The sequence below is a fragment of the Hyla sarda genome, chromosome 4 (genome assembly GCF_029499605.1).
Source record: "Hyla sarda isolate aHylSar1 chromosome 4, aHylSar1.hap1, whole genome shotgun sequence".
Lineage (NCBI taxonomy): Eukaryota > Metazoa > Chordata > Amphibia > Anura > Hylidae > Hyla > Hyla sarda.
The window spans coordinates 318,139,085-318,211,173 of NC_079192.1; positions in this window are offsets into that span (position 1 = coordinate 318,139,085).

Below are 72,089 nucleotides of genomic sequence, written 5' to 3' on the forward strand. Positions count from 1 at the left end.
TGGAGTACCCCTTTTAACCAGCGGTTCCCTCCCAACCAGGGTGTCTCCAGCTGTTGCAAGACACACGGACTGATATTTGAGCCCTAAAAAGGGCTTTTTTGGGTGCTGTCTTTAAAGCAGATGTTACACTAGTGCTTTAGGAGTAAACTGGACCCTGAGTAAACTACACCACCTAGCAGCAACCTAGCTATCGCTTTCCCTATACAGCAGGAGCAGCTTCTCTGACCCTACACTTCCTAAGCCTGCAGCATACTGAATGAGGCTAAAATGGCGTCCGTGCAAGAGGTAGGAGGGTCTGGAAGGGAGGGACTGCTGCTGATTGGCTGTAATGTGTCTGCTGACTCTGACTCACAGGGTCAAAGTTTACCGCAATGTTAAAGTATAGGGGGCGGATCGAACTTCACATATGTTCGCCCGGCGAGGCGAAAGCGAACATGCTAAATTCGCCGGGAACTGTTCGCCGGCGAACAATTCGCTACATCTCTAGTCTTCATGAATCTCCCCCACTGTCCTTACACAGCGTTACATTGTGTGTCGGGCAATATGCAAGTTTGCATATGCAGTAAAAGGTGGTTTGGAGTAATTCCATAGTAAACAGTGACTTTGTGGATGTAAAAACCTCCTGGCCTCCAGGACTAGCAATACAGGATAGTTGGTTCAAGAAGTACTGGAGGATTGGAGTATTCCACAGACCCCAGTTCAAATCCAAAATTGGTTATGGTTAGTAATGTTCTTAGTGTGCACATGTGCCTCTGCCTTATTTCAGCATAGAGAAAATAGAGGATTTCTGCTACAAAATTGAAGCGAGGATATTTTCCTTGTCATTTTCTTCAGTGTACACTCGGTCATTTTTTGGAACATGCATTATTTATGACATACATTATGTACTCTGATACAAGTACTTACAATTACAGGAAAATTGCAGACCTCTTTAGGTTAATGACTGTTTTCTGTGTCGTAAACACAAAGGTTTGAACTTTACCCTGACTAATAGAAGAATTTTAAAGACATTATTTTACTCTCTTCATATCCAGAAGAACAATTTATTACATGTGAAAAATAATGAGGGATGAGTTTTAGTTGGTTCAAGATTTATGATGGTAGTGGAAAGTTAGGTCAAATAACGTAATGCATGACGTAACAGCTATCCAATTGTACCATTTGTAACTTCAGACAGCTTAGCCATCGAGTGGCAAAGTGCCAAAATATTCATTAAAATGTGCCTCCTATTGCTTCCTTTAAGTGTTTTGCTGGTCTGGATTCATACATCCTGTTAATGTGCAATTTGAAGAAGACCAAGACAGCACAATCGTAGATTTCTGACTGGTTGTATATCATAAACCATATCAGTAACTCCAAAATACTGGTAAGTCCTTTAGTCCTATGATATATACTGCTTTTTTCTTTGTTTTTCTTTGGGCTTTTTTTTTTATCAAGCACTATTGATACTGATCTGCAGATGGGAGCATCCAACACGGACTGTCGGATGCACCTGGGTCAGGATGTCACCCTACCAGAGGGTGTCACCCAGTGTGGCCCCCACCCCCTCAGAGGCCATCGCATGTTGAAGGCAGCATCAACATACGATGCTTTTGTATGTCGGGTCCATCGCATAAATGGCTATCCGACAGCGCTGACTGCTTCAGCTGCCGCCGGATAGCCGCTTACGGTGCCCTGTGTGGTCCTCTGACGATCACTTACCTGTCCTCGGGGCTCCGGCGCATCCTCTTCGGGATCCCTGCATCGTCGGCGCTGCGCACGCTGTCCCGTCATCCAATAGGAGCGGCGTGCATAGCGACGTGATGGCGGCGATGGAAAGCGAGGATGCCGGGGAAGCAGAGGCCTTACCGGAGCGTCGGGGACACGACGAAAGCGATGGACGGCAACATCCCGGGCAGCGGTGATGAGCGGTGACTGTGTTGGCTGTCCGGGCATGCTGGGTGTTGTAGTTTTGCAACATCTGGAGGTCCGCAGGTTGTAGACCACTGTCCTATACTTTACATTGCACGGATCCCTCAACATGCGATGATTTCAACAAACGATGGTCCGTTTGGAACGGATTACCATCGTATGTTGAGGGACCACTGTATTGCGGGTGCAATTTCTTGGTGCCTTCAAACACACAAGTGGTGAAGGGAAGAGACCCATGGGATAGAGGAGAACAGAGTTAAAGGGAATACTTGTTGTGGACTCCTCATAGTAGCATTAAAAGTCCGGCATAACCACACATACTCCTCCCCTCATTGTGAGTGTGAGTCTGCAGACATCTGGTGAAAGTTGAATGGAGGCATCATGAAAAGGTACAGAACATTTTGTCATGTTGCAGGATAATCTCTAGAAGCAGATGTTTATTAAATTCAAGGACCCAGGGCAAGGAGGCATGGACCCAGGGCAAGGAGGCCTGTCTTTGTCCAAATGGCAGGAGAGGACAGTGTAAGATGAGACTCCGGGGCACTGGTGGCTTGTTCATGTGAAAAAAGTATTTGAAAGATGGAGCCAAGCTCTTTTTGGGGCCCTATTAACACTTTTTTTTTGTGACACTTCTCAGGGCCGGTTCTGCCTATAGGCAAAATAGGCAGCCGCCTAGAGCGCTCTTTTGATGGGGCGCCGCTCTGCCCACTGCATGAACGTTAATAGCCAGCATCCAAAGCCCCCGCCGCTCATATGAAGCATTCACCCAGCCAGCACCACTGTCACAAGGAGACCCCATCTACTAGTTTGAGATAAAGATTTTGGAGGGTATTTATGAAGCACTTTACCCTTGTTTTCTGGGGTTAATTTGGCACAAAAATTCGGGGCAGTGCGTTTTTTGCACCTTTTGTTGAGCCTTTTCATTTACGCATATTCCTTTCCTTGGCGACAGTATGTGTGCTTTAAGTTGGGTTTTTGCAGTGGTCAGGAATTTATGAAAATTCGACTTTTTCAAAATGTGCAAAATTTGAAGCAAACCCTTTAAAAAGGCGCAAAACACCTACCGTATACACTCGAGTATAAGCCGAGTTTTTCAGCACAATTTTTCATGCTGAAAACACCCCCCTCGGTTTGTACTCGAGTGAACTCTCCGCCCTCAGTGGTCTTCAACCTGCGGACCTCCAGATGTTTCAAAACTACAACTCCCAGCAAGCCTGGACAGCTATCGGCTGTCCGGGCATGCTGGGAGTTGTAGTTTTGAAACATCTGGAGGTCCATAGGTTGAAGACCACTGCGGCCTTCGTCAACATCCAGACCCCCCACCCACTTTAGTTTTGTACTCCCCTCCCCTCAGCGGGAAGGAAGGGTTAGCTGGTCCGGGCCATCTGTGCTGCAGAGACCGTCCGGTGGGGAGGGATAGTCGTTCCGGGCTGTCCATCTTCCCCGGGGGGGCCTCTTCTCCGCGCTTTGGCCCCGGAATAGTGACGTTGCCTTGACGACGACGCACAGGGACATTCATGCACAATGTCCCTGTGCACCGTCGTCAAGGCAACGTCACTATTTTGTGCCCGAAGCGCAGAGAAGAGCCCCCCCCCCGGTGAAGATGGACAGCCTGGAACGACTAACCCTCCCCACCGGATGGTCCCTGCAGCGCAGATGGCCCAGACCAGCTCATCCTTCCTTCTCACCGTGGAGAGGTGAGTACAAAACTAAAGGGGTAGTGGGGGGTTGGGGGTCTGGATGATGACGAAGGCCGCAGTGGTCTTCAACCTGCGGCCCTCCAAATGTTTCAAAACTACAACTTCCAGCATGCCCAGACAGCTGATGGCTGTCTGGGCATGCTGGGAGTTGTAGTTTTGAAACATCTGGAGGTCCGCAGGTTGAAGACCACTGTCATTGACAGGTGGTGATGATGAAGGGGAGGGGGGGATGATGAGAGATGGTGATGATGAAGGGGGGGTGTGGGATGATGACAGGGGGATGATGACAGGTGGTGATGATGAAGGGGGGATGATGACAGGGTAATGATGAAGGGGGGATGATGACAGGCGGTGATGATGAAGGGGGGATGATGACACGGTAATGATGAAGGGGGATGATGACAGGCAGTGATTAAGAAGGGGGGATGATGACAGGCGGCGATGATGAAGGGGGATGATGGAGGGGGGATGAGGACAAGGTAATGAGGAAGGGGGGATGATGACAGGCGGTGATGATGAAGGGGGGATGATGACAGGGTGATGATGATGAAGGTGTTAATGACGGGGGTCTGGATGATGACGGGGGTGTTAATGACGGGGGTCTGTATGATGACAGGGGGGGAATGATGTATTTTCCACCCTAGGCTTATAGTCGAGTCAATAACTTTTCCTGGGTTTTTGGGGTGAAATTAGGGGCCTCGGCTTATATTTGGGTCGGCTTATACTCAAGTATATACGGTACATAAAAAAGTGGCATAGAAAACACACATTATAAAAATAAGTTGAGATTACTCATTAATATAAGCAGATCACCTTGTTATTGGTGTATATATTTCCAATAAAAATATGGGTAAAAAAAATTTGAAAATATCTATTTTTTTTATTTGGAAACATTTTTCAATATGGTTAGGATGGGCATGTTTAAAAGTCAGGATATTTGGTACAATTAAGTTACCCACAAGGAATCACCTCTGAAAGAGCTTCCTGTAACACTCGCCTGTAAAGTGGGTAAATCCACACATGACAGTCAATTTTGAAATTACACCAAATTTATAGTCCAATTTGCGCCTTTTTTGCTAAATTTGGTGCAGTGAGTTAAAAAGCCATCCATGAAAAAAAGGAGTAAAATATCCCATACCACAACCATTATTCGTAAATACCCCCCTGTGTATTTTGTACCTTGAATTGTTGTCTGTTGCAATAATAATTTTTGTAGGTTGATGATGTGCAAGAAGCAAATTTCAAATGAAAAATTCCAAGTTACATTGCATTAAATAGCAAATTAGGAGGAATGCCGGATAAAAGAACAGTAAAGCAATGTGAAAACACATCAAATAGTAAAAATATCCAGCATCACCAGAATACTGTTATTAACCTGATCTGAGTGAAATAGAAATGCATTTTATTTTCTTTAATATTCCAGGACAACTCTGGTGAATGAGTTTACCGTGCAGTAAAATAAACTAGTTATGCCCATATTTTTAAGCTTGTTTGCCATATTGTTATATCTACACAGGACAAATCTTCAATGTGATTTCCAACCGGGAATCATTTATAGGTAGCATTTATTGTGTCTGTGATAAAAGCAATGTCTTGTAGAGATTTTCTGTTTGTTTCAGTGGACACTGCTAACAATAATACATTCTGCAAATCTCCCCTAATCTGCAAAGCTAGCTGAAACGGAGAAATATCAGACACCATGGATTTGGCTTATGCCTGATCACTGTGGGTTTCTATGAATCCCTATTTGTCTGGTATATGAATTATAGCCAAGTGAAACTTATCTGTCTAGATTTCATGCATGCTGCCTGCTTTCTACATCTGGTCATAGATAGATAAAGCTTATGATTGCTATTTATTTTTAAAGCACCAATGCTTACTATTTTTTATTTTTTTTGTTATATACACAGTTCTTACAGCCCAGATTTTGAGCATTTAAAGAACCAATTGGAGTCAATAACAATGAGGGAATCATAAGGCTCCATTTGCACTTGTGCTAGGTCTTTTCAAACATGATTCCATGTACTTTTTGTTTGCATTTTCCACTATTCTACCCAGTGAAGAAAAGGCTAAAATCCAACATCCCATTATATGTTAATAAAAACAGATTACAGTGGATCTGCTAAGCAAACCATACTAGTTCCATGATATTCATTAGAGATGAGTGAAATTGTGAAAAATGTGATTCGGCCGATTTGTCGAATTTTACGAAAAAATTTGGTTCGATACGAATTTACTCGCAACAAATCCACAGGGTGGGCCATTTATATATATATATATATATATATATATATATATATATATATATATATACATACACCTTAATAAAATGGGAATGGTTGGTGATATTAACTTCCTGTTTGTGGCACATTAGTATATGTGAGGGGGGGAAACTTTTCAAGATGGGTGGTGACCATGGTGGCCATTTTGAAGTTGGCCATTTTGAATCCAACTTTTGTTTTTTCAATAGGAAGAGGGTCATGTGATACAACAAACTTATTATGAATTCCACAACAAAAACAATGATGTGCTTGGTTTTAACGTAACTTTATACTTTCATGAGTTATTTACAAGTTTTTGACCACTTATAAAATGTGTTCAATGTGCTGCCCATTGTGTTGGATTGTCAATGCAACCCTCTTCTCCCACTCTTCACACACTGATAGCAACACCGCAGGAGAAATGCTAGCACAGGCTTACAGTATCCATAGTTTCAGGTGCTACAGAATGGGCAAAACAAAAATTGGAACAGGACCCTCAGTTTACAAAACCACCGCTATTGGTCTGACACTAACCCACATTGGAAAGCTCCCTCCAAGTCTGTTGGAACACAAAAATTGATGGTATGGTGGTATAAGGGGTACAAAGATAGTGGGGCCATTCTTCATCAGTGGAAGCCTCAAGACCACTGGATATGCAAAATTGCTACATGATGATGTGTTTCAGTGCTTTATGCACTGAAGCTGGCACGTTCCCTGAGTTTTTCCAGCAAGATGATGCACCATCACATTATGGGTGTCAGTTCCGAGCATTCCTAGATGAACACTTTCCTGGAAAGTGGATTGGATGTCGTGGGCCAGATGAATGGCCCCCAAGGTCTCCCGATCTGACCCCCTTAGACTTTTATCTTTGGGGTAATCTGAAGGCAATTGTCTATGCTGTGAAGTTACGAGATATGCAGCACCTGAAACTACAGATACTGGAAGCCTGTGCTAGCATTTCTCCTGCGGTGTTGCTATCAGTGTGTGAAGAGTGGGAGAAGAGGGTTGCATTGACAATCCAACACAATGGGCAGCACATTGAACACATTTTATAAGTGGTCAGAAACTTGTAAATAACTCATGAAAAAAAAATTGTAAATAACTCATGAAAAATATTGTGAAATTCCCAATAAGTTTGATGTGTCACATGACCCTCTTCCTATTGAAAAAACAAAAGTTGGATTCAAAATGGCTGCCATGGTCACCACCTATCTTGAAAAGTTTCCCCCCTCACATATACTAATGTGCCACAAACAGGAATTTAATATCACCAACCATTCCCATTTTATTAACGTGTATCCATATAAATGGCCCACCCTGTATATGAGAGTTTATGCTGACTATTTGTGTAAGATTAAAATAATATTTATTTTAGTTTAAAATAGTAAAGATTGTCCAAGCAGAGCCCTTGCTATGGACTAACAATATATAGATATTACCATAAAATAAATATCACAACTTGAATTTGAGAAAGCTGGCCGGCACTGCCTAACTTCCCGTGACTCTTATAGAGAACCAAGTCAGTCCTGTAACAGTTAGTGGTGCTCAATTCCTTTTTGAAAGATAAAGTGTCCAAAATCCAAAAATGCAAAGAAGGAAGGAATGGCACTCACCGCTTACAGTAAATTCTTTATCTTTTATTCTTCATAAAGTGCAGGTGCATTAAAAGGCATTTCACCCAGCCGGGTGCGGACGCCAGTGAGTGTGCGTGTGCGTATGCTGCAGCTCTAACTGAGCTTCAACAGACCCTCCCTTTCCCGTGCTCCTTCACTCCTTATAACACGTCACTCTGGATGAAGGATCCACGGGGCGGGGATTACAAGCACAATAGGTTAAAAAAGTGCAAATACAAAAAACATACAGTTAAAACCAATAAACAAGTAACTACAAAAATAATCCTAGATCGATCCTGTCATTTAGATCTCCCAGTACTTGTGCACCAGTTTTTAAAACCAACGCGCTTCAATCTCACGGAGGATTTTCTCATTATCTTTACCTTGGGTACAAATTAACCTTTTGATTCCCATAAATTTCAAAGTACTTGCATTCCATTGTGTGCCATATTAATATGTTCTATTAATCTCGGGGAACCTTTTCCCGATTTTATTGACCAAATGTGTTCCCAAAAACGCGTATTCAACGCACGGGTAGTACTCCCTATGTAAAACCTCCCGCAGCTGCAAACTCATGCATACACTGCAAAGGAGGTTCTACAACAAAGGAATTCGGTTATAATTTTTGTTTGGCCACCCATTGAGATGCATTTTTCTGGTTCTAACCCGATAACGACCATGGACAAGTATAGACGTTCCCGCACCTGGACGTCTATACTCGTCCATTATTCCCGTGGGTGCTGCCCAGTGCACCCACGAGATCGCGGCAGGGACTCGGCTGTATCACAGGTCCCGGCAGTTTCACCCTTACAGCCGCGGTCGGAAGTCACCGCGGGCTGTAAGTGTTATGATAGAGGGAGGGAGCTCCCTCTGTCTCCTCTGCAGCACCCCGCATCGCGATCGCGGGGTGCTGTGTGTAATACGCGGCTGGCCGGGGCCTGCCGCACTGCTGGGAGTGAAGTTCACTTCACTCCCGACAGTTTAACTCTTACAGCCGCGGTCAGGGGGCTCCCTCTGTCTCCTCTGCAGCACCCCGCAGCGCGATCGTGGGGTGCTGCTGCATACTTGGGCTGCCGGGGGGTCCTACAAAGACTAATATGCTGCCTGCTAGTGAAAACTGGCAGGCAGCATATAACTGTAATGCTTTGGAATACTAAGTATTCCAAAGCATTAAAAAGTGTAAAAAGAAATAAATAAATAAAATAAAAGTGTAAAAATTAATAAAAATGTAATAAAAGTGTAGAAAAATATAAAAAAAATAAAAAAATTAAAAAAATATTAAAAATAAATTTTTTAAATGAATCTAAAAAAAAAAGCATAATGTGTAGGATTGCATTGGCGGACATCCGCAGCATGTAATATGCTGCGGATGTCCACCATGTGATCCTACACATTATGCAGCAGTCACGCTAATGAGCTCGCTGCTGCGGCTGGGTAGCTTTGTGTGTCCACTCATAGCGGCGGATTTCCCGCCAGCAGTCATGAGCGGACACACTGAGCTACCCAGCCGCAGCAGGGATGGATATATTCGCCATGAGCGGGTGCTTATTCCCACAACATGGCGGATATATCCATCAGGAGCCTTAACTGTCACAGACAGATGCGTTATACTGCCAGCCGACCAAGGACCAATCAGAGAGGTCCCTGGTCCAGCCAATAACTTGTAGGGGTGCGGTATATAAATGGGGTCACTTGGGGGGGTGGGGGTACTGTTCTGCCCTGAAAGCCAAATGGCGCTCCTCTCCTTCTGAGTCCTACCACGCGGCCAAGGAACCATATATGGCCAAAGCGGGGGTATTTCCGAACATGGGACAAGCAGCTAAATAAAATATAGGGTGCATTTCTTTCAATATCAGAAGTGATGTACAAAAAATATGTCCCACAAATGATGCATTTGTGAAAAGTTGCAAATTTCGAATTTTTAACACTGACTTGTAATAATTCCTGCCAAAAAACTATGGTGTTAAAATACTCACTGTACCCCCTAGCGAATAACTTGAGGGGTCTAGTTTTTAAAATGGGGTCATTTGGGGGGGTGTTCCTATGTTCTACTACCTTTTAATTTCTGCAAACCTTGCAGAGCACATAAAAAAAGATGTACTTTTCAAATTTTCAAAATTTTCAAAATTTCAAGTTAAATTGTTAGGCATCTAACTAATTTAAAATGTTAATTAAATACAAAAAAAAAATGATGTCAAAATAAAGTAGACATCTGAAAGTATAAGTTTCATAAACTATTTGGTCAGTATGTATAAATATATGCAACCTATTAGTGTTAAAATAGCAAAAAATCTTAATTTTTTGTAAAAATGTCATGATTTTTGCATGCATTGTAAAAAAAAACTACAAATGATATCGGCTTACTTTTACTATGTACATGAAGGACAACTTGTGACAAAAAAAAATGTCAGAATTATCGTGATTGGCAAAATGTTACCAGAGTTATTCTCTAATAAAGACAGACATCCCCGATTTGAAAAAAACAGGCCTGGTCTTTCAGGGGCGTACAGGTTTATTTGCATTGGTCCTTAAGGGGTTAAATATGCACACCAATTGCACCATCCACACTCGTAATTCCCTACTACTGCATTTTTTTCTAACCATGTTTTGTTGCTTTCTTTTTCTTTGTACTTGCTGCGTACCAATTCATCTTTTAAGTTTTTCGTACATTTAAAAGCAACTATCGGTTTATTTTTTCTAACATTACCTATAAGTGGATCCCTTTCAATCAGGTGCCAGTTGGAAAATATGGCATGTTTTATTATCTCTGTTACTGGGCTGTATTTAAAGGAGAAACAAAATCTTTCATTTTCGGGGTTTTTATTTTTTGTTTATCTGTTTTTTTTTTATGGAGTAAGGTTTTCCTATCTAGTTTTCTGGCTCTGGCTAGCGCCTCTGTTAATACAACTTGTGGGTATCCTCTCAGCGTAAGACGCTTTGTTAAAATTTGGGCTTGCTGCTCAAAAGTTTCTTCAGTACTATTTATCCTTTTTAACCGTAGATACTGGCTATATGGAAGTGCATTCCTGGTATGGGCGGGATGGTAGCACTGGTAATGTAAGTATGAATTAGATGCTGTATTTTTTCTATAACCTTCTGTAACCAGAATACCATCCTTTGCCATCACCCGCACATCCAGGAACTCCAATTCTTCTTTACTACATTTACACGTAAAGAACATATTCATGTCATTGTTATTTAGTAAGGACATGAACCCCTCGAAATGCTCCACAGACCCACTCCAAAGCATAAAAACATTGTCTACAAAACGAAAGTAACAACGTATATACTTAAGAAATGGGTTGTCTAAACAGAAAACATATTTTTCCTCAAAACAAGCAAGAAAGGGGTTAGCCAGGGTACATGCTACCGGGGTCCCCATCACGGTACCCCGGTTTTGACTGTACCACTGGCTACAAAACTTAAATACATTACTACCCAAAATAAATGAAAGGGATTCTCCAACAAATTTTACATAAGCATCACTTTTTCCTGCTATTACCAAGATTTCCTCAATGCACCGGACGGCTAAACCCTGGGGGATCCTGGTGTAAAGACTTTCCACGTCTATAGATGTTAATAAAAGGTCATCCTGCCAGGGGATGCCGTCCAGAGCAGTGAGGAAATCATTGGTATCTTTTACGAGAGTGACGTGCTATAAGGAGTGAAGGAGCATGGGAAAGGCAGGGTCTGTTGAAGGTCGGCTAGAGCGAAACAATTGTAACCTGTAGCACACGCACTGGTGTCCGCACCCGGCTGGGTGAAATGCCTTTTAATGCGCCTGCACTTGATGAAGAATAAAAGATAAAGAATTTACATTAAGCGGTGAGTGCTAGTCCTTCCTTCTTTGCATTTTTCATAAAATAAATATATAATAAAAATTTTTATTGCAAAATGCGTTTGAATAAAATGTACATGAAACAGCCACCTATTGCACGATATTACTGAAACTGTAGCCAGTTATTAAACAGTTCATTGGCTTTCTTATTCACTGTAATATTGTTACTGTTAATAACTAGTTGAAGTTATTTGTATACAGTATTAGATAAAGTATATATTGTCTTTTGTTGATAGTTTGGTGCTCTGTACCACCCACCGCACTGCTGGTAGGGAAGATCCCGGGATGGCAGTCCTGCTGTGTAACAGACTCTGTGTTACAGACTGGCATGGCTGGGCAGCCGGCTCGATGGTGATGTCCGCGCAATGTATGTATTCTCAATGTCCAACCGAGATGGGACGGGGTATTGTCCATCCGTAGGATGGTATAGATGCGGTGTAGGAGCGGTGAGTGTGGATGCAGGTAAGAGATCATACTGACAGGCGGCGTCCTCGTGGATGGATGAGCGTGCCTGGACAGTGGTCCAAAATTCAGGGGGTTCCAGCTGTTGCAAGTATGTATAGAGGTTAAAGTCTTGTTTGAGGTGGTCTGTATGGATAGGGTATAGCAGCTAAACGCATTTCGGGGAGACCCCTTCTTCAGTAGTGGTATATAGAGTACCCCATGTTTGTTTTGAATTTATATTGTCCGTATACTTTGATTGACAGTAGTTTCAGCTTATTGCAAAGTGCGGACTGGATTGTAAATGCATATATAGTACATAATAAAACATTAAAATATAACAATATAGATATATATATATATATATAACTAGTCAAGTATAGCATTACATATATATATATATATATATATATATATATATATGCACAAAATGGATTGCCGCTCACCACACCCGCAGCTGCTCCTGAGTTCGTGCTGCGGACACGCCGGTTCCGCCTCCGGCTCACACAATTGACAGCAAAGAAGATAGTCCGGCACAGAACTGAAGTATGCAGGTAAAAACTCAGAATTTTATTTCAGCAGGACGCAGTACACAGAAGCCTGACGCGTTTCGCACCGGAGTGCTTAGTCGTAGGTAACAAACAACCACAATGAACGTCTTAAAATACACAAAATAGCGGTCACATGACCATACACATCATAAAATCGTTCACATACAAAACATGGCGCTGGAGCATCGAGTTGGGAAACACCAATTTTTGGGAACATGTTCACACCTGGGTGCGCCCAAGGCATTTGTTGTTACAATAGGATTATTCTAAAGAACAATGTAAACATTTACATCATTGATTCCTGACTTGAGTCGAGGAAAACCAAATACAAGTACTCATCTGCAAGAACAGTAGTATAGGTATCATGTTTTTAATTTAGAATATTTATTATTAGTGTATATTAATTCACAATTAGATATTAATTTATATATGTATCATACTTAATTATGTTGATAATACATTAGCACATGACTATCTATTTGGGGTCTAAGGGCAAGTGAGAGCTAAATCTAATCTCTTGTTAAGACCGAGGGGATGCCTCGTGCTAAGGAGGAATATCCAAAATGCCTCCCTGTTAAAAAGTTTATTCCTAAGATCTCCCCCCCTCGGACCCAAAGTAACCCTTTCTACTCCCGATACCCGTAGGCCCGTCACATCTCCTCCATGTACCTCCCTAAAGTGACGGGATAGCATCGACATACCTGTAATATTGCTTTTAGCATCTGAGACATGTTTTCTAAATCTCATTTTTAGAGAATTACTAGAACAACCTACATACTGTATCTTGCAGATGGTGCAGCTTGGGCGCACCCAGGTGTGAACATGTTCCAAAAAATTGGTGTTTCCCAACTCGATGCTCCAGCGCCATGTTTTGTATGTGAACGATTTTATGATGTGTATGGTCATGTGACCGCTATTTTGTGTATTTTAAGACGTTCATTGTGGTTGTTTGTTACCTACGACTAAGCACTCCGGTGCGAAACGCGTCAGGCTTCTGTGTACTGCGTCCTGCTGAAATAAAATTCTGAGTTTTTACCTGCATACTTCAGTTCTGTGCCGGACTATCTTCTTTGCTGTCATATATATATATATATATATATATATATATGTGTGTGTGTGTGTGTGTGTGTGTGTGTGTGTATTAGTGTATAATGTATAAATATTAATATCTGTGTAAAATGAAAAAAGTGTAGGTTATATATGAAGAGAATAAAAGTATATAGAATAATACTAGCAACAAAGGAGGTAAAATACAGAATACATTGTAATACATAAAATTAAGATGTATAAAAATAAGATAAAAAAGGGAAATGTTATAAAATGAGAGGAAAAAATACAGAGAAATTTGATTAAAAAAGATTTGATGAAAAATGGAATATACAAATTAAATAAAAGCAATTAATGGAATATAAAAAATAAATAAAAATTATAATAAAATGAAACATAAATAAATAAGTCTATGTTAAGTCTAAGTCTATGTTGTTACCTGCACATCTGAGCTTTGCATGGTTCATAACTCGCCTGCTGATTTCGTACTACGCATCCTTTCAGATTTTGACTTTCTGGCTTGTCCCTTGTTACCCTGCATTCTGATTTGCTTCTTGTTCTGTTCATGTGCTGGCCTGTCTTACTTTCCCTCACATGCTATGCATTTAGAAAGTTTTGGGACAACCACCCAGTTGGGGGCCACTATTTAAGGGGAATTGTCCAAATAAGTAGGGACAGTGGTTAGGGATATTTAAAGTTTGCACTGTCGTGACAAGTGATTTACAAATGTTAAGAATCGTTTAAGCTATTAAATCAAGGGAGGTTGTTTGAAACAACAGTGGCCACTTAATTTTCAGGAGATACATAATATCATTGGATGTGTGATAAATAGAGGATTATGTAACTTATCACCACTTTATCATTTTACAGAGCTGAAACTTAAGTCAAGGTAATGCTGGGCAGTGTATTTCTCATATGGCATGTTATTGTCTCGTAGAATACCTGTAAAATACTGTTTTGTCATTGGTTCTGTGATATAAAGAGTACTTATGACCACAAAACTTAATGACCACAAAACTTTTTACTGTTCTCAGCAGAGTTATCCAAGTGAAATAAATGTATCATGTGTTAATCTCTAATTTTAGTTTTACACTACTCCACAATTGCGCCAATCAGCTTATAGCTATGTCCAAAACATAAAGTCGCATATTTTATAATGGCCTCTTAGATATCATTTTACATAACAGTTAATGATCATCCCTCCATTTTTTTCCAATGTTGGGTCTTTATTATTCATATCAATCTGTCTTTCAGATCATCTTCCATAGCTACTCCAGATTAAATTTCCTTCATTATCGTCACAGAACTAGATGAATAAGTGGCACATCTGTTCATGAAGTGGTTTATTATCTGTTCTGATGAGGTTCTGGATGAATAGAGAAAGGACTTAAATGTGGAGCAGACAAAATGTATACAGGTTTCTGCATAATCCTGGATTCATAAATAGTTGAGCTAACTAACAAATCTCATTTTGCACTGAAGAGCCAATTATACGATGGAGCTTTGAGCCACCAAAGGGTTCTGCACAGACATCAGAAAGAGTGCGACCTGTTTCAGGTGTGGAGAGGAAGATGTTTCATGTTCTGTGTATCTCTGCATTTCACCACTTCAAAACTAACATCTGTAATGGACTTTATAATCAACTTGGTTTTACATTTAAAAGGGGAATGTTTATTGTTTATGGAAAAAGGAATCAAAATGGATCTGTTTTCTTCCATTTGCAATGCACACAAATTAATTTTAGGCAAATAGGACTTGAGTTCTAGTTATTGATGCCTCATACTTTTCTTAAATCCATCATGGCCTGCATATTGATTATACTTTATTTATATGGAATAATGCAGAATATGCTGACATTGCTGTGTCCCATAATTTCTCTTGGAAGGCAAGAAATAAAACCACAGTAAACTTGTCTCTACTAATTACATCAGATATGCCAGAAATAAATCTCAGGACGGAGAAGTCTACTGGAACCGAGTGCTTTATATTCACATGGATTTTTTCCTTCTCTCTCGAAACTGAATTGCTGAATTTAAAGGAAACCGAGTTCACAGTTTCAGAGAATACTACTTAAGGAGAGCTACCGTGCACAAAAATGTATCCCCTATTTCCGATCTCCTGCACAGGACCCCGGCTCTCCTCAAGAATAGAGCATGTCAACTCCCACACAAAGCAGAGGGTGACAAGCCCCCTCCATGTATCTCTATGGAAGAGCCAGAGGTACAGTGTTCTCTGGCTCTCCCAGAGAGATACACTTCGTGCAGGGGGTTGACACGCTTCATTTCTAGAGCTAACCGGGGTCCCATGCCTAAAACTTATTCCCTATCATTTGGATAGGGGATACATTTTTGTGCAAGATAGTTCTCCTTTGATGAAACATGAGAACGAAATAAATACACAACAATAATTTTAATTAACCCCTTAAGGACCAAGGGCGTACAGGTACGCCTTTTCTCCCTGGTACTTAAGGACCAAGGGCGTACCTGTACGCCCGTGGGAATTTCGGTCCCCGCCGCGCGCCGGGCGGGGATCGCGCCGGGGTGACTGCTGATATCTATCAGCAGGCACCCCGCGCAATTGCCCAGGGGGGTCATTAGACCCCCCATGTCGGCGATCGGCGCAAATCGCAAGTGAATTCACACTTGCGATTTGCGCCGATTCCGGGTCATACGGGTCTATGGTGACCCGGTGACCCGGAATAGAAGGGGGATCGCGGGTGTCCTAGACACCCACGATCCCCCTGTAGCTATAGGAGTGAGGTGGCAGGGTTGCCACCCCTCCTATCTCTGCTATTGGTGGTCTAGACGCGACCACAAATAGCAGTTCGGGGGCGGAGGGGTTTACTTTCGGTTTCCCCGTCCTGCCCACCCACAATAGGTGAGACAGGACGGGGAAACCGACAGGGACCGGCGCCGAAGATCCACTTACCCATCGGCGACGGCAGCGGGCGACGATCAGCGGCGGCAGCGGGCGACAATCGGCGGAAGAAGAGGATGGCAACGCAGCTCCCTGGATTCGACGGAAGCCGGTGAGTTACTTAGCAACATCTGGAGGGCTACAGTCTGAGACCACTATAGTGGTCTCTAAACTGTAACCCTCAAGATGTTACAAAACTACAACTCCCAGCATGCCCAGAGAGCTGTTTAGGCTTGCTGGGAGTTGCAGTTTTGCAACAGCTTGAGGTCTACAGTTTGAGACCACTGCAAAGTGATCTCTATACTGTGCACATCCAGATCTTGCAAAACTACAACTCCTAGCATGCCCAGACAGCAGTTTGCTGTCTGGGCATGCTGGGAGTTGTAGTTTTGCAACATCTGGAGGTCCACAGTTTGGAGACCACTGTGCAGTGGTCTCTAAACTATAGCTCTCCAGATGTTGCAAAGCTGCAACTCCCAGCAAGAATAAACAGCAAACAGCTGTCTCTGCATGCTGGGAGTTGTAGTTGCGATCCCTCCAGCTGTTGCATAACTACATCTCCCAGCATGCCTTTCGGCGATCAGTACATGCTGGGAGTTGAAGTTTTGCAACAGCTGGAGGCACACTGGTTGGAAAATACTGAGTTAGGTAACAGAACCTAACTGAAGGTTTTCCAACCAGTGTGCCTCCAGCTGTTGCAAAAGTACAACTCCCAGCATGCACGGTCTGTCAGTACATGCTGGGAGTTGTAGTTTTGAAACAGCTGGAGGTTTGCCCCCCCCCCATGTGAACGTACAGGGTACATTCACACTGGCGGGTTTACAACAAGTTTTCTGCTTCAAGTTTGGGCTGTGGCAAATTTTTCACCGCAGCGCAAACTCCTAGCGGTAAATTCACTGTAAACCCGCCAATGTGAATGTACCCTAAAAACACTACACTTACACATAATAAAGAGTAAAACACTACATATACACCCCCTTACACTGTCCCCCTAATAAAAAATAAAAAACGTATTGTACGGCAGTGTTTCCAAAACAGAGCCTCCAGCTGTTGCAAAACAACAACTCCCAGCATATCCGGACAGCCACTAACTGTCCAGGCATGCTGGGAGTTTAGCAACAGCTGGAGGCACCCTGTTTGGTAATCACTGGCGTAGAATACCCCTATATCCACCCCTGTGCAATCCCTAATTTAGTCCTCAAATGCGCATGGCGCTCTCTCACTTCAGAGCCCTGTCGTATTTCAAGGAAACAGTTTAGTGCCACATATGTGGTATCTCCGTACTCAGGAGAAATTGCACTACTAATTTTGGGGACTTTTTTTCCTTTTACCCCTTATGAAAAAGAAAAGTTGGGGTCTACACTAGCCTGTTAGTGTAAAAAAAAAATTTTTTTTACACTAACATGCTGGTGTTGTCCTTTACTTTTTATTTTCACGGGAGGTAAAAGGAAAAAAAGACCCCCAAAATTTGTAACGCAATTTCTCCTGAGTACGGAGATACCCCAGATGTGGACGTAAAATGCTCTGCGGACGCACAAAAAGGCTCAGGAGTGAGAGCTCACCATGTTCATTTGAGGCCTAAATTGGTGATTTGCACAGGGGTGGCTGATTTTACAGCGGTTCTGACATAAACACAAAACAATAAATACCCACATGTGACCCCATTTTGGAAACGACACCCCTCACGGAACGTAACAAGGGGTATAGTGAGCCTGAACACCCCACAGGTGTTTGACAAATTTTCATTAAAGTTGGATGGGAAAATGAAAAAAAAAATATTTTTTCACTAAAATGCTGGTGTCACCCTAAATTTTTCATTTTCACAAGGGAAAATAAAAAAAGCCCCCCAAAATTTGTATCCCAATTTCTTCTGAGTAAGAGCATACCCCATATGTGGATGTAAAGTGCTCTATGGGTGCACTACAATGCTCAGAAGAGAAGGAGCGCCATTGGGATTTTGAAGAGAAAATTTGTCCGGAATTGAAGGCCACTTGTGTTTACAAAGTCCCCATGGTACCAGAACAATGGACCCCCCCCCCCATATGTGACCCCATTTTGGAAACTACACCCCTCATGTAATGTAACAAGGGGTACAGTGAGCATTTACGCCCCACAGGTGTCTGACAGATTTTTGGAACAGTGATCCGTGAAAATGAAAAATGTTATTTTCCATTTGCACAGCCCACTGTTCCAAAGATCTGTCAAACGCCAGTGGGGTGTAAATGCTCACTGCACCACTTATTAAATTCTGTAAGGGGTGTAGTTTCCAAAATGGGGTCACATGTGGGGGGGGTCCACTGTTCTGGCACCACGGGGGGCTTTGTAAATGCACATGGCCCCTGACTACCATTCCAAATGAATTCTCTTTCCAAAAGCTCAATGGTGCTCCTCCTCTTCTGAGCATTGTAGTTCGCCCGTAGTGCACTTCAGGTTCACTTATGGGGTACCTCCAAAATATTTTTTTTTACATATGCAAAAGTCGTGAAACCCGTGTGGGGTATTAAGGCTCACTTTATTCCTTGTTACGTTTCTCAAAGGGTCTAGTTTCCAAAATGGTAGGCCATGTGTTTTTTTTTTGTTGCTGTTCTGGCACCATAGGGGCTTCCTAAATGCGACATGCCCCCCGTGCAAAATTTGCTCTCAAGAAGTAAAATATCACTCCTTCTCTTCGGAGCATTGTAGTTCACCCGTAATGCACTTCATGCCAACTTATGGGGTGCCTCCATACTCAGAAGAGATGGGGTTACAAATTTTGGGGTGTCTTTTCTGCTTTTAACCCTTGCAAAAATGTGAAATTTGGGGGGAAACACACATTTTAGTGAAAAAAAAATTATTTTTTTTACATATGCAAAAGTCGTGAAACACCTGTGGGGTATTAAGGCTCACTTTATTCCTTGTTACGTTCCCCGAGGTTTCCAAAATGGTAGGCCATGTGGGTTATTTTTGCTGTTCTGGCACCATAGGGGCTTCCTAAATGCAACATGCCCCCCAAAAACCATTTCTGAAAAACGTACTCTCCAAAATCCCCTTGTCGCTCCTTCGCTTCTGAGCCCTCTACTGCGCCTGCCGAACACTTTACATAGACATATGAGGTATGTGCTTACTCGAGAGAAATTAGGCTACAAATATAAGTATACATTTTCTCCTTTTACCCCTTGTAAAAATTCCAAAATTGGGTTTACAAGAACATGCGTGTGTAAAAAATAAAGATTGTGAATTTTCTCCTTCACTTTGCTGCTATTCCTGTGAAACACCTAAAAGGTTAAAACATTTACTGATTGTCATTTTTAATACTTTGGGGGGTGTAGTTTTTATAATGGGGTCATTTGTGGGGTATTTCTAATGGGAAGACCCTTCAGATCCACTTCAAACCTGAACTGGTCTCTGAAAAAAAGCGAGGTTCAAAATTTTGTGAAAAATTGGAAAAGTGCTGCTGAACTTTGAAGCCCTCTGATGTCTTCCAAAAGTAAAAACACATCAATTTTATGATGCAAACATAAAGTAGACATATTGGAAATGTGAATAAAAAAAATATTTTGAATATCCATTTTCCTTACAAGCAGAAAGCTTCAAAGTTAGAAAAATGCAAAATTTTCAAATTTTTCATCAAATTTTGGGATTTTTCACCAAGAAAGGATGCAAGTTACCACAAAATTTTACCACTATGTTAAAGTAGAATATGTCACGAAAAAACAATCTCGGAATCAGAATGATGACTAAAAGCATTCCAGAGTTATTAATGTTTAAAGTGACAGTGGTCAGATGTGCAAAAAGGTTGGTGGTCCTAAGGTGTAAAATGGCCTGGTCCTTAAGGGGTTAATATACAGGGTTATCTCATCAGCTGGCATAAAATATTAAAGAAGATATCTGGCCAAAAATGGACAAATTAAACATTTAAATAAGTTACATATATGCTCACTATAACTACACAATGCATTCCAGCTTATACTTTTCAATATCGGACCCCCATGGTTCCCATAAACAGCGTTTGAAAATCAAGCTAACATCTAAAAAAGACTACACAAACCATCAGCCCCTGTGCTTGTATCCTGTCTGAGCTGTGGGAGGAGCTGCTTTGAGAGAGCTGAGCAGGTCACATGGTTAGAGAAGCAGTGAATGTAGATGAGGGAGTGTGCACCTCAGCCACGCTGAGCTGAGAAGAAGGGAGTGGGATGTTACAAAGTGACATGTCTGAGCTGAGAAGGGAGTGTGTTGTTACAAAGTGACATGTTGGGCCCAGCAAACAGTCATCAAGTGTGATAAGAACTAATCAACATCCTGCCTGGAGGAAAGGCTGAGAACCATGGAATGTGCACAGCAAACATAGTAACATAGTTCATAAGGTTGAAAAAAGACCAGAGTCCCTTAAGTTCAACCTATATCCCTAATGAGTCCCTACTGAGTTGATCCAAAGGAAGACAAAACAAACCTCATACTAGAGGTAAAAATTCCTTCACGACTCCAAATATGGCAGTCATAATAAAATCCCTGGATCAACGTTCTGTCCCTATAAATCTAGTATACATAACCAGCAATGTTATTACTTTCCAAAAATACATCCAGACCCCTTTTTAACTCTTTTACAGAGTTCCCCATGACCACCTCCTCTGGCAGAGAGTTCCATAGTCTCACTGCTCTTACAGTAAAGAAGTTATGGATACAGTCCTGCCCAGCCCCAATGTTTTTCATTTTCTGCACTCTACGTTACAACTTATTTAACTTTATCATGTGTTCTCCCTTAACCACTTAAGCGTCACTTAGCACACAGTGCCGTACATTTACGGTGCTGCATTCCGTGACGCCTGCTGTTATCTAACAGCAGCCATCCCGGTATATCACCCAGGGGGGTCAGCGATCGCCCCCTTGTCAGGGATCGCCATGATTCGTCGGTCAATTCAGACCGGCAAATCGCAGCGTTTCTGGGTCAATCGGGTCTCTGGTGACCTGATGGCCTGGAAAATCAGAATGATTGGCGCTGTCCGAGACAGCGCCAAAAACCTTGAAGGATAGGAGTGAGGTGCCACCTCCTCCTATCCCCTGCCATTGGCGGTCTGGACTGACCAACCAATGGCAGATGGGGGGCGGGTGGTGGTTAGCTGTTAATCCCCCGCTCTGCCAAGACTACCAAAGGTGAGCAGAGTGGGGGAATTTGCACGTGGCAGGCAGCGATCGGCAGACAGCAGGTGGCGGTTACAGGGCGGTGATCGGCGGGCAGCAGGTGGCGGGTATCGGGCAGTGGGTGGCAGTGGGGTGGGCAGCAGAGGGCGGCAGGTGGCAGGGCGATGGTTGGCAGAGGGCTCCTGTGCAGCAGGTAGCAGAGGGCTCCTGTGCAGCGATTGCTGTGAGTATGCTGGTAGGGGTTGCAAAACTACAACTCCCAGCATGCCCATGACAGCCTTTGGCTGTCTGGGCATGCTGGGAGTTGTAGTTTTGCAACATCTGAAGGGCCACAGTTTGGAGAACTACAACTCCAGAACTACAACTCCCAGCATGCCTGGGCAGTCTGAGCAAGCTTGCAGTTGAAGTTTTGCAACATCTGGAACGCCACAGTTTGGGGACCACTACCCAATGGTCTTCAAATTGTCCTCCTTCAGTTGTTACATAACTACAACTCCCAACATGCCCTTTGGCTGTCCGGGCATGCTGGAAGTTGTAGTTTTGCAACAACTGGAGGCACACTGTTTGGGAAACACTGTCTGTTTCCTAACTTAGTGTTTCTTAACCTATGTGCCTCCAGCAGTTGCAAAACTACAACTCCCAGCATGCACTGACAGACCATGCATGCTAGGAGTTGTAGTTTTGCAACAGCTGGAGGTACACTGGTGCAGAAACACTGCAGTAGTCTTTTACCTAACTTAGTTTTTCCCAACCAGTGTGCCTACAGCTGTTGCATAACTGTCAGTGCATGCTGGGAGTTGTAGTTTTGCAACAGCTGGAGGTTTGCTCCGGCCATGTGAATGTACAGGGTACATTCAAACGGTCAGGTTTACAGCTAATTTTCTGTTGCAGCTCTAACTCCCAGCGGGAAACTCGCTGTGAACCCCTGCCCATGTGAATGTACCCTAAAAACACTACACTACACAAAATAGAGAGTAAAACACTACATATACACTACACATATACACACTGTCACCCCCCCTCCCCCAATGAAAATTAAAAACGGCACTGTTTCCAAAATGGAGCCTCCAGCTGTTGCAAAATAACATCACCTGGCATTGCCAAACAGCCATTGACTGTCCAGGCATGTTGGGAGGTTTGCAACAGCTGGATGCAACCTGTTTGGGGAACACTGCCCTAGGGTATGTTTGGTGGAGGGTCCACCCCTATGAAAATCCCTAATTTAGCCCCTTTGGTATTTTAAGGCAACAGTTTAGGGCCACATATGGGATACAAATTCTGGGGGGGCTTTTTCTCCTTTTACCCCTGATGAAAAGTTGGGGTCTACACCAGCATGCTAGTGTAAAAATGTTTTTATTTTTTTACACTAACATGCTGGTGTTGTCCCATACTTTTCGTTTTCATAAGAGGAAAAAAAGATCCCCAAAATTTGTAACGCAATTTCTCCCGAGTTCGGAAATACCCCATGTTGATGTAAAATGTTCTGCGGGCGCACAACATGGGTCAGGAGTGAGAGCGCACTATGTACAGGGGTGGGGTGGGGTGGCAGGAGCAGTACCAGTTCCCTCAGCAGCAGCCTGAGTCTACAGTCGCTGATGAGTAGCTTTCTTCACCCGCATAGTGAAGCAACTCATCAGCATCAGGTACACCTGGAGCAGGACCTGAACCAGCAGGGGGTGGCATATCTTGACATGCCCATGCCAACACACCTTGAAGATCCACTTTACTTCTGGGCAGCCAAACTTGATTTGTGGCCGCAACTAGCAGAGTTTGCCCTGGAAAAGCTGTCTTGCCCGGCCAGTAGTGTGCCATCAGAGCTGGTGTTTAGTGCAGCGGGGGCCATAGTCACCCCAAGGAGAACTCGTCTGTCCATGAAAAATGTGGAGAGATTGACCTTTGTGAAGATGAATCAGGCATGGATCAGTCAGGATTTCAAACCACCAATGCCTAATGCATCAGAGTAGATTGACCATGGTGCCACACCAACACTCCAGAAATATAGATAGTGCCAAACAGATTTAAGACTCTGCTCCCCAGTTTCAAGCATTCCTCCGCATCAGACCTTTTTTCACCCACCTTTGTCACCGGGTACTGGTATTGCCACCCACCGCACCACCCTGTCACCGGGTCTTTTTCAGGACTCCTGATGCTGCTGCTGCCACTTCCAGGCTGCCTCATTCAGGTACTATATGGTCTCCTCACACTGATGCCACCTCCAGGCTCTGTTCTAATAGCGATGCCTTATTTCTGCATATCATTCTGAATAACAGTATTATTTCAATACCTCAGCACGCTCCGTATGCGTGTTAGAACAAAGCAAAGTGTTCTACACCCCTATTGAGGCTCTCTGTAGTCAAGAAATAGCCATTTTAATATAGATTTGCCACAAATAAATTCAGATCGAACTACATTTTTTCAAAAAATCAAATCGAATTTTTCAAAAGTTCATCTCTAATATCCACCTTTCAATGCAATCTACTTTCAGTGCTGATCAATTGTTTCATATTTTTAGCAGTCAGACCTTCTACATAAACATAGAGTTAAATAATAAAATCTAATTTAAATAATTAAATCTAATCTAATAAAATCTTCTTTTCTGATGACAGATATCACTAGGGTGGCTTACTCAGGGCTGTATTATAATTTAATTCAATGTATAAAAAGTATGCATTGAGCTCATATATATTTGTCAATGATTCAGCATAGCATATTGGACTCATTTAAATTTAAAAAACATACACTCAGTTTAATTTTAAGACGTGTTTCTATGTAAGCCTACCTCAGCTGCATGACTATCTTGATTTATTTCCTGGTACTTAGTGTTAGCATACTATTTTTGAAAGTACATAGTAAAACTGCACACAGACCAATATAATTTATTGATTTACACAGAAGTAGCTGTAGTCAAAAGTCAAAGCTCAACACAAGGGATAGAGGGAAATTTCATTGATGTGTAGTAAAAAAAAATAGTGCAGAGTTGAATGCACTTTTAATGGCACCAGTAGCAACCTAGTCAATTAAAATATGTGTCGAGGAAGAGTGGTGCAGTTGCCCTTGGTAACCAGATTGCTTCTTTCCTTTTTAAAAAAGCATTTGAAAAATAAAAAAAAAGCTATTTGATTAGTTGCTATGGGAATTGTGTTTTCCCTATTTGCTGGTTGTTGCTTTGCTTTATGATATGTATACAGATGTAGCCAGCATCCTCTTGATATCTTGATGCATAGAGATAATATGTTTTTACATTAAATTTACATGTTTTGAAGGGGTTGTCCAGCAACACCCTTGTTGTCCTCATGTTGTAAGTGGTATTGCAGCTCAGTTACATTGAAGTGAATGGAGACAAGTTGTAATACCACACACAACCTGAGAATAGGGGGGGTGCTGTTTGTGGAAGAAATCAGCTTTTCTTTTCCTGGAAAACTTTTTTTTTTTTTTTCAAATCTGAATTTTTATTAGTATTTTAACACTTCAAATAACAGACATGTTCTCAGAGAAAAAGTTGATCAGTGCACATCATGTAGGGCAGCAATAGACATAATAGCCTCTTTAACAGGTGAGGAATCTGTTTACATACCTGCTCTTCATATTGTAAAAAGAATATTGAAATATGTTTGCTGTGCTCTCATTCAGTTAAGTCCCCATCCTGCCAACAAGACAGGACTGTGATGAATTTGCTTGTAAATAATACACATTTGTCTCACCTACACTAAAACCCTCTAAAACCCTTCTGCCATCTTCCATCCTGTAGTCAAAGATGTCATCCATGGCTCCAGTCTGAGCTATGATCCTCTCATAATGACTTACAGGAGACTCAGCTCTAATCACAGGTTAGATTAAGAAATATGAATTGGATCTGGACTGCAGTGTAAGAAAGTTTAAGCACAAAATCTATTTAATGCAGATCATCTAAGGAGCATTATTTATGTGTCCTGTCATAACCGCAGATATTGTATTGAACATTCTCTGCTTATTTTAAAATCTTGACAGGCTCTTGTGAGGATACAATTACAACGCGGAATTCTGGAAGCAAAGTTTTACTCATTTTATACAGAGTGAATATTTTAATATAGTTAGGATGCTCAAGGCAATAAATGTGTATACTTCTTGAGGAACTACAGGTAGTTAATCGATTTTTTTTATATGGAAGATCTGAAGTTATTACAACTTGTCATGATTGTAATTTCAAAAATACAAAGAAGGTGAGTTACTAAACAGATTGTTGTGCTGCAACGTCACTTTTATTTGGGAATGGAAAAGATTCAAAGTTTTTTTGTTTTGGGCATAAAAGAGGATAACATGTATGGGAAGAATGATCGATAGGTTCTCAAGGTCAATGTTGCTCATAAGAAACAATCAAATTGATTAGTCAATTTCAAATCATACTCCAAATAAAATAAATCTGGAACCAGGAGAGTACCCCGATAGAGAAAGACTACACCCTTGGGACAGGGGGGCCTTATTGAAGTTGTGTGATCTGCCTCTGCTGATCCGCAGCCTGGAGCCACTGTTTCCACCTCTTGCCCATGGTGATGATATTTAGCCGCCCTCTTCAGGGGTGCTACTGCCGGAGTCCCTCACCAATCCCAATATACTGAGCTTGACCTGACTGACAGTGTGTGCTCGTACTCTCCAGCTCTACTCCTGGCCACTAATGCCTCTGAGTGGACATCTTGTATTCTAGTAACACCTTGGTTGTGTTTTTTTTTTTCTACCTGTGACAATGGAGAGGAGGGGAATGGATTTCTTGCTATGGAGCCCCATAAATTATAGGTTCCCTCATGGCTGGAAACCTATTACTTTTACATTTCTTGTTGAACCTGTATTGACAATCTGATGAAGGGGTAGAGAACCCTCAAAATGCGTTGTTGTTGTTTAGTTTGGAACTCGGGAGGTAGTAGATCCACAATACCACGGTGGTCTGGAGCAGCAGATGTAGAGGATCTGCTGGACCTGTGTAGCAGATGACGCGGGCCGTGCCAGGGAGCGGAGTATAAGGTGCCACTGGTTTTCACCAGAGCCCGCCACAAAGCGGGATGAACTTGCTGCGGCAGGCGGCACCCAGGCCGCTACCCTCAACACGGCTCAACCACACAGGGGGCTGAGGTGAATTGTGGCACAGAAGGGACAAGGCAGGATGTAGTCAGACAAGCAGAAGGTCTGGGCAGGAGGCACAGGAGTGTAGTCAGTAGAATAGCAGAAGGTCAGGTCATGGCTGCGGCTAGGAACACGGTCAGGTAATGGGATGCAAGGTCTGGTTCAAGGCAAGGAACACGGAATACTGCTTTCTCTCAGGCACAAAGGCAAACAAAGATCTGGCAATGGCAAGAGGGAGGAGCTAGAACTTATAAGCAAGGTGCAGGTGTCAAGTAATTACAGGTGCACTGGCCCTTTAAATATCAAAGCCCCGGCGTGCTCACGTCCTAGGAGGTTGGGGCACGTGCGCCGGAACTGATGAACAGAGGCAGGGGATAGAGCTGAGTGACGGGCTGAGACTCGCATGCAGGCGCGATGTGAGTCTCGGCTCCGCCGGCAGCTAACAAGGATGGGGAGATGCGCTCACGGCCGGAGTGCAGGGTATAACATTAAGAAATAGGATCTAACTTTTTTTTTTCATTGGACCAAGCAGCACCTGGTATCCTAAAGATTATTTTCTTTCTTCTATCATCACATTTTTTGTTGAAGCAGTTTTCATGCTGAAAGGCAACAGTGTCAGATTGTGTCTCCCTCCTTCCCCCCACCCCCAAACTTTGGAACTGCTTCTGAAGGCCCAGCATGTTTAGTAGCATTATATACATACAACTCAATTGCATATTCATGATAAATAGTAGGAAGCAAGTGAGAAAGTCTGTGATGAAGTTTAATAGCATTGCATTTTGTATATAATAGTAAAAAGGTATTTCTCCCTGTGGAAAAACATAAAAGATTGCTTTCACAAATCTGTGTGTGGGGTTGTTCATTTGCAAAACAGATTATGTGTAGTCTTTTTAGCCGTAAATGGCTGATGAAAAAAGAAGTAGAACAAAAGATATATTTTTTTTCTCTGCAGTGTGTGAACATGACCTAAAAAGTAGATTAATAAACTACATTAAATCTTATATGATTGCATTTTCTACATCTACTGAGAAAATAGAAGGATTAACATGTTTGTCATTCTCATATTCACTGATACCTTCTCAGAACTTTCCAGCATAAACACGGTCTTCAGATGCCCTTGAATGCAATTCTAGATTATGTTGTGTTTCCAGTATAAAAACAAGACTTTATTTTACCACTGATATAAATGCAAATCCATGTATTAAGTACACATCAGTTTTCTTGCACATGCTTGGATAGACATTCTTTGCATCTCTCGGTCTCTGGCTAAGTAAGTAGTCTTGAGCAGATAACATGACACTGTGCCTGCTGTGATGTCCCTAGGAAAGCAATGCAAAGATTTACTTTGACACTGATCCTTTCTGGAGCAGAATGTAACTTAAATCAGAGTTTAACAGCCTTTAGTGCACCAATAATGCAGATGCATGTCATGGGTAGAGCATCCTGACACATTAGTCTATATCAATCCCCCTATACTCGCTACTCACCAACTTTCCACTGAAGTGGCCTAGTAAGTAAATGTCACCGGAATTATGAAGAAAAATGTGATCGCGAGGCTCAAAAAGCCTTATATGATCTTTTCCTGTGTCAAAGTTCATGGTGCATTTTTCACAATTTTGGAAAGAGTGCACACGTACAACAAAGTTCATGTTCTACATTCTATATACTTTACTTCTTCCGTAAAAAACGTAGCATGTTTTGTATTTTTTCTTTTACATACTGTAGGTTTCTCTATATAACTTTAAAAACATCATAGCAAAGGCACTACGATCACAACTAAATTGGCACCATAAAAATGTTGTATTTAACAGGATGAAAAATGCCCTAATAGAACATATGTGTTGGGTTAGATATAACCTGGGTGTGACGTAAAGCAACTGAGCCTCCCCAAATCCTCAGCACAATGTCCATAATACAGAAAGAGTGCACACGTACAACAAAGTTCATGTTCTACGTTCCATGTACTTTACTTCTTCCGTATGTTCCTTTACAAAACTTTTAAATAACGGAGGCAGTATAAACAGAACATTTCATATTCACCCAAGTGCTCGAAGCTGTTCTGGGATGCAGCATCTTAATAAAAGTCTCTTGCTCCAGCCAGAGCTTCCATGCATGCCGTTAAAAAAACAAAAACTTTAATGCCCAGGGGGGAACGGGGTTAAATAAACCAAGAAAAACCTCCAAACCCCAGTCACCGGAGTGACGGGGTAAAAAACCCCTATTGAAAATTCCCTCCCTAACTGTAATATATAAAACTTCACTTTTATTTCACTATTATTAAAAAGTCCCCTGTAGTGAATAAAATTAGCAGGCTATTCCCTCAACTAGTGTAACTTCTCCTATCTGGAGTTCACAGTAATATGTACTTGACAGTGGCTGCAGACCACTGTCGATTGGGGAAAGTGCTGCAAATAAAATGTAATCAATCTGTCTCCCCTACATGTTTCGTGGTATGACCCACGTCCTCAGGGGTTAAGAGACAAAAGGCCATTTGTCTCTTAACCCCTGAGGACGTGGGTCATACCACGAAACATGTAGGGGAGACAGATTGATTACATTTTATTTGCAGCACTTTCCCCAATCGACAGTGGTCTGCAGCCACTGTCAAGTACATATTACTGTGAACTCCAGATAGGAGAAGTTACACTAGTTGAGGGAATAGAATGCTAATTTTATTCACTACAGGGGACTTTTTAATAATAGTGAAATAAAAGTGAAGTTTTATATATTACAGTTAGGGAGGGAATTTCCATGCATGCCGTTCACCCAGCTTTCCTTCCAGACTGACAGCAAAAACGCTCACACACCTGGGGGCGGTACTGGCGACATTTCAGGATCTCTCCCTTTCTCAAGGGAGAGATCCTGAAATGTCGCCAGTTGAGAAAGGGAGAGATCCTGAAACGTCGCCAGTACTTAACACAGGTGTGTGAGCGATTTTGCTGTCAGTCCGGAAGGAAATCTGGGTGAACGGCACGCATGGAAGCTCCGGCAGGAGCAAGAGACTTTTATTAAGATGCCACAACCCTGAACAGCAACGAGCACCTGGGTGAATAAATGTTCTGTTTATACTGCCTCTGTTATTTAAAAGTTTTGTAAAGGAACATACGGAAGAAGTAAAGTACATGGAACGTTGAACATGAACTTTGTTGTACGTGTGCACTCTTTCTGAATTATGGACATTGTGCTGAGGATTTGGGGAGGCTCAGTTGCTCTACGTCACACCCAGGTTATATCTAACCCAACACATATGTTCTATTAGGGCATTTTTCATCCTGTTAAATACAACATTTTTATGGTGCCAATTTAGTTGTGATCATAGTGCCTTTGCTATGATGTTTTTAAAGTTATATAGAGAAACCTACAGTATGTAAAAGAAAAAATACAAAACATGCTAAGTTTTTTATAATTAACTCTCGCTAAATTGAGACAAAATCTTCTCCTGGTCCAGGAAGGTGGTCATCCCAACTACCCACCTATTCAGTACAAGACGTGCTGATGGCCATTGTTAAGCTAAATACCCTACTGCCTTATGAAAGCTACAAATCAATGGCCCTTACAATCTTTCATGGGGTGTATTTTTCTGCAAAACTGAAGACCAAAATTTCTTCTTCTGTTAACCCCTGTTGTTTTGAATGGTCTCGGCCGGAAGCCTATATTTTGAATTGCCTTTAGGATTGCCATATTCTTGGCATGTGGGATTTATTTGCATCACATCTCTTATCTACTTATGGGGTGCATTAAAGGTCTTTTCACACGGCAGAATTTTCACTTGCAGAATTCCTCTTCTGGGATTCCGTGCTCCCATTCAAACTTCTGAATTTCCACTTGCAGAAATTCAGACGTGTGAATGGGACTGCGGAATCCTGTCTAAGACTAAGAATTCTGCAAGAGGAAATTCTGCAATGTGAATAGACCCCTACTATAGAGATCCCTAGAAGTGATGAGTGGCAGGGGCCATATTCGAATTCGCGAATATATTGACGAATATTCATCCTATGTTCGAAAATTCGCATATTCGCTATGTTCGTTCTCTTTTTTTTTCCATGCGAAAATTCGTAATGAAATTCTCATAGTGCGCATGCACAATTATATATTTCACCTAAAAGAAGGGAGGGATCAGTGTCCAGTCTGGAAGTGCCGATATTTGCATAAATATTCACATAAATTTGCATAAATTTGCATAAAAAACGAATATTCCTCATTACGAATATATATCACTGTATTCAAAATATTTGCAAAATTGAGAAGTGCCGATATTCACAGTAAAAATTTGTATTTCGAATATTCGTGCTCCACACTAGTCCCTAGTTTAAATATCTGGGGCTTTTGCTCTGATAGACTGTTTCTTCCTACAGTACTAACCGGCTTCTACATGTAGAGATCACAGCCGAACGGAAGAGTGTTTTGCAATTATGGATGCAGCATTCTGTTCCATCACTTTCTTTCATCACTAGTAAAGTGGACTTTTGGTTTCAAATGAATTAAATGGAAACCCTGAAGGATAAGAAGAGACTTACTAAGAGATTCTTCACCACACGGACAGTCTATTGTAATTGTCTTCTTCTGTCTACATGATCGGCACTTCATAATTGCTTCCAAAGCACAAACCGGAGTTGCTTACAGGCAGTTCACCTATTTCTTTAACTTGAAGGGAAGCTATTTTGATTTCTGTTCGGTTTAGTAGATGCCAGGGGTAGAGGTAAGTGAAGGGGGGGGGGGGGGGGGGTTATTGAGTGTTTGGATTTACTCCCACTATGTTTGTTTATTTAAAAAAAAACAAAAAAAAAACATTATTTCTCCTTGACATTTACTCATAGATAGTATATTATACTTTTTATTGTTTTATTGGTAAATAGTAATAAAACAAAACATTTGTTGTAGAAAAGAGAATAAAAAAGCTCATTGTAATTCATAACATTTCTTTACAAGCCAAGAAATAATCTTGCCCTCACAACTTGCCCCAATAATTAAAAGAGATGAAAATAACATGTAAAGAGCATACTATATGTACCATATACCAATTTATATATGTCAATTTTTCAAACTTACTGTTTCATGAAAACCAGTCTCCAAATATCTAAAAAAGTGCAAGGATGGTGCAGCTGATAGCATAAGACTAGGAATCACCAAGGTTAACTCAATATGCACCTATACTCAGATGTCCAAATAAAAAGTAGAAGACTAAACAGAGAGTCCTCAAGTGGATCTAGTTAAAAAGGGATAGGATGATGGAGAAAAAAAGAGGGGGTTTTGGTCTCCAAAGATGCTTTCCAAAAAACCCAATCTCTCTAACACCCCTATAGAGCCATTGTTTCGGGAAAGTCATATCGACAGCGTTACAACACACAGTGAAATCTCCTGAGAAGACCACCTCTCATCCAGACCACTTTTATCTGTTGCTGATTTACTTTTATTTACTTATACACTATGAGTGGACCACTTTTTTGCATGAGATGTTCTCTAAATCATCTGGAAGTAGATCTGCTACATCACCAAGAGAAAGAATATGGAGACTTAGAAGGGACATCAATGGAGAGATACTGCCAGCAAGCAAAGTGAGATTAGTCACCTTACTGGTGACTATAAATGAGATGGTGAGTGATGCTGCGGACAGGGAATAAGAATAGAGTCACGGTGGGGATTGTAAATGAGGGTAATCTAACACATGATAAAATACATGATTTTTTTTTTTTTTGCCCCTTCCATCATTATTTGAGCTCATTTGTGTGCTGTACATGCTTGTTGCCTTCATTAGACAATTATTCTACATTCCACATACTTTTTCTTTCATAGGACCATCCCCATAAAATCTTGCACACAGTTGAGTGGTCAGCTCAAAGAGGTTTCATTCTACGTAAATAAGGCTAGATTTCCACACTGGTTTTTTTTTTTCTTGCGTTTTTTGGGGAGCTGTCACTGTAGATTTTGGACAGAATTGGATTCAGCAGAAAGGCGAAGTGCAAGTTCTTCATTTGCATTTCCCATCACCTTTGAATCCACTTGCTGTGGAAGCTCTTCAAACAACACCAGGGAAAACCTGAGTCAAAACCCAGCCTCAGGCTTACTTCAAGCATACTTACAATGTGGTTTTTTTTTTGTGTGTGTGTGTTTTTTTTTAAACCTGCAAAGAAGTCTGCATCGTTTTTGTCCTTCATGATGCAGTTTATAGCAATTTCATGTTTGTGGCATATTTATGTGATTCAAAGACTTCTTTTGAAAAAAGTGGGGAAAATAACCTGAATAAAAATGCTTACACATTTACATGTATATTTTCTAAAAAAAAGAATTTCTATCTAATGGTCTATGGAGGAAAAATATTACAAACTAGGTACAAAAAAATGCCATAGATCCAAAAATGCCAGTTCACATCTGGACCGGGCATTTACCAAATTACAGGAAGAGTTGCACATTTTAGAAAAATGGGGGGCTTGCACAAAAAAAAGTAATTTATATTTTTTTTACAGACTGATACCCAAGTCTTTATAAATTCACCATCATATACTGCCACTGCCATGTTTTTTCAATGTTTTTCTGGAAAAATGCCTTGTGTGAAGCCACAATGATGGTTGCATTTATCACCTCTGGACTCCCAATAACACACAGAATACCGTATATACTCGGGTATAAGCCGAGTTTTTCAGCACGATTTTTCGTGCTGAAAACGCCCCCCCCCCCCCCCCCTCGGCTTATACTCTAGTAAACTCTCCGCCTGTCAATCCCTTCTCAGTGGTCTTCAACCTGCGGACCTCCAGATGTTGCAAATCTACAACTCCCAGCATGCCCGGACAGCCATCGGCGCATGAACGTCCCTGCGCATGAACGTCCCTGTGCGTCGTCATTAAGGCAACGTCACTAGTCCGGGGCCGGCCCGGAGCGGTGAAGAGGGCCTCCCTGTGAAGATGGACAGCCCGAAACGACTAACCCGCCCCACCGGACGGTCCCTGCATCATAGATGGCCCGGACCAGCTCACCCTTCCATCCCACCGAGGGAAGGTGAGTAGAAAACTAAAGGGGGGTCTGGATGATGACGAAGGCCGCAGTGGTCTTCAACCTGCAGACGTCCAGATGTTTCAAAACTACAACTCCCAGCATGCCCGGCCAGCCATCGGCTGTCCGGGCATGCTGGGAGTTGTAGTTTTGAAACATGATGATGAAGGGGGGCGGATGATGACGAGGGGGATGATGACAGGGTAATGATGATGGGGGGTGTTAATGACGGGGGTCTGGATGATGACAGGGGGGATGATGTATTTCCCACCATAGGCTTATAGTGGAGTCAATAACTTTTATACTCGCTTATAACGCTTATACTCAAGTATATACAGATTTTTTTTTTCTTCTGTTAAATGGAGTAGCATGGTCTACTATGCATATTCTGCCATACACCAATGGATAATAATTAAGTTCACATCAAAATAAGTAAACAAAAGGCTTTTTTTATGCAATATCCTCTGTACTCTATAAAAAGTGTGCTTTTTATTCCTGATGCCTAATGCAAACTAAGTATGCTCCCACATTCTCCTCATTGTCATACAAAGTGCAATATTTGGCACTGTAAACCAATATAGTCAGCTTTAGTTGATGGGATACGCTGTAACACTCTCCAGATTTACCACCCACATAAGGCTCTGACTCCGTATGAACAGAATTGAATGCAGTAGTCACTTGCATTTGGAACACACAAGGCATAGAGTAATGTAAAATTTTGATGGCACAACACATACAAATGAGTCTACACTGAGCCAACATATGAAAAAATGATACATTTTCTATCATGTTCACCTTGTTTTATATCCACCTTTACAGCACATCTCAACCAAAAAGATTACCGTGCACTAAACAAGTAACTGGCCTCCAAATGAGTTATCCATAGAGAATACTTATATATAACTCCAGCAAGTGGCTTACAAGTGATGTGCAGAGAGGATTACTTCATTTCAGTCAACAGAGGGACAAACAGGATCATTTTCTTAAGCAAAAAAAATGCCCAAAATAAACAATCACAGAATATTTTTTTTAAGGTACGTTCACAGGAACAGGATCTGCTGCATATTTTCTGCAGCTGATTTTGCTACCTGCTGAAGTCAATGGGTAGCAAAATCAGCAGCAGAAAATATGCAGCAGATCCTATACATGTGAACAAAGGAGAACTCCAGAAAAAATTAACTGGTAGTTGATTAACAGTAGCTGATCATGGGGGGCGCATGCTGTCTACTAGTAGATGATACACACTCCTCACTGAGAGAGCTGGTGTCTCATCCCAGAGATGGTGGGGGGTCCCAGTGGTCGGACCCTCTGCGATGAGCTACTTATCCCCTATGCAGTGGATAGGGGATAATTTCATTTTTGCTGGAGTTCTCCTTTAAATATAATAATGGCATTGTATGTAAGGTTTGTAGTTGACAATGCATCCACTTGTTTGATTAAATAGCTTTGTGTAAAATACCATTATATATACAGTATATATATGTTGTAATATAAATTGAGATATAAACAAAACCTTTCTTCATTCAGAATTTGAGACGTTAATAACTTACCATTAATTCACTTACAGTTTAACAATCTGGAAAATGGTAAAATACCAAACTGTTACAATTAAATTCTTATTGCCTTATAACAGTCATTGCACTTTACACTGGATGTAAACAACATCTCTAGTATAAGAGATGGATCTGTGCAATCTTTAGGCATTCCTCTATTAAATAAAACATTTATTTATATTTATATATCACTTTTAAATATGAGATCTTCTTATAGGAAACCATTGAGAGCAAAGAACGTGGCTTAAAATCAAAATGCCAATGATCCTGTAAGTACCGGTTAGGAATAGCTATAATGATATATATGCATAGAATGCTGCTAAATCTCAGTATTCCTTTTGTTTTATTGGAGTAACAGAATTATGTAGAGAAAAGGTTCAAGGAGTTCTGAGCTCATAAGTAGAGATGAGCTAATTGAAGTTGACGAATGCGAATTGGTTACGAATTTCATGAAAAATTCCATTTGCAATGAATGTGAATATCGCCATGATTCTATTGCGCAAATCGCTTCACTTAACTCCATTTAGTGCGGTCCAGGATCCAGGGCATCTAAAATGGTGGATGCATATGTGAGGACATGAGGCAAGGAACTCTGGGAAGGCAGGAAGGCAAGGTGGGATGGCGGGTAGATGGGATGACCCTGAATCACATGCAGGATGCAGCTTATCAGCAGCCAGCCACCCCTGTGATGTCACAGCTCTTTATAATCGGCAGCCATATTGCGGCCAGTCACTTCATTCATTACACTACAGAGAGATAGGATGGACAGCCTGTGTGTGTTATACAGAAAAGCTTTTTCCAGCAGTGTTTCACCTCCTAGTCACATCAGCATTCTGTTGGACAGAGAGCAGTCCTTTTTTCGACTGAAAAGGATTTTTACTGCAGCCATTAACCTCCCAGTCACTTTCTTCAGCATAGTATTACAGAGAGAAGTAGATAGCTGTTTGTTGCCTCATACATTTGAACAAGCTGCCTCAACTTCATGAACCTTAGCAGAGGAGGCAGGAATCATTTTTCAGTGCAACTCTGTGTTTTTGTTCCACAACAAATCATCTGCTAGTTTATACTAATCTGTAGACGGTGTAATGCCCAGCAGTTCATTTCTAATAGTCTTTGACTGAGTGCAATTTTGTGTTTAGTACACAGCTTTTGGGTGCTCCAGCACTGTTGTGTACGGCTGGTGTTGTGCAAAAATATGTTTTTCTAAGCATACTGCAGTGCATTTTTCTACCCTCATAAGTGCATACCACATACATACATCTAAGTAGTGTACTATTTTGTACCTGTTAATATGTCAAAGGCCAAGATACTGTGAAATGCCAGGGAAATGTACTCACCAGCTGGTGTTGTACTCAAACACTTCTTTAAGGGTATTGTAGCGCATTTTTATGCCCTCATAAGTGCATACCACATACGTACATCTAAGTAGTGTACTATTTTGTACCAGTTAATCTGTCAAGGGCCTAGATATTGTTAAAGCCCAGGCAAAAGTAATCACCGGCTGGTATTTTACTCAAATAAAAAAAATTAAGCATACTTAAGCGCATTTTTCTGCCCTCATAAGTGCATGCCACATAACTACATCTAAGTAGTGTACTATTTTGTACCTGTTAATCTGTCAAGGGCCTAGAGACTGTGAAAGTCAAGGCAAAAGTAATTACCGGCTGGTGTTTTACTTCAATACGATTTTTTAAGCATACTGTAGCTCATTTTTATGCCCTCATAAATGCATACCACATACCTACATCTAAGTAGTGTACTATTTTGTATTTGTTAATCTGTCAAGGGCATAGATACTGTGAACGTTCTTCACATGGTTTGCCTTGGCGAACAGAGTCACACAGGGGAGGAACTGCTAAAAGTCATTTGTTAAGAAATTGGAGCATGGCTTACTCCACGAAAACTGGAAATGGAAACCATGGTAACTGACAACAGGAAGAACATCTTGTCTGCGCTGCAACTGGGAATGCTGAGCCATGCGCCCTGTAAGCACACATGTTCAATCTGGTTGTCAAGCGGTTCCTGAAGTGTTCCCCCCATTTGCAACACATGTTCAATCTGGTTGTCAAGCGATTCCTGAAGTGTTACCCCCATTTACAAGACTTCCTAACAATGGGAAGGAAACTTTGCATGCACTTCAGCCATTCGTACACCTGAAAGCACACCCTCCTTGAACTGCAGTGTCAGAACGGTATTCCCCAACATAGTCTGATTTGTGACGTTGCCACACTTTGGAATTCCACCTTCCATATGTTGGACCAACTGTATGAACAGAGAAAAGCCATCACTGATTTTTTGATGATACAAGTGGATAGGGGTACTCCCCTGTGTAACTTCATTGTGTACCAGTGGCAGCTCATATGTGACACCTTCCGTTTGCTCAGGCCCTTTGAGGAAGCCACATTATTAGTAAGTCGCCAGGATTACAGGATGAACAATGTCATTCCACTGCTTCATTTCTTACAACATGTGTTGGAAACGATGGCTGGTCAGGGCACTGGAGACATGGCGCCTACATCTTATGGCCACATGAGCCCTGTGGGGGCTGAACTGGAGGTGGAGGGTTAAGGGGACAGAGGACCACAGTTTAGGTTTCGCAAAATGGGCGGTTTTTCTAGTAATCTGACAGGAGAGGAGGAGCAAGAGCAGCCAGACTAGCTAGAGGGTTATGAGGAAGGTGAGACAGAGGACCCAGACACACCGTGGCAGTATGCAGTGGAGATAGAGGCAGGGAGTCCCTCCTAGTCACTTGCACTAATGACACGATGCATGCTCACTTTCTTGCGTAGTGACTGCTGAACTGTCACCATTCGGGAGCGGGATGACTTCTGGCTTTCCCCCTTATTGGACCTTCGCTACGGCCTCAAAATAGGGGCCTTTTTTTTACACCCACTGAGAGGGAGGACAAACTGACCTACTACACAGGCATCCTATGTAGTCAGTTGGCCGATGCCTATCGGCACCATCGTCCATCCTCTCTCAGGTCTGAATGGAGGGACCCCCTGCGATCACCTTCCACTGCCATGGCTGCTGAGGAGGGGAGGGGTGGGGTGGAAGGAGCAGTACCAGCTCCATCAGCAGCAGCCTGAGTCTGATGAGTACCTTTCTTTACCCGCATAGTGAAGCAACTAATAAGCAGCAGGTAGACCTAGAGCAGAACAAGAACCAGCAGATTGTGGCATACCTTGACATGCCCATGCCAACACACCTTGTAGATCTGCTGGACTTATGGGCAGCCAAACTTATTTTCTGGTGGCAACTAGCAGAGTTTGCCCTGGGAAAGCTGTCCTGCCCGGCCAGTAGTGTGCCATCAGAGGTGGTGTTTAATGTGGCGGGGGCCATAGTCACCCCAAGGTGAACTTGCCTGTCCATGAAAAATGTGGAGAGACTGACCTTTGTGAAGAAGAATCAGGCATGGATTTCCACTCACCAATGCCTGATGCATCAGAGTAGATTGACCATGGTGCCACACCAACACTTCACAAATATGGATAGTGCAAAACAGACTTAAGGCCCTGCTCCCCGGTTACAAACATTCCTCCGCATCAGACCTTTTTTCACCCACCTTCATCAACGGGTATTGTTATTGCCACCCATCGCACCACTCTATCACCGGGTTACTTTCAGGACTCCTGAGGCTGCTGCTACCTCCAGGCTGTGCCATTCAGCCACTATATGGTCTCTTCAAGTTCACCCCCTCCAGGCTGTGCCATTTAGCCACTACATGGTCTCCTCATGCTTCAGCCAACTCCAGGCTTTGCCATTCAGCCACTATATGGTCTCCTCATACTGATGCCACATCCAGGCTCTGTCATTGTGCCGCCTTGTGACATATGACTCCTTGTTAAATTTGGTCCTTTGTAGCCACACGCCGGGGCCCGGGACATTAAAACTTGGGAGTGTAATCTTAAATTTCAATTTCAAAATCTTCCATTTCATTTTTCAAATTCATCTTTTAATCTTGGAGATTGTGAAACCCTATTGTCTACTCATGCTGCCGCCAGCTCCAGGCTGTGTCATTCAGCCACTATACGGTTTACTGATGCTGCTTGGCCTGGGACATTACCTAAAAATATTTCATGGTGTAGCACTAGCTACCATAAATCTTCAATTTCAACTTTAAAATTCATCTTTTAATCTTAGGGATTGTGAAGCCCTATTGTCTACTCATGCTGCCGCCAGCTCCAGGCTGTGCCATTCAGCCACTATATGGCTAACTGATGCTGTTGGGCCTGGGACATTACCTAAAAATATTTTATGGTAGCACTAGCTACCATAAATCTTCTATTTCAATTTTAAATTGAATCTTTTAATTTTCAGGGATTGTGAAGTCCTATTGTCTACTCATGCTGCTGCCAGCTCCAGGCTGGTTCATTGTGCTACCATATGGTCTCCTTATACTGTTGGCACCTTAAATTAAACTTTAAAAAAAATTATATATCTAAAATCTTCCATTTAAAATTAAAAAAAAAAAATATTTAATCTGTTGCCACCTCCAGGCTTGGTCATTCTGCCACTATATGGTCTCCTTGTACTGCCGCCAATTCCAGGCTGTGTCATTCTTCCAGATTATGGTCTCCTAATGCTGCTGCCACCTCTAGGCTCTGTCTTTGTGCCGCCATGTGACTTCTCGATAGGTTGGGTTTTGTGATCATACAGTATTAGTTAAAAGTAAACACTGGGACATTAGGAATCTAATATAAATCTTAAATTTAAATTTTTAAAAATTGATGTAATCTTTTCAAGACTGCGGCCCTATGGTCATCTACATCATATTATTTGTGGAATTATCACAAGAATCCAATTGGAAAACTTGGAGCAATAACAATGAACCATAACTGATTAAAGGAAACATTCACACTTTCATAGTCAGGGGGGCGCTGAGAGGTAGGGGCTGGAACAAGTAGTATCTCACATGGTGGAGGACCGCCAGCTCGATGCTCACCAGAATGGGTACTCAAAAAATGTAACTAAATTAAAATTAAAATTACATAAAAAATCTTTTTACTCTGTTCAATTTTGTCACCATATGATCTCCCTCCTGCCACATCGACGCTCTGCAGCAGTGATTCTAATAGCAATGCCTGTAATCTGGATGTCATACTGCATAAAAGTATTATTTTACTAACACACCACACTACCTATGTGTGTTAGGAGAAGGCAAAGTGCTCTACACCCCTATTGAGGCTCTCTGTAGGCCAGAAATAGCCGTTTTTATTAGCGATTTGTCACAAATAAAATCGGTCCGGAACAAATTTTTTGGGGAAATTCGGCGTATCGGCCTAATCAAATTTTTCAAAAGTTTGCTCATCTCTACTCATAAGCAGAAAACAGACATCTCACAAATATGCAGGGGTTCAAACAACAGACAGAAATCTCCAGGAAAACTTATTGACTATAAATGGTGAAGTAGAAGGCATTTTTGTAGCTGAAGCAATCTTACTGACTGCTCATACAATATAGCCCCACACTACACTGTTTGAGCAAGTATTTTGACCATATTATCCTATATTCCAACTCCAAGCTGTATAAACCTGAATGCTTACTGGATGCAAAAGGGTTATTCAGGAAAAAAACTTTTTTATATATATCAACTGGCTCCAGAAAGTTAAACAGATTTGTAAATTACTTCTATTAAAAAAATCTTAATCCTTTCAGTACTTATGAGCTGCTGAAGTTGAGTTTTTTTTCTGATGACACCTGTCTCGAGAACTGTCCAGAGTAGAAGCAAATCCCCATAGCAAACCTCTTCTACTCTGTGCAGTTCCAGAGACAAGCAGAGATGTCAGCAGAGAGCATTATTGCTATACAGAACTCAACTTCAGCAGGTGATAATTATTGGAGGGATTAAGATTATTTAATAGAAGTCATTTAAAAATCTGTTAAACTTTCTGGAGCCAGTTTATATAAAAAAAAGTTTTTTCCTGGAATACCCCTTTAAGCATATCAGATGATGTGTATCTAATAAGGAGGGAGGGTGTGGCCTAAGAAATTTAAAGGGGAAACATATATATATATATATATGTATATATATATATATATATATATATATATTTTTTTTTTAATCAACTGGTGGCAGAAAATTAAACAGATATGTAAATTACTTCTATTTAAAAAATCTTAATCCTTTCAGGTCACGGCCCTGCCCCTGTGTGATGTCACGCTCCACCCCCTCAATACAAGCCTATGGGAAGGGGCGTGACAGCTTTCATGCCCCCTCCCATAGGCTTGCATTGAGGGGATGCAGCATGACATCACACGGGGGCATGGCCGTGACCTCACAATGCTCCGGCCCCGTGATCACCAGTAATCAGATCCGGAGTGAACATGCTCCAGGGACTGCTTGTAACGGGGTGCTGCGTGTAAGATTACGGGGGTCCCCAGCGGCAGGACCCCCGCTATCAGGCATCTTATCCCCTATACTTTGGATAGGGCAGTGGTCGGCAAGCCGCGGCTCACGAGCCACATGCGGCTCTTTACACACTTTAATGTGGCTCTTCTGTGTGCCGGGCGCCCGCTCCCCTCCCTCCTCTCGGACGGCCGCCCCAAAAGTCAGGACTCTGCAGCTAGCCTCTGTCAGTGCGCGCCCTGTGTGCAGCCCCGCCGGCCAGCTCCACACAGCTCCAGTCGGGTCATGCGGTATAGGGGGGGGGGGTGACTTTCTGTGTAGTGCCGCGGCGGCGAGGCAGCATCCTCTCTCTGTCTTCCGCCCTCAGAAGAAGACTGTGCCTCCCAAATTCGCAGCGTGTCATCCGGTAGGTATAGCAATGGCCTGGCCTGCCTGCCTTTGGGGACTCAATTTCTGTGACAGAAAAATTATTAGCATATAGAATATTTGTTTACAGTTCAGTTATTCACTAGATCACTTGTATATTGGTTTTGTTATTTTATGATCCAACAATTTAATACATTTACATAGGAAATGTTTGATCGCTTACTTATCATTGAACAAGCTCCGTCACATTAAAATAGCTTTGTAATCCACTTAACACTGTAGATCATTCTCCTTTTATTTTTTCAATTTACTGCTTTCCGTTATACTTTTCCTCAGCGCCCGGTAAGATGGTGGCTATCACTGATAGCCAGCCATCTTACCATGTGACCACGGGGGGTTTCTTCCCCCACCCCCCCCAGCCAGTCAAATCTGACTAGCTGATAGCAGCGTTTCGCTATGAGAATACTTAGCAGCACGGTGTGAGTCCGGATCACGGGGATCGGGACACACACCGCTCTAAGTGTCCCTTACCCGTCCCCCAGCGTCACTTACCCGGCCATGCAGTGTACCGAGCGGTCCCGGTGTGAGCGGCGTCCTCCAGGCGGTCCCGGGGGTGGTGCGTCCCCGCGGTGAGTTTGCAGCAGCAGGGTGGCATCTTCATTGGCAGCAGTGAGATCGCCGTAAAGCGATCTCACTGCTGCCTCTGGGAGTTTCAAAACCGCAATTCCCAGCATGCCCAGACAGCCTTTGGCTTTCTGGGCATGCTGGGAGTTGTAGTTTTGCAACATCTGGAGGGCCACAGTTTGGAGACCACTGTATAATGGTCTCCAATCTGTGCTCTTCCAGATGTTCCAAAATTACAAATCTCAGCATGCCCACTCTGTCGAGACATGCTGGGAGTTGTAGTTCTGTAACATCTGGAAGACCACAGATTGGAGACCATTATACAGTGGTCTACAAACTGTGGACCTCCAGCTGTTGCAAAACTACAACTCCCAGCATGCCCAGACTGCCCAAGCATGCTGGGAGTTGTAGTTCGCCAACATCTGACCCTTTAGATATTGCCGAAATACAACTTTCAGCATGTCTGGCCATGCTGGGAATTATAGTTTTGCAACAGCTGGAGGCACACTAGTTGGGAAACATTGTTCATTTCCTAACTCTTTTTCCCAACCCGTGTGCCTCCAAACTATAACGCCCAGCATGCACTGACAGACCATGCATGCTGGGAATTGAAGTTGTGCAACAGCTGGAGGCACACTGGTTTGGAAACACTAAGTTAAGTAAAAAACGTTCAAGTGTTTTGCAACCAGTGTGCCTTCAGCTGTTGCATAACTACAACCCTCAGCATGCACGGACTGCCAAAGGGCATGCTGGAAGTTGTAGCAGTATGCCTCCAGCTGTTGCATAACTACAAGTTCCAGCATGTCCTTCTGCTGTCACTGCATGCTGAGATTTGAAGTTTTTGTAACAGCTGAAGGCACACTGGTTGCAAAACACTGAGTCTGTTTCCGTGTTTCGCAATCAGTGTGCCTCCAGCTGTTGCAAAACTACAACTCCCAGCATGCACGGACAGCCAAAGGGCATGCTCGGAGTTGTAGTTTTGTAACAGCTGGATGTTTCCCCCCCCCTCCCCCCAATGTGAACGGACAGGGTACACTCACATGGGCGGAGGTTTACAGGGAGTGCTGCAAGATTGAGATGCAGCAAACTCGCTGTGAACCCCCGCCCGTGTGACTGTACCCTAAAAACACTACACTACACCGCTACACAGCCCCCCTCCCCTCCCCAATAAATATGAACAACGTCTGTTTCCAAAAGGAGCCTCCAGCTGTTGCAAAACAACAACTTCCAGTATTGCTGGACAGCCATTGACTGTCCAGGCATGTTGGGAGTTTTGCAACAGCTGGAGGCACCCTGTTTGGGAAACACTGGCATAGAATACCCCTATGTCCACCCCTATGCAAAACCCTAATTTAGGCCTCAAATGCGCATGGCGGTCTCTCACTTTGAAGACCTGTCGTATTTCAAGGCAACATTTTAGGGTCACATATGGGGTATCGCCATACTCGAGAGAAATTGCCTTACAGATTTTGGGGAGCTTTTTCTCTTTTTACCCATTATGAAAAGGAACAGTTGGAGTCTACCCCAGTATGTTAGTGTATAAAAATAAAATTATTTACACTGACATGCAGGTGTTGCCGCATACTTTACATTTTCACAAGAGGTAAATGGGGAAAAAAGATCCCCAGTTTTTGGGACACAATTTAGCCAGAGTACGGAGATACCACATATGTGGGCGCAAAGTGCTCTGCGGGCGCAAAACAAGGCCCATAAGGTAGAGTGCACCATGTACATTTGAGGTGATTTGCACAGGGGTGTCACAGATGTTAAATGAAGAATAAGGACATTGGTATAATTGATGTGTTATAATTGGGTGCAAAAAGTGGTATTAGTGTGAGCTTAAAACTCTACATAAAGAAGAAAAAAAATTCTAAAACTAATAACGAGGACACAATTACTGTTTAGGTGCAGATACGCTGCAGACAAAGCTCCTACTAAATAGAGCTGCGGTGTAAATTTATGCTCTGAGGAGAATTCTAAATTTAAATGCAATTCAAGAAAGTAGCTGCACAAGAATGATAAATTTAATGCAGCTGCGCCAAATTTAGACAACAGGCAGAGGGGTAAAAAACTTCTATTATACACTGGAAATGATACATGTCCCCCATTGAAACTAAAAACAGTGTACCATCCTATGTATTTTCGGTTTTAAAAATGTGGCTCTCAAAATAAATTTCAATCGTGGTTTTGGAGAGATTTGGCTCAGTTGAAAAAAAAAGGTTGCATACCACTGGGATAGGGGATGAGATATCTTAGCGCCGGAGTACCCCTTTAACTGTCAAATTTTACTCTAGGAAGATGCGTTTTAATAGGATTATTCACTTGACATATCTAATATTATAAAAGCTACTACAAAGATTCCAGGAGTTAACGTGTTCTTTTATTGAGCAAACACACTTTCTGCTGTCGGATTTCTGTGCAGCAAATCTGCAGTCTGAACAGTGCAGCAATGGGACTCTGCTGCAGATGAAATTCCACAGCTGTATTCCACTGGCAGAATGTCTACAGTGTGGAAGAGGCCTTAAAGGAATACTCTACTGCTAGGCATCTGATTGCAAGAGGTCTGGCCGCCACCCCGTGATCTCCGGCCCAGCACCCGGAACATTTATGTTCAGAATGCCGGCTGTGCTCGACTTTGGGCGGCCGTGGGCATCACGCCCCCTCCGTTAAAGGAAAACTGTCAACTTGCTCCCCCCGCACTAACCAGCAGTAGTGGCTGGTAGTGCGGGGGACGCTGATCAGTTTGATGCATGCCATGCCCGAATCTCCTGCGCGGTTTGTCGTTAACTTCTTTCTTCTTGAAATGCTAATTAGCTGCTAACTGGCACGGGCTGGGTTAGTGCCTTCATCTGGCACTGTGACGTAACCACCGCCCGGCCCGCAGCACCGCCCGGCTTATGAATATTCATGTTCTTCCTCATTATCTCCCTCTCCTCCCTGCTGGTTTCAGGACTCCACTACGCATGTGCTGGCTTCTTGTCTACACCCTGAAGATGCTTCAGCACAGTGGAGTCCTGAAACCAGCGGGAGATGATGAGGGAGAACATAAATATTCATAAGCCGGGCAGTGGTTACATCACAGTGCCAGATGAATGCAGTAATTCTGCCCCTGCCAGTTAGTAGCTAATTTGCATATCAAGAAGAAAGAAGATAACGGGTGGATCCAAGCATGGTATGCATCAAACTGATCAGCGTCCCCCGCACTACTAGCCAGTACCGCTGGTTAGTGCAGTGGGAGCAAGCTGACAGTTTTCTTTTAATGTCTATGGGAGATATATGAAGAGGGCGTGATGGCTGTGGTCGCTCATAATCCGTCACCGAGCAGAGTTTGCTCCGTGCATGCAGTTTACTGGGGTACCGGGCCAGAGACCCCCCGCGATATAGGAATAGGAGATATGATGTCCAGGGGCAGAGTACCCCTTTAAGGGTTGACTCAGTGCTGCAGTCTCATTATATTAGGACCAGTGGGATTCCAGAGGTCAGATCCCAAACAATCAGAAAGTGAGACAAAATTTTACTCTGTGCCAAATATCACATTGGAATCTATGGTTCAGCTAGATTTCATTTACACGTTTTTGTATTGAGAGAATCTGTTGCAGTCATTTTCACTCATATTTCTTATCCTGAAAAAATGTTTTCTAAGTATCATTGAAAATCAGTCTTTAAAAGTCAAGTGAAGTCAATGGAGGTATTATTTGTTGAAAATCAAGGTACATATATTGTTGGTTTCTGCATCCATCAATGTATGCGCAGTATTTAGCAGAAAACCCATACTATCAGGCTGCCCATCACCTGTCAAACACACTGCCATGTCTCTCACACTTGAAATAACTTCCTCTTGTTATTTCTTTCAGGTAGGAAAAACTTTTTTTTGAGTCTTATAGAATGTTGATTTCCCAATAGACTGTAGCTTTAGTATTTGAAATGGGTTATGAGTTTTGAGGAATCCACATCCATTGAGAATTGCGGAGGCCGTAATTAAAATACATTTCCCAGCGGTCTCCGACCAACTTTTGATTGAGTTTCCCATAAGTGTCATACATGTCCCTAAGCACATTTCACACAGAAGACAAGCTGCTTTCCATATATATTTTACAATATGCAACTACTGGTGGAGATTATTTCCCTTCAGATAGATAAGGGATATGTTTTATCAACTGTTTAAATAGATTTAAATTCTGTACAAGAAAATTCTTTTTTTTTTTTTTTTTACATAGTATTTATAATAAATTCTAAACTTTCAAAAAAAAATTCAACTGATTCCTCTTCATCATTATATAGAATCAGAAAGTCGTCAGGTTCTCCTTTAGATTGTGATAAATGAAAAGTTATGCCACCCAGTTGGTTGTATGAGTTAAAGTTCAGTTGCATTTAGACAGTGTGGTTCTTTAGATCTTCATCTGACAAGGCTATATGTATTGGTAATATCAAAGCCAAAACATTAAAATTGGGTGTGTCAATATTCTTTATAACATAATATTTCTTCTAGTCCCATAGTTAAAGGGGTTATCCAGGAATCCAAAAACAGAGCTCGTTTCCTTCACTCCTCCCTGTCTGTCTCCAGGTTGGGTGTTGTTCTGCAACTCAGTTCCATTGAAGTGAATGGAGCCAAGTTGTGAAACCACACCCAACCTGGAGACAGACAGGGAGAGGTTTTTGAAATAACCCCTTTAAAGTTTTATTTTATTTGACTATGCTACAAGCAGGTGTTTTGGTTAGTAAATCAACATCTAGAGGACTTAGTTGAACATCTTCAAGTTCCCTTTGGTTGTTTGAGCAGATTTCAGAATTTATTCTTTTTGGCTGCTCTCCATCTTCTACTGGTTCAACTTTTGTCAGTTCTTCTTCTTCAACAGACATGAAATACTTATTGAATACAAAAAGTTTCAGATTTATGATCAAGACAGTGGTCTCTCTTGTGATATTTTGATTGGCAGTTGAATAGAGTGCATAAACAACTTTTTATGCCTTTTGGATATGTTACTTGGGCTTTCATGGTTTACTTAAAATTTTTTTTTTTTAATGGGATTCTCCACTGCCCTGCCTTCCAGAGCTCCGCTCGTAGCATCCAGAAGTTTATTACTCCTAACGCTTCTATATAGCGACCGCAGTCACGCCCCCTTTCCATAGACTTTCGTTGAGGGGGCAGGTGTGACGTCACGAGGGGGCGGCCTCGAACACGGAAGCCCGCACACAGCGTTCGGAGTAATAAACTTCCGGACACTGCGAGCGGTGCTCCGGAAGGCAGGACAGTGGAGAACCCCTTTAAAAAAAATTATTGTTAATGCTGGAATTGCAGATTGCATGACTTGTAAGATGGCTTGGTAAACAGCCTAGCACAACCATTTTCACAAGCAGTCTGTGGAAGCATTGTTTACAATTTTAAGAAAAGTGATGGTTGCTGAATTTGTGTCATTTGTTTTCTTCTTTTATGATTTTTTTATGTCTGAATTTTGGACATTAATGTGCTCTATGTAAGTCTGTAGGAAGTGACTGTCTGTGCACACAATATATAGGAAAATGGACGTATTTTTTCCATCCACCTAAGTAGGTGCCTGCAAAGTGACTGTGTGACCATAGCCTTACTTGTCAAATTATTTGACAAAAAAAATACTGTGTTTTTTGCTTGGCAAAGATAAAAATTTTGAATTTGTTGACTTGGCTGTGTTTTCTCTAGAGTATGATACCATTGTTGTATATTAAAGGGGTACTTCACTGTCCCAGCATTCGGATAACTTTGTTCCAGACTCTTGAAGCGGGGGTTCCTGATGTCACGGCCATGCCCTTTGTAATATAATTCCACGCCCCCCTCAATGCAAGTGTGTTGGAGGGTGTATGGCAACCACCATGCCCCTCCCATAGACTTGCATTGAGGGGGTATGGCATTACGAGTGGCATGGCAGTGATGTCACACCCCCTGCTGCCCACACCCAGCATTCTAAACAAACTTTGGATGCTGCACAGAGATCGCGGGGGTCCCAGTTGTGGATAGGGAATAAGATGTCTAGGGGCGGAATACCGCTTTAAGCTTCAGTACTTGGTTGTAGGATTTCCAGCCAGTGGGATTTTTAAGTTGTGGTACAAGTAGACAGTAAAGAGACATTTGGTTCAAACCACATTTTTCTGCAACATTTGTCAATTTCCATAATAATAGTAAGAATATGCTCTAAGGTGACATGAGCACATTCAACATGTCATTCAAATTTCAATCTAATACTTTTTGTTCTAGGTTACATATTGGTCTGTGTTTGACAAGGAAAATAATATATTATTAAAGGTTTGTCTTCTTCTTCACAAACCTGTCGACTTCTCAGGCTGTTATTCTGTGATTAAAAAATGACTTTTCCATCACTATAACAGTACTCTATAGTCATATTAGTAATTTAACTGTCATAAACGTATCCATCCTTGCTCCTGTGCAGTGTCTGGTCCCTGCAGGAGCCGCTAGGAACTTTCTGAGGTCTCTATAATGACAGCTATGCTTAGTGCAGAGCTGTGGGTCATATTGCTGACTGTCTTCTGGGAGGTGGAAGCACCAGGCAAATCACAACTTATCTTGGCTGGGGTATTTAAACCAGAGGCTGCACTGCTAAAAATCCCCCACAATTGATCTTCTTGCAAACCTCCCTAGCTTTTTGTATTTTACTCAGCTTTCCATGCATTTTGACAATTTGCTGAACAGGCCTGTCTGACTTCCCTGACACCCCATGCACTTAGCTCTGTGTAGGGACCGTCAACCAGTTGAAAACTGCTGTTTGGGGCAGATAATCCTAGTGTGTGGAAACAAACAAATTTGTACCCTGAGGCAGTTTTTTCACTGTCTTCAGGTACCACTCTATGGGTCGAATGCTGAGCGCCCGGTCCACAGAGTGTAAGGAAGTGAGTAGTGATGTACAGCATCACTACTCCCCCCCCCCCCCCTGGCTGTATAGTATACAGGGGGGCATAGTGTACCCGTGTATATTATACAGGAGCTGGGAATCCTGTCACCAGATAGGCAGGACTCCCTGCTCCTATAGCCCCTTTGGGCAGTATACAGAATATACAGCTATCTATTGATAGCTGTATATAGTGTATACAGAAGACGAGGTCCACTTACCTCCCTAGCTCCCTGTTGGATCTGTATAGCTCCGCACCCTAGTGATGATGTCATTAGGGGCGGAGCTACAGACTGGAGCAAGGCTGGTAAGGGTGTGAGGCTCTGTTCATATTGTCCGTTTTGTATAGTGAGAACAGACCCTTCTGGCAGTGTCCTCCCAGACAGAGACACTACAGCTGTTGCTAAACTACAACTTCCAGCATGCTCAGCATTGTAGTTTTGCAAAAATTGTAGGCTCTCTATTTGGGAAAACATTGAATTATGGGTGCTCTCCCCAGCGGAGAGTGCCAAAAATGTCCTAACCAATTTTTTGTGTTTTTTTTTTCTTCTCGTTTCAGATCCGTGAATGCAGAGGATTATGGCGGATTCAGAGGACTAATGTGGATGAACTGGATTTTTTTTTCTTTTAATAAATTGAATTTTCAGGCTTAGTAGTGGAAGCTGTCCAATAGACGGAATTCATTACTAAGCCGGGGCTTAGCGTTAGCCCCCAAAACAGCTAGCACTAACCCCCAAATATTAGCCTGGTACCCATTGCCACAGGGGTGCCGGGAAGAGCCAGTACCAACAGGCCCTGAGCGTCAAAAATGGCGCTCTTGGGCCTTGGCGATAACAGGCTGGCTTTATTTAGGCTGGGGAGGGCCAGTAACAATGGTCCTCTACCACCCAGGTAACATCAGGCTGTTGCTGCTTGGTTGGCATAAAATATGGGGAACCCTATGCGTATATATATAAACGTGTGTGGTTCCCCTATTTTTATTCTCAGCCAGATATCAACCAAACAGCCTGATGTTACCAGGGTAGGCTAGGACCATTGTTACTGGGGGAATGGATGGCACCCTCTGTAGCTGTGCACCCCTCCCCTTTTTCACAGGAGGTGTTTTAAATTGATAATGGATCCAGCATGTCACTCAGTAAGAGGCTATATGAAAAAGAGGTGAGTGTTAGGAGTGTTAGGCTCAGAATGTGGGTTAGGGTCCAATCCAAAATGAGGCTACCTCCGCGTGGTGGATGGGGGAATACGTTTTGATCAAAAAGTGCGCTAAGAGCCTCCATTTTTTGACCAAGTGTGCTGCTGCAACCTTCTTTTTTTGTATACTCTGTATTTGCCACAGCAGCCATGTATTATTTAGTTGTGCTGGCTATTTTTCTTTTTGCTTGTTTGTATAACTCAGGGGGAATGGCACCCTCTGTAGCTGTGCACCCCTCCCCTTTTTCACAGGAGGTTTTTTAAATTGATAATGGATCCAGCATGTCACCCAGTCAGAGGTTATATGCCCAACAGAGGTGAGTGTTAGTGTCACGATTCGGCAGGCTGGATGTGGATCCTCTGTGTCAGCGAGGGATTGGCGTGGACCGTGTCGGTGGACCGGTTCTAAGTTGCTACTGGTTTTCACCAGAGCCCGCTGCAAAGCGGGATGGTCTTGCTGGGGCGGTAGCAACCAGGTCGTATCCACCGGCAACGGCTCAACCTCACTGACTGCTGAGAAGGCGTGGGACAGAAGGACTAGACAGAGGCAAGGTCAGACGTAGCAGAAGGTCGGGGCAGGTGGCAAGGTTCGTAGTCAATGTGGATAGCAGAAGATCTGGAACACAGGCTTTGGACAACACTAAACGCTTTCACTGGCACAAGGCAACAAGATCCGGCAGGGAAGTGCAGGGGAAGTGAGGTAATATAGCCAGGGAGCAGGTGGAAGCTAATTAGGCTGATTGGGCCAGGCACCAATCATTGGTGCACTGGCCCTTTAAATCTTAGAGAGCTGGCGCGCGCGCTCTGTAAGGAGCGGAGCCGCGCGCGCCAGGGCATGACAGCTGGGGGCCGGGACAGCTGAGTGACTTGGGATGCGATTCACGAGCAGGCACGTCCCGCTATGCAAATCGCATCCCCGCCGGCAGTGTCAGTGCAGCGCTCCCGGTCAGCGGGTCTGACCGGGGCGCTGCAGAGAGAGGAACGCTGCGAGCGCTCCGGGGAGGGCAGGGACCCGGAGCGCTCGGCGTAACAGTTAGGAGTGTTAGGTTCAGAATTTGTGTTAGGGTCCCATCCGAAATGAGGTCACCTCCGCGTTGTGGATTGGGGGACATGTTTTGATCAAAAAGTACACTAAGAGCCTCCATTTTTTGACCAAGTGTACTGTTGCAACCTTCTTTTTATGTATACTACACATAGCATTATATAGTGAATACTGGCCAAAGGGTTAACCTACACTGTCCAGCAGTGTAAGTTAACTCTTTCCTTGCTGGGCTGGTGCATAGCGCACAGCTCAGCAAGTGTTTAAGTGAGCCAGCAATGTGTATACTGTATCCACATTGAAAGCTTACAGTAAGTTCTTGCTGGGCAGTAGATATATGACCAGATCGCAACACCCACTCCCGACACCTGCTGTGATCCTCTTGTATAATGTATACATGCGGCCCGCCACTCTTCTATGGTCCCCTGCACTGACATATATATACACCTATTCATATTACCCATAGAGAGTTGTGATTGCCTGGAACCATCTGGCCAATCACAGCTCTCTGCGGGAAATATGAATAGGTGTATAAATACTTCAGTGCAGGGGAATATAGAAGAGCGGCCGGCCGCATCTATACATTATACAGGAGGATTGCAACGGACCCGGGGCGATCTGTCAATTAGTACAGGTACTAATACTTCAATCATGGAACAATGTGTTCCATGCTGGGAGTAGTAGTACTACATAAAAATTTAATATAAAAAAGTAAAACACGCACATATTTTTTGTACCCAGCCCGCCCACATAAATTGATCCCTGTTTAAAAATTATTTAAAATTTTGTTATAAAAAAGGTAAATTTCGTTAAATACAATTTTTTCCATCACTACTGTATCTTTTGTATTCCTTTTTTTAATGGTACCCTACAAAATGTTAATAAAAAAGGTATCTCCTTCACTTTTTTTGGATCGCTAAAGTCCAAAAAAAGAAGAAAAACCGTCTGCAAAAACGGCAAAGTTAAAACCCACCTTTTAATTGGCGTTTTTTCACTCCCATAGACTTCTATGGGAGGAAAATTCCAAGATTTTAGCGAAAAAACGCCAAAGTCTCAACAAGAGGTCGCTTTGGAAAAACTGCCAAGGAGCCCAAAATAGCAGAAAAATGCCAAAAGGATTTAAAAAAAGGCCAAACTGAAAAACGCCAAGTGGATATGGCATTTTACAGTTCCCTATTGACTTGCAGCTAACATCTGGCCGCAGCATTCTTTCACAAAATAAGCGCCATGCAGCATTTTTTTAAAAAACAAAACAAGGGGAAACCTAGCCCAAAGTGCAATTGTGATTCCAGCATTAGTGGCATCACACAACAATTATATTAGTATCACTGATGTTATGAAGTGCCAAAGGGAACTCTGGTTGTGCTTTTTGTCATTTTTTGTAGTTGTAAAATTAATGTATTTAAAGGGGTGTTCTTGAGGATTATTTTTTGTTCAGGGCACAATTATATAGAAAAAAAATAATGTACTTGCCTTTCTTGCTCCTTCACAAACTCAATCCACGATGTTAAGTATTTCTTTGTTTTAATGTCAGAACAAGAACCTTCTCACTCAGCTAATCAATGGCTAAGGTGAGGCGCCACTGTGGAAGGTCCTTGTGCAGACAACAACACAAGTAAGAGCTTGGAAGAGGAAACAGACACAATGACAGCAGCAGTAGTGGGGGAGGGAGCAAAGTAAGCTTTGTTTATTTTTTTTGTTTTTTTATTAAACTGCGTCCAGAAAAAAATCCAATTTAGTTCTGAATTTTGAAATTGTCGAATTCTTTATTTTAGTAAAACATTGCGTATAATGTTATATTATTTTATGTGTCTAGATGTATCTTGTACTTTTAAGAACTACATTTATTTCCCAGATAGAAAAACCACATGGTGCAAGGACTGATATAACATCTCCATAAATGTTTCCAATTTTTATCTTGTCTATTTCAAATTAATAAACATACAGCTTTTGTAATATCTTTGTATTTCAAAACAAAAATAAAAAAAGGCAGTGGGAGATGTAAAAGAAATGTGGAAGATGCTGACAAAGGTATTACACAGGCAGCATGTTATAGCGTTATCATCGTTTGATAAAGGACACACTGAAATTGGACACTGTATGGAGGACGGGGTGGATTATCAATCCATTCACAATTTATGTTTGCATGATTTACTAGAAAAAGAAATATGTCTAGAGTGTTTATTTATTTTTTTAAAGAATAATACATACAGCATAGTATATGTACAGTATACAATAAAATACTGAAAGAGCTCACGTAAAAAAAAAATAATAATATATATATATATATATATATATATATATATATATATATATTAACAATTTATAATATTGTTAAGATTAGCAATCTAAAAATATTTTTTTTAAATCAATAAAATCAAAAAAGCAATACAGATATATATTTTTTGAAAGTACCATATATACTCGAGTATAAGCCGAGTTTTTCAGCACGATTTTTCGTGCTGAAAACACCCCCCTCAGCTTATACTCGAGTGAACTCTCCACCCGCAGTGGTCTTCAACCTGCGGACCTCCACAGGTTTCAAAACTACAGCCATCGGCTGTCCGGGCTTGCTGGGAGTTGTAGTTTTGAAACCTCCGGAGGTCCGCAGGTTGAAGACCACTGCGGCCTTCGACATCATCCAGCCCCCTCTCACCCCCTTTAGTTCTGTACAGTACTCGCCTCCGCTCGGCGCTGGTCCGATGCTGCAGGACTGTCCGGAGAGGAGGTGGTCCGGTAGGATAGTGGTTCCGGGCTGCTATCTTCACCGGGGAGGCCTCTTCTAAGCGCTTCGGGCCCGGCCCCAGAATAGTCACGTTGCCTTGACAATGACGCAGAGGTACGTTCATTGCCAACGTACTTCTGCGTCATTGTCAAGGCAACGCCTCTATTCTGGGCCCGAAGCGCGGAGAAGAGGCGCCCCCGGTGAAGATAGCAGCCCGGAACCACTATCCCACCAGACCACCTCCTCTCCGGACAGTCCTGCAGCACCGGACAGTCCTGCAGCACCGGACCAGCGCCGAGCGGAGGTGAGTACTGTACAGAACTAAAGGGGGGTGAGAGGGGGCTGGATGATGTCGAAGGCCGCAGTGGTCTTCAACCTGCGGACCTCCGGAGGTTTCAAAACTACAACTCCCAGCAACTTGCTGGGAGTTGTAGTTTTGAAACCTCTGGAGGTCCGCAGGTTGAAGACCACTGAGGGCGGATGATGAGAAGAGGATGATGAAGGGGGGGGGTGGGATGATGACAAGAGGATGATGAAGGGGGGGTGTGGGATGATGAAGGGGGGTGGGGATGATGACAAGGGGATGGTGAAGGGGGTGTGTGGCATGATTACAAGGGGATGATGAAGGGGGGTGGGGATGATGACAAGGGGATGATGAAGGGGGGTGGGGATGATGACAAGGGGATGATGAAGGGGGGATGTGTGGGATGATGACAGGTGATGATGATGAGGGTCTGGATGATGACAGGCGGTGATGATGATGAGGATGTTAATGACGGGTCTGGATGATGACAGGGGGGGATGATGTATTTCCTACCCTAGGCTTATACTCGAGTCAATAACTTTTCCTGGGATTTTGGGTTGAAATTAGGGGTCTCGGCTTATACTCGGGTCGGCTTATACTCGAGTATATACGGTAGTCAGATAGACATAAATAAAAACATAAATAAATGGATGTCACCTCACTGATCTCCCATTACTACCGCTTTGATGGTCACCAGGTCCCTGCTGACCTTTAATTCCTGTTACCCATCTATCTACCTTGAAAAAAAAATGTTTACCTAATCCATGACAACAGTGGTGACCTAACCAGTGAATGGCAGAGCAGGCCTCTTCTTTGTGTCTCAAAATTAGCGGTCACCCAGTAAGCATCACAGCACCGGCGGCAGGGGATCGGGCAGGTTAATGGAGATGGGATAGAAATACTGTAGATGAATGTACTGTAGATAGATATATAGAGATAACATGTCATTATGATTAAACTAACAACACACTAACAGTTGTACTATTAATATATTTTACTGCGCACACTGAAAAACATCAACAGTTCAGGGGGAAAAAGAAGTTAAATGGTAGTTTTGTCACAGGCCTCTCCTAAACAATCATTTAAGTAGAAAGTCCCTTGTCCAACCTTCTCTTCTGGGGAAACGGGAAGACTTAACCCCTTGGGAAGGAAGCCCATTATAACCTTAACCCTTTAAGGACCAGGCCCATTTTGGCCTTAAGGACCAGACCAATTTTATTTTAGCATTTTTGTTTTTTCCTCCTTACATTCTAAAAATCATAACTCTGTTATATTTCCATCTACAGACCCATATGAGGGCTTGTTTTTTGCGTCACCAATTGTTCTTTGTAATTACATCACTTATTTTACCCTAAAATGTACGTTGCAACCAAACAAATATTATCTATGTTGGAAAATTAAAAAAAGAAAACCGCAATTTAGCAAATTTTGGAAGGTTTTGTTTTCACGCTGTACACTTTCCGGTAAAAATGACATGTTTTCTTTATTCTGTGGGTCAATACAATTAAAATGATACCCATGTTATATGCTTTTCTATAATTGTACCGCTTAAAAAAAATCTGAAACCATTTTAACAAAATTAGTATGTTTGAAATTGCCCTATTTTGACCACCATTTTTGAAATTTTTCTGTATATGGGGCGATATGAGGACTCATTTTTTGCGCCATGATCTGTAGTTTTTATCAGTACCAGCAATTTTGGACTTTTTTTTTTTACGTTTACGCCGATCACTGTACGGGATAATTAACAATATATTTTAATATTTCAGACTTTTAAGAACACGGCTATACCAAATATGTGTATTCATTATTTTTTTTACTCTTTTTTGGGGGTAAAATGGGAAAAACAGATGTTTTACTTTTTTATTGGGGAGGGGATTTTTCCCATTTTTTTACTTTTTATATTTTACATTTGTTTACCTTTTTTTTTTTACACTTTTCATGTCCCCATAGGGAACTATCTATAACAATCATTTGATTGCTAACACTGTTCAGTGCTATGTATAGGACATAGCACTGATCAGCATTATTTGTGATTTTCTGCTCTGGTCTGCTCGATCCCAGACCAGAGCAGAAGACCCCGGCCGCCATGCTGGATGATCGGATTGCCACAGCAGCGCTGCGGGTGATCCGATCATCTATTCAAAGTACCGCACTGCCGCAGATGCCGTGATCTGTATTGATCACGGCATCTGAGTGCTTAATGGCGGACATTCGTGCAATCGCGGATGTCCGCCATTACCGGTGGGTCCCCGGCTGCTGATAACAACCGGGACCTGCCGCGCATGACACGAGCACCACTCTGGTGCTTGCGATCATGGCGGTGCGTAAATGTACGTCATGGTGCGTTAAGTACCACATCACCATGACGTACATTTACGTCCATTGTCGTTAAGGACCAGGCCATTTTTTGCACATCCGACCACTGTCATTTTAAGCATTAATAACTCTGGGATGCTTTAACTTATGAATTTGATTCCGATGTTGTTTTGTCATGACATATTCTACTTTATGTTAGTGGTAAATTTTCGTTGATGCTTACATCATTTCTTGTGAAAAAATCCAAAATGTCATGAAAAATTTGAAAAATTAGCATTTTTCTAACTTTGAAGCTCGTTGCATGAAAGGAAAATGGTGTAGGATCAAGGAGGCTTCAGGAAGGATGCCGGCTCCACGAGGCGCAGGAGGAACTCAGAAGATGACCAGGTAAAATCTAAGGAGGTTTATTCCCAAGATGCAACAAGTTTCACTGCAGGTTTGCAGCTTCATCAGGCATCATGCATCATGCCCAATGAAGCTGCAAACCTGCAGTGAAATGCATTGCATCTTGAGAATAAACCTCCTTTGATTTTACCTGATCTCCTTCTGAGTTCATCCTGAGCCTCGTGGAGCCATCATCCTTCCTGTAGCCTCCTTGATCCTACACCATTACCCAGCCGGAGAGCAGCGATGACTCTGCTACATATGGGCTTATCATTGTTGTCTATGTTGGTACATAACTATATGGGGTGAGCGGCTTTCATGCCTCTTATATTGTACACTTTTATATCTTGTTTATCACAACAAGGAGTGCTCTTTTCTCATCCATAGATGTAAAGAAAATGGACATTTCAAATAAATTATATATTGATTCAAATATACAATATGTCTACTTAATTTTTTCGTCATAAAGTTGACATGTTTTTACTTTTTGAAGACATTAGAGGGCTTCAAAGTTTAGCATCAATTTTTGAATTTTTCACAAAATTTTCTAAATCTGAATTTTTTAGGGACCAGTTCAGTTTTGAAGTTAATTTGAGGGTCTTTATGTTCGAAATACTGGATAATGGACCCCATTATGAAAACTGCACCCCTCAAAGTATTCAAAATGACATTCAGAAATGTTGTTAACCCTTTAGGTGTTTCACAGGATCAGCAGCAAGGTGGAGGAGAAAATTTAAGATCTTCATTTTTTACACTAACATGTTCTTGTAGACCCAGTTTTTTTTTTTTTTTTTTTCATTTTTACAAAGGGTAAAAGGAGAAAAAGCCACCAAAATGTGTAACCTAATTTCATTCGAGTAAGGAAATATCTCATATGTGGATGTGAAGTGCTCTGCGGATGCACTAGAGGGCTCAGAAGAGAGGGAACAACAATGGGATTTTAGAGAGAAAATTTTTCTGAAATGTTTTTTGGGGGACATTTTTCATTTAGGAAGCCCCCTTGGTGCCAGAACAGCAAAAAAATAAAAACACATGACCCACTATTTGGTAAACTACACACCTCAAGGAACGTAACAAGGGGTATAGTGAGCCTTAACACCCCACAGGTGATTGACAAATTTTCACTAAAGTTGGACGTGAAAATGAAATTTTTTATTTTTTTCACAAAAATGCTGGTGTTGCACCAAATTTTTCATTTTTACAAGGGGTAATAGGAAAAAAAGCCCCCAAAATTTGTAACCCCATTTCTCTTGAATAAGAAAATACCTCATATGCGGATGTAAAGAGCTCTGTGGGTGCTCTAGAGGGCCCAGAAGGGAAGGAGCGCCATTGGGCTTTTAGAAAGCAAATTTTACTGAAATGGTTTTTGGGGGGCATGTCGCATTTAGGAAGCCCCCTTGGTGCCAGAACAGCAAAAAACACCCACATGGCACACTCTTTGGGAAATAGCATACCTCAAGGAACATAACAAGGGGTATAGTGAGCCTTAACGCCCCACAGGTGTTTGACAAATTTTCACTAACGTTGGATGTGAAAATGAAAAATGTGATTTTTTTCACTAAAATACTGGTGTTAACCCAAATTTTTCAGTTTCAAAATTTGTAACCCCATTTCTTCTGAGTATGGAAATGCCCCATATGTGGATGTTAAGTGCTCTGCAGGTGCACTCCTGAAGAGAAGGAGCACCATTGGGCTTTTGGAGAGAGAATTTGGTTGGAATAGAAGTCAGGGGCCATGTGCGTTCACAAAGCCCCTGTGCTACCAGAACAGTGGTCCCCCCATATGTGACCCTATTTTGAAAATTACACTCCTCACGGAATGTAACAAGAGGTGAGCATTTACACCCCACTGGCGTTTGATAGATCTTTGGAACAGTGGGCTGTGCAAGTGAAAAATAAAATTGTTGGGGTCTTTTTTTCATTTTATCTCTTAAATATTTTTTTTACAATAACATGCTGGTGTAGACCCCAACTTTTCCTTTTCATAGGGGGTAAAAGGAGAAAAAGCCCCACCAAATTTGTAACGCAACTTCTCCCGATTAGGGAAATACCCCATATGTGGACCTAAACTGTTGCCTTGAAATACGACAGGGCTCCAAAGTGAGAGAGCTACATGCGCATTTGAGGCCTAAATTAGGGATTTGCATGGGGACAGACCCAGATGCATGCATTACACTTGCCACTGCTGCCAAATTACACTACAGCAGTGTTTCCCAACCAGGGTGCCTCCAGCTCATTTTGTAGTGTAGTGTAGTGTTTTTAGAGTACATGCACACAGTCCGGTTCACAGAAAGTTTCCCGCAGCTCAAACCTAAAGTGGGAAACTCATTGTAAATCCCCGCCCGTGTGAATGTACCCTGTACTTTTTTGGGGGATTGGGGGTTGCAAAACTACAACTCCCAGAATGCACGGTCTGTCATGCTGGGAGTTGTAGTTTTGCCACAGCTGGTGGGCCGCAACGCCCCCTCCCATAGAAATGAATGGAGGGGGCGTGGCGTGACGTCACATCCTCGTCTTGGAAGTCCAGAGGTTTCCGAAACTTGAGGCGCAGCTACGCATAGAATGCGGGCTGCTGCAGGGAGATCGCGGGGGTCCCAGCGGCGGGACTCCCGCGATCAGACATCTTATCCCCTATCCTTTCGATAGGGGATAAGATGTTTTTGCCTGTAATACCCCTTTAAAGCATCTGTATTACATTGGAATTGCACAAGGAGTTTAGGAAAGTTTTTTTTTTCACGCAATTCTAGTTAGTTTAGTTACATATACGGAAAAGTGGAACCAATAAAACTACAGATCATGATGCAAAAAAAAAAAAGCCATCATACACCCCTGAATACATGAAAATAAGAAAGTTATAGGGTCAGAATAGGGACATGTTAAACACACTTATTTTATTTAAAAGTTAGACTTTATAAAAAAAATAAAAAAAGCAAAACACTAATAGAGTAAACGTGGCTATTGTTTTAATCAAATTAACCCACAGGATAAAGATACTGTCAGTTTTACTGTAAAGTGTGTAATGAAATCATAATCTCTTTACTGTATTTCATTTTTTTTCTTTTATTAGGCCTGTTTGTGCAAGATGATTGTTTTTAGATAAAACACTACACATGGCCACCTTATTCATGAATAACATATCATTTATTGCAAAATTTGGCTTTCAAAAGCAAATATAATTTTTATTCTCTGACAGTTTTTAGAGCTTGCTATATTTTACCCCTTAGGTTCTGAGTAGAGATAAGTGAGCCAAACTAGGCAAAACCGGTCTCATTCAGAACTTTGGGGGAAATACGCCTCACATGAGCCTGGCAATGGCTCTTCTATAGGAGAAGAGACGAGCACTTTGAACAAAGCATTATGCAGTAATCTGGCCTCAGTGACCTGTATTACTGTGTCTAGTTGCTGCACTACGTATCCCAGCAGTGTGACTACACAATGAGCCCAAAGAAAGCTATTACACTACAATACAAAGCAAGTTGAGCATAGCAATGTGTAGTGGGCTCACCTGTATTTTGACATAAATACACATTTATAGCATTAAAAGTGACACCAGCAGTTGGGTCAGTAGCTCCAAAGCAAAGGCAGGATTAAAGCACTCACCGCAAGGCTTTGATACTGTTATTCGATTCCATTCAGGACCTGTACTCATTACTAAAGTCCATACAGTGGCAGGACACATACTGGGTGCAATGATACCAAATTTACTTCTCTAATGCGCCATGGAAATGTTCTGGGAAGAAACAGAGGTGTGTAAGGAAGGTGCCACCTGTGTCTAGATGGTGAACATGGAAACTAAGAGCTGCTCATGCTAGTCAAACAACCCTCTCCACTGGTGTCTTCTCTTCGGAGCTGGCTCGCAATGTGTTCATGCCCTCACATAACCACTGCTCTAAACACCACCTTGGAGCAGCTTGATCAAAACAGCCTAGATGCAGGTAAGTCATCAGAATGATCATCCTGCTTCTCTCAGTCCAATGATGTGCTTTACTTTAAAGACTGTCATTTGGGCAAAATGTCTTTGAGTGCATCATAGAGGCATGTCTAGCAGTCAAAGATTTTATTTGGGAAAAGATAGCACCAGAATGCACTATGAGAAAATGGAAAGCAAGCAGGGGCAGTCTGATGCTGGGAGGCATTTGGAAAACCATGGGTCCTGGCAGTCATATGGATGTTAATTTGACTCACACCACCTACTGTGCCTAAACAATGTTGGAAACCTAGACACCCATTTTTTGATAAATGGTATTTCCCAATGACATTTGTGTCCTCAATCAACAGAATTATTTCACACTTTAAAATTGTTCCAGAGACTTCAAGGTGTTGACTTGGTCCCCAAATTTCACTATCAATCTAATGAATCATCTGTGGGATATGCTAGAAGGACAAGTTTCATCCATGGTGGTCCTAGCTTGCAACATGATTTGTGTGAGCATCAAAAAAATAACTTTAAGGCATGTAAGTCTAAATTTGTCTTGCCTGTGCACGCTCTGACATATAATTATGTAATGGAAAAAATGCAGCCCAATGACCTATGCCATTCATATTAAGTACCAGCTGTAACATACAGGTCTACTGCTGAGGTAGCCGGAAGGCTTACCTCTCCTGAAGTGCCGGCTCCTGCACTCAGAATGATAAAGCTTGGCAGGACCAGGCTTTATCAATCGAGTGCAGAGCACACAGATCAATGTGGTTTTATGGAACCACATTGATCTGTATGAGAAATCAAATGATTCCTCCTAAAACTAAAACTGTAAAAAAATTAAAAAAAGTAAAAAAAAAAGTTAAAAAACAAACACATTAACCCCTTCCTTATTAAAAGTTTAAATCACCGCCCTTTTCCCAAATTTCATATAAAAAAATTATAAACATACTAAAAATAAACATATGTGGTATCGCCGCGTGTGTAAATACCTAATTAAACCGCACGGTTAATGGAGTACGCGCAAAACAAAATAAAATTCCAAAATAGCATATTTTTGCTCACTTTTTATACCATAAACATTGAATAAAAAGTGATAAAAAAAATCCCATCAAAACAAAAATGGTACCAATAAAAACTTCAGATCCCAGCGCCAAATATGAGCCCTCATATAGCCCAGTGTGCGAAAAAATGAAAAAGTTATAGGGGTCAGAAGAGGACAATTTTAAATGTATTTATTTTTGTGCATGCAGTTATGATTTTTTTCCAGAAGTACGACAAAATCAAACCTATATACGTAGGGTATCAATTTAATCGTATGGACCTACAGAATAAAGATAAAGTGTCATTTTTACCCCAAAAAATTACTGCATGGAAACGGAAGCACCCAAAATTTACAAAATTTTATTTTTTCTTCAATTTTGTCGTACAATTATTTTATTTTTTTCCGTTTCGCTGTAGATTTTGGGGTAAAATGACTGATAATCTTACAAAGTAGAATTGGTGGTACAAAAAAAAGCCCTAATATGGTTTCTTAGGTGCAAAATTGAAAGGGTTATGATTTTTAAAAGTTAAGGAGGAAAAAACAAAAACAGAAAAGCGCTTGGTCCTCCGGTGGAAAACTTTTTTTTTTGAACTGGTGCCAGAAAGTTAAACAGATTTGTAAATGACTTCTATTAAAAAATCTTAAGCCTTTTAGTACTTTTTAGCAGCTGTATGCTACAGAGGAAATTCTTTACTTTTTGAATTTCTTTTTTGTGTTGTTCACAGTGCTCTCTGCTGACACCTCTGTCCGTGTCAGGAACTGTCCAGAGCAGCAAAGGTTTGCCATGGGGATTTTCTCCTGCTGTGGACAGTTCCTGATACGGGCATCAGGTTTCAGCAGAGAACACTGTGGACAACACAAAAAAGAAATAAAAAAAATAAAGATTTTCATATGTAGCAAACATGACACCAGTTCATTTAAAAAAAAAAAAAGTTTTCCACCGGAGTACCCCTAAAAAAAAAACACCTCCAAAAAAATGAGGAGAATAGAACTGGCTCTTGAATTTGTAACAATGAAAAAAAAAATTGTCTTGGAGGGGTTATAGATGCATCTGGAAGGCACTATGTAGCTCCATCTACAGCTATAGCTACTGGTTGCAGGCAAGTGTCTCCCTTTTTGCTTTTAAGTCAAAAGGGCTGAACCATTTGCATATGCTGTATAATCCAAACGTTTGTATTACAAATGATCACATCTTTTGTATGGCCACATTTCACCCTGTATAAACAGAGAATGTGCTGATGATAACTTTCAAGGACTGCACGACTGATCGAGCCTTGTGGTGACTCAGCAAACGAATACTGATCATGGAGGTCAACGCTTATTTCTGCAGATCAACGGCCCATCTAAAAGGGTCCTCATGGAGGCCTCGATAAGCATAGGCAGCAGTGCACAAAGTGATCAGTCATAATGACAACAAGTTCTTAAAGGGGTACTCCACCCCTAGACATCTTATCCTCTATCCAAAATATAGGGGATACGATGTCTGATCGCGGGGGTCCCACCGCTGGGGATCCCCGCGATCTCAGCTGTGGCACCGCAGACATCCGGTGCATGGAGTGAACTTTGCTCCATGCTAGATGACTGGCAATACGGGGTGGAGGCTCGTGATGTCACGGTCAAGCTCTGCTCATGACGTCATGGCCATGCCCCCTCGATGCAAGTCTATGGGATGGGGCGTGGTGGCCATCACGCCCCCTCCCATAGACTTGCATTAAGGGGGCGTGACGGTGATGTCACGAGCGGTGTGCGGCCGTGATGTCACGAACCTCCAGCACTGCAACTGATGCTTTAAGCAAACGCCGGGTGCAGCAGAGAGAACGCGGGGGTCCCCAGCAGCGGGACCCCCACTATCAGACATCTTATCATAGCATGTTTAGGGGCAGAGTACCTTTTTAACAAATTGTTGCCCTTCTCTTGAAACTTTTAAATGAAAGATTTGAACTTGCCTTTTCACAATGACCTAGAGCTCCCAATAATATTCTTACCAAACATGTGAACTTAGGTGTATCTTCTGCTAGATAAATATTTTCTATTAAGCAAAAAGGAGACTCACAGGGAGTTTTTGTGCTCCCTTACAGTGAAAATTGTTAAGAACTTGAAAAGGCAGTCAATACAATCTATAAACTATGCGGGCAATGTGTATGTGAACTCACCTAAACAATTATTTGCTTTTCTAACAGCAGCGTTTTAATTGGCATTTCAATTGACTAAAAAGGAAAAAAAGAAAAAAAAAAGAGAAAAAGGCTATGTCAAAAGCTTAGACTATGGCTCTGAACATCAAGATGTTTCCCTTTGTTCAAACAGAAGTGAAAAAAATGAAAAGAAAGACATTTGCTGTCTATTATAATGACAGTTTTTATTGATTCTGCCATCTAAACGTGGGAGATGAGACATTCTTTTATACTGTGAAAAACAGTCAAAGTCATTTATTCCGGTTTTCCAATCAATGTGTACCTCCAGGTCCTAGCTGGTGTTCTTATCCATTATTGTTTATCTTCCAGCATCTTTATTTTAATCATAAAGTAGAAGCAAAAAATGAGACATGTCTGATGCTTCCAATTATGTCTCTTCAGTTTTTTAACCGATGTAACCAGGTTATATAAAAGGCAACAATTTCCAACAAACATTTTTTCTTACATGAGTCTATGAAAAAAATGTGAATTCAAGACACATACAGCATAAAACTTAAGTTGAAGTATCAAACTAGTAAGATCTCTGACTTCTGAATCAGGGAACACATTAAATTTGAACACAACATTTGGGCCAATAGAGATAGTTCAAAAACAGAACAGCAATGTGACATAATATACTGGTATGGAAAATAAATGTAAATGTAATGTAGGTATTTAAAGTCAAACTCTTATAGTCTACAAACATTGGGTGACAGCTGTCACGCCCCCTCCCATAGGCTTGCATTGAGGGGGCATTCAAATGCTAATTTCTTTTACAGAAATTTCAATCACACTTTTTTTTCTACTTACATTTCCATCGGTTCCTTGGTGCTTTAAAAATATGAGAGAGCTCATTTTCGTGGCATTTTTTTTTCCGAGCCATTCTTTTTTTTTTTTTGGCACCAAAATTGCTGAGCTTGCCGATAAATTGGAAATTTCGAAAAATTCTTGTTACGCCGAGCGCTCCGGGTTCCCGCTCCTCCCCGGAGCGCTCGCAGCGTTCTCCTGTTCGCAGCGCCCCGGTCAGACCCGCTGACCGGGAGCGCTGCGATAATGTCCCTAGCCGGGATGCGATTTGCGATGCGGGACGCGCCTGCTCGCGGTGCGCATCCCGACCCGCTTACCAGACTCGGTCGCCATCTGTGCTGTCCCGGCGCGCGCGGCCCCGCTCCCTAGGGCGCGTGCCGGCTCTCTGCGATTTAAAGGGCCAGTGCGCCACTGATTGGCGCATGGTTTTAATTAGTGTGTTCACCTGTGCACTTCCCTATATTACCTCACTTCCCCTTCACTTCCTTGCCGGATCTTGTTGCCATTGTGCCAGTGAAAGCGTTCCTTGTGTATCCCAAGCCACTGTTCCAGACCTCTTGCCGTTGCCCCTAACTACGATCCTTGCTGCCTGCCCTGACCTTCTGCTACGTCCGACCTTGCTCTTGCCTTATCCCGTGTACCGCGCCTATCTCAGCAGTCAGAGAGGTTGAGCCGTTGCCGGTGGATACGACCTGGTTGCTACCGCCGCTGCAAGACAATCCCGCTTTGCGGCGGGCTCTGGTGAAAACCAGTAGCAACTTAGAACCAGTCCACCAGCACGGTCCACGCAAATCCCTCTCTGACACAGAGCATTCACCTCGAGCCTGCCGAATCCTGACAGTAGATCCGGCCATGGATCCCGCTGAGGTCCAGCTGCCAGTTGTCGCTGAACTTACCACGGTGGTCGCCCAGCAGTCGCAACAGATAGCGCAACAAGGCCATCAGCTGTCTCAACTGACTGTTATGCTACAGCAGCTTCTACCACAGCTTCAGCAACCATCTCCTCCGCCAGCTCCTGCACCTCCTCCGCAGAGAGTGGCCGCATCCAGCCTTCGTTTATCGTTGCCGGACAAGTTTGATGGGGACTCTAGACTTTGTCGTGGTTTTCTATCTCAATGTTCCCTGCATTTGGAGATGATGTCGGACCAATTTCCAACTGAACGGTCAAAGGTGGCTTTCGTGGTTAGTCTCCTGTCTGGGAAGGCCCTGTCATGGGCCACACCTCTCTGGGACCGCAATGATCCTGTCACTGCCTCCGTACACTCTTTTTTCGCGGAGATTCGAAGTGTCTTTGAGGAACAAGCCCGAGCCTCTTCTGCCGAGACTGCAATGCTGAACCTGGTCCAGGGCAATTCTTCAGTAGGCGAGTACGCCATCGCCTCCGAATTATCTTGGAATAACGAGGCCCTCTGCGCGACCTTCAAAAAAGGCCTATCCAGTAACATCAAAGATGTGCTGGCCGCACGAGAAATCCCTGCCAACCTGCATGAACTTATTCATTTGGCCACCCGCATTGACATGCGTTTTTCCGAAAGACGCCTGGAGCTCCGCCAGGATATGGACTTTGTTCGCACTAGGCGGTTTCTCTCCCCGGCTCCTCTCTTCTCTGGTCCACTGCAATCTGTTCCTGTGCCTTCCGCCGTGGAGGCTATGCAAATAGACCGGTCTCGCCTGACACCACAAGAGAGGACACGCCGCCGCAATGAGAACCTATGCCTGTACTGTGCCAGTACTGAACACTTCTTGAAGGATTGTCCTATCCGCTCTCCACGTCAGGAAAGACGCACTTCGATTCCGCACAAAGGTGAGACAGCTCTACCTAGGTGTGAACTCTGCTTCTCCACGTCTTACTGTGCCTGTGCGGATTTCTTCTTCTAACTCCTCCTTCTCAGCTATGGCCTTCTTGGATTCTGGATCTGCAGGAAATTTTATTTTGGCCTCTTTCGTTAACAGGTTCAACATCCCAGTGACCAGTCTCGCCAGACCTCTCTATATCGCCTCAGTTAATGGTGAAAGATTGGACTGTACTGTGCGTTACCGCACAGAACCCCTGTTAATGTGCATTGGACCTTATCACGAAAAGATTGAATTTCTGGTACTTTCTAACTGCACTTCTGAAATTCTTCTCGGACTGCCTTGGCTTCAAGGCCATTCCCCTACCCTTGACTGGACCACCGGGGAAATCAAGGACTTGGGTACTTCATGCTACAAAAAATGCTTTATGTCTGCTCCCAGTCCTGTCAGTCAAAACCCTATGGCTCCTCCAATACCAGGTCTCCCCAAGCCCTATCTGGACTATGCCGAAGTGTTTTGCAAAAAACAAGCAGAGACTTTGCCTCCTTACAGGCCTAATGACTGTCCTATTGATCTCCTTCCTGGTACTACTCCACCCTGGGGCAGAATCTATCCCCTGTCAGCTCCTGAAACACAAGCCATGACGGAGTACATCCAAGAAAATTTAAAAAGGGGATTTATCCGCAAGTCTTCCTCCCCTGCCGGAGCAGGGTTCTTCTTTGTCTCCAAAAAAGACGGTTCCTTACGACCATTCATTGATTACCGCGGTCTTAATAAAATCATTATAAAAAACCGCTATCCCCTGCCTCTTATCTCGGAACTCTTTGACCGCCTATGTGGCGCCAACATCTTTACCAAATTGGATTTAAGAGGTGCATATAATCTCATCCGCATCAGGGAAGGGGACGAGTGGAAGACCGCATTTAACACCAGAGACGGACACTTTGAATATCTGGTTATGCCCTTTGGGCTTTGCAACGCCCCTGCTGTCTTCCAGGACTTTGTAAATTAAATTTTTCGTGATTTATTATATACCTGTTTTGTGGTCTACTTGGACGACATTTTGATTTTCTCTTCTAACCTCGAAGAACACCGCCGTCATGTCCGCCTGGTTCTTCAGAGACTCCGGGACAATCAATTATATGCCAAGATGGAGAAATGTCTCTTTGAATGCCAATCTCTTTCCTTCCTAGGATATTTAGTCTCTGGCCAGGGACTTCAAATGGACCCGGACAAACTGCCGGCCGTGTTGGATTGGCCACGCCCCTCCGGACTCCGAGCTATCCAACGTTTCTTGGGGTTTGCCAATTACTACAGACAATTTATTCCACATTTTTCCACCATTGTGGCCCCAATTGTGGCCCTAACCAAGAAAAACGCCAACCCTAAGTCCTGGCCTCCTCAAGCAGACGAGGCGTTCAACCGTCTCAAAACTGCCTTTTCTTCTGCTCCCGTACTCTCCAGACCTGATCCATCTAAACCCTTCTCACTGGAGGTAGACGCCCCCTCGGTGGGAGCCGGAGTTGTACTCCTACAAAAAAACTCTTCTGGACATAACGTTACTTGTGGTTTCTTTTCTAGGACCTTCTCTCCGGCGGAGAAAAACTACTCCATTGGTGATCGAGAACTACTGGCCATAAAACTAGCCCTCGAGGAATGGAGGCACCTGCTGGAGGGGTCCAAATACCCAATTATTATATACACTGATCACAAGAATCTCCCTTATCTTCAGTCTGCCCAACGGCTGAACCCACGCCAGGCTAGGTGGTCGTTGTTTTTTGCCCGTTTTAACTTTGAGATTCATTTTCGCCCTGCTGACAAGAACATCAGGGCTGACGCCCTCTCTCGTTCCTCGGATGCCTCTGAAATGGAAGCCTCCCTGCAACACATTATTCCTCCTGAGTGTCTGATCTCCGCTTCCCCAGCTTCCATGAGACAAACTCCTCCTGGAAAGACCTTCGTCCCTCCACGCCAGGGTCTCAGGATCCTCAGGTGGGGACACTCCTCACACCTTGCCGGCCATGCTGGAGTCAAAAAGTCCATCCAGCTCATCTCTCATTTTTATTGGTGGCCTATCCTGGAAGCAGATGTTGCTGATTTTGCTCGGGCTTGTACAGTCTGTGCCCGGGACAAAACTCCTCGTCAGAAGCCTTCTGGCCTCCTTCCTCCTCTGCCTGTTCGTGAGCTACCATGGTCTCAGATTGCTATGGACTTTATAACAGACCTGCCTTTATTCCATGGCAACACAGTCATTTGGGTGGTCGTTGATCGTTTCTCCAAGATGGCACATTTTATTCCACTTCCAGGTCTTCCTTCTGCGCCACTGTTGGCGAAACAATTTTTTGTGCACATTTTTCGCCTTGACGGGTTTCCCACGCATATCGTCTCGGATAGAGGCGTTCAATTTGTATCGAAATTCTGGAGGGCCCTCTGTAATCTGCTTAAAATCAAATTAAACTTCTCATCTTCCTATCATCCCCAATCCAATGGGCAAGTGGAGAGAGTTAACCAGGTTCTTGGTGACTATTTGTGACATTTTGTTTCCTCCCGCCAGGATGATTGGGCCGATCTTCTACCATGGGCCGAATTCTCGTACAATTTCAAAATCTCTGAGTCCTCCGCTAAATCCCCGTTCTTTGTGGTGTACGGCCGTCACCCTCTTCCCCCCACTCCCACACCTTCTGGATTGCCCGCTGTTGATGAGGTTACCCGGGACTTCTCCACCATCTGGAAAGAGACTCAAAAATCCCTCATACAGGCCTCATCCCAGATGAAGAAGCATGCCGACATAAAAAGAAGAACTCCTCCTGTCTTTGCTCCTGGAGACAAAATGTGGCCCTCCGCCAAGTATATCCGCTTCCGTGTCCCCAGTTATAAACTGGGACCACGTTATCTTGGACCCTTTTTCATTGGAACCCGAGGATAACATTCTCGACAAGGACCTTATTCACAAATTTTCAGGTTCAAAAAAGAGGGGGAGACCCAAGGGGGGGTACTGTTACGCCGAGCGCTCCGGGTCCCTGCTCCTCCCCGGAGCGCTCCCTAGCCGGGATGCGATTCGTGATGTGGGACGCGCCCGCTCGCGGTGCGCATCCCGACCCGCTTACCAGACTCGTTCCCTGTCTGTGCTGTCCTGGCGCGCGCGGCCCTGCTCCCTAGGACGCGCACACGCCGGCTCTCTGCGATTTAAAAGGCCAGTGCGCCACTGATTGGCGCATGGTTTTAATTAGTGTGTTCACCTGTGCACTTCCCTATATTACCTCACTTTCCCTTCACTTCCTTGCCGGATCTTGTTGCCATTGTGCCAGTGAAAGCGTTCCTTGTGTATCCCAAGCCACTGTTCCAGACCTCTTGCCGTTGCCCCTGACTACGATCCTTGCTGCCTGCCCTGACCTTCTGCTACGTCCGACCTTTCTCTTGCCTTATCCCTTGTACCGCGCCTATCTCAGCAGTCAGAGAGGTTGAGCCGTTGCCGGTGGATACCACCTGGTTGCTACCGCCGCTGTAAGACCATCCCGCTTTGCGGCAGGCTCTGGTGAAAACCAGTAGCAACTTAGAACCGGTCTGCCGGCACGGTCCACGCCAATCCCTCTCTGACACAGAGGATCCACCTCCAGCCTGCCGAATCCTGACAATTCTCATGTAATATTCCATTATTACTAGTGCCCAGACAAGCAATATCTGTATGGATAAAATATGTCTAGGGTTTAGATGTAAGTGTAGGTGCAGTGAACATCTAAAATAAATAAATAAATTTAAAAAAATGCTATCATTATCATTAGAGGTGAGCAAAGTTACAGTGATTCGATTCCTCATGAACTCCTCACCTGAAAGCTGAACGAATTTATGCAGGCTAAAGTCAGCAAACGCTGAGCCGAGAAGTTCATGACAAAATCAAATCACTGTAACTTCGCTCATCTCTAATTATCATTTGCCAATAATTAATATAAAAAAAATTAATAAATATCACTCCCCCCCCCCACCCCAAAAAGAAAAAGAAAAAACAAAACAAACAAAAAATTTTTTGTGATTTTTTAAACTAGCAAAGAGCTGGTGTAAAATTTTAGCTGTAAAAATTGGACACTGAATTTACATAAACACGTTTACTTTTGCAAAACTGGGGTGCCCCATTCTCATGTAAAACACTTTGAATATCTGATAACTTTTTTGCACCAAAATTGGTACGAAATGCAAAAGTTTGGACACAAAGGGGGAAATTTATCAAAACCTGTCCAGAGGAAAAGTTGCCCAGTTGCCCATAGCAACCAATCAGCTTGCTTCTTTCATTTTTATCAAGGCCTCTGCAAAATGAAATAAGTGATCTGATGCTATGGAAAACTGGACAACTTTTCCCTTTTCTAAAGCTATAAGTGAAAGTTCATTCATGGATATCTTTTTGCTATTTAAATCTGAATAGATTCCTTAGGCTGGGTTCACACTTCAAAACTTCCTGCTGAAGATTCCAAATGTTTCCGAGCGAAATTTCAAAAAGAAATTACGCTTGGAAATTCTGTAGTGTTATCCCAGGCTGAGTCTGTGTTGATGTCTGTTTTTGTTTGTAGTTTTTTTTACTTAAAATTTCAATTATAATAAACAAAAACAAAAATGGGAAGAAAGGAAAGGAAAAAAGGGGGGAGGGGAAATAAAAATATGTCAGATGACACATATAGCATTTACAATAAAAAGAAAATGAAAAAGTGTTCAACTGAAAAAGCACAGCATGTCTGAAAATAATATAGTACTCATAAATAATAGAAACAATGGAAACAACAATGTAATATTCCAAAACCTTACCAAGGCTAATGAAAAACTTCTAGACTAATACCGTATTTTTCGCCGTCTAAGACGCACTTTTTCTTCCCCAAAACTGGGTGGAAAAAGTCGGTGCGTCTTATACGGCGAATACACCCCTATCGGCTAATACACCCCATCAACGGCCGGGACCCGCGGCTAATACAGGACATCACCGATCGCGGTGATGCCCTGTATTAACCCTTCAGACGCGGCGATCAAAGCTGACCGCCGCGTCTGAAGGGAAAGTGACACTAACCCGGCTGTTCAGTCGGGCTGTTCGGGACCGCCGCGATTTCACCGCGGCGGTCCCGAACAGGCCGACTGAATAGCCCGGTTAGTGCTTACAGGACA